We start from the raw sequence: 72,089 nt of genomic DNA on the forward strand, positions 1-72,089 counted from the left end.
TCAAGGTGAGAAGGGTCTTTTGCTCCATGAGGGGACAGGCCATGGAGTCATTGCAAGGACTTGGGATTTGCTCTGAGAGATGCATAACCATTGGGAGATTTCGAGCTGAAATGACCCACAAGGCCATTTCCGGCATCGCTGCCGGAGGTGTCTGCGTCTCGGCTGGTGCCCATCCTCCCTGTGGGAACCTCGGATGTTTGAGCCCACTTGCCGCTGGAATTCCTCTCTCTGGAGCCAGAGACCCCAGATTCCCTCCTGGGCCCATGTTCTGCCTGTTGGATCAGCAAAGGTGCAATAACTCAATGGACTGTTGAGTTTAAAAGAACTGCATCCTCGTTAAAGTTACTGAGAGCTGAGGCCCCGCTCCCCCAAGGCTGTGTCGCTCCATTCCTATCTGCTGTGGCAAAGGCCTGGGTTTTGGGTGAAGGGCGGGCAGCGGTCACTTGTCTAGAAACGCACCCTGTGGTCCCTGCCTCTCTGAGCCTGGGTGGTGGGCTGTGGGTGAGGTGGCCGGACATCACCAATTTCCAGGCTGAAAATTATATTCCCCAAACATGAGTTAATCTTCCCAGGAAAGGAAGAAATACATGTTACTGCATATTGCTTGATACTTTCTTTTAAAGCACAAGGTCTTTTATCTCCAGGGTGACTATGGATGAAATATCACTAGCTTCATATTTCAAGATAATTCCCTTCCAGCAAATGTTCTCCCAGGAATAAAGACCTGGAAAACACACACTGTTGTAACTGCATTTTCTTTCTTTGTATAAACACATCTCTCTGAGCTCTGTCTGATTGCCGGGTCCCAGCATGTAACGGTCACTGCTGGACCAAAAGGTCTGGCTTTTCGTTTTCCAGATAGGCCGGCGAGGTTAACGAGTTAATAAAATCCTATCTATCAGACTCCTGAGTTCATTTCCTCTTCCCTGTGGCTCAGGGTTATAATTATTCTTTATGGACTCTCGACGTTTCTTTAGATCTGATTTCCTTGAACTCCCCTCCCGTTTCCTGAAAGCCAGGGCACAGAGGAGAGAGAGGTGAGTTCTGTGGAAAGATGTCTGCTACTCATTTCCACCTGGATGTGACAAAGGTCAGTCTGAAGGAATATGCTTAAATATTCAAGATTTTAATTTGTTAACTGGTTCCTCCTCCTCTCGGGCAGACGTAAGGTGGAAAGCTCGTGGTCCCTAGGGAGCTCCAGCCCCTATCCACGAGTTAGTGGGAACCAGCTTCTGACCTCCTGGCAGCTCCAGATTTTTACCTGAAAAACAGGAGCAATGTCCTTTGAACCATGTGCACATCTGAAGATAAACTACAATAATTTATGTGACAGTGTCTCGAAAATAGAGACAACAAAATGCAGACAGATAAGCCATGGTCTTGGTTGCTACGTTGTTATTGTTTCCCTCTGCAATGCACCCAACAGGTAAGGAACAGGGGCTAAATTAGCCAGACCCTCTCTTTTTAGGGAAGATTCATTTATCAGGTTCTTTGACTGTGAGCCTGGGAGACCCAGCATCTGACCCTGAGATGACTAAATAGAGGGGAAATGAGGATGCCGATCTCTGTGCAAGACATGAGGTGAGATACTGCGGACCCTGAAATGGGGATGTGTCAGACTGCAAAACTCTTAGAGCAGGTTCCCCGGGCCACAGACATCTCCCCCCAAGACCAGCCCCCTGTCTCTAAAGGAATGGCCGGAGCCTAGCTTTCTATTCTAGCGGGTTGCCCCATGCTACATGCCCGTGACCTCTGACTCCGTCTAGCTCTCTCCTTGCTCACCTGAATTTCAAACTTTGGTCAAGGAGGTTTTGTCTTTAAACGTACAGCATGCAGAGGGGTGTGTGTGTGTGTGTATGTGTACACGTGTACATACGTGTGTATCTTTTTAAAGGACTGGGAATCTTTTGAGCAAGCCAATGGCCAGGGATTACTTCTCTACTGCCCTCTCTTGAAGATGGCCATTGAGTGACCAATGAGATATGAACTTGGAGAAAAACACAATGGCCTTGGGAACCATGGAGGGTGCCCCTCTGTAAAAGCTGATGCGTTTCTGTTCAAACTGGTGCAGAAGGGAATGGAGTAAAGGACAGGGAAGCACACACGCGTGACTTCCACGTTAGCCAACTCACCTGAGAAGGAAGGCAGGCGCGCCAGAAGGTGACTACCCCTAACCTGGGTGATCGAGGCAGAGCCGGGCAGGCAGAGGTCCGATGCCAGGGGCCATGCCAAAGGCAGATTCCTCTGAGACACTCGTGCTTGATGGCCATGCCAGGAAAGACAAACAAGCAAACAAAACAAACAGACAAACAAACCAGGGCTGTCTCTGTCAAATACACAGGAAAAACAAAAAACACAAAACACCGTAGCATCCAAGGTACCAGGCATCTCCTGACTCCTTGGTCCACCTCTGCATATCAACTCCCCACATCCTAAACATTCCTTCTGCCCAGATGAGTAATTAGTGACAAGCAATTAAAAATTTCCCCTTTTCTTCCATCCTAACCTTGAACAAACCTCTCTGAGACCTAAACACTAACTTCAGAATCCATCTCTACCTCAGCACTGGGCAGGTGTCAACTCCCCTCTGCAAGGATTTAAAAACCAGCACATCAACCACAACTGCCCAAGCATGTAAATCTATTAATTAATTCAACATTTAATAAGTCAAAGGAAGAAAATAACATGATCAATTCAATAAATAGCAACGAACTCATCCGATAAAATTGAATATAATGGAATTAATTTGCATGCATACATACTAAACTTACAACCCTTATATACAAGAATGCACTGTAGTTCTTTCATATGTGCTTTAAAATCTCAAAGCAAAAAATCATTGTCATGCTTAATGGTGACAAATAAAGCCATTCAAATTGAAGTCGGGAGAGTGAAATGATGCCTTTGTCCACTATTATTATTTAACGCTGTTTTGAAAATACCAGCCAATGCAATTAGAGAACAGATCATTTGACAATGATATAATTGCATAGCTAAAAACACAAAATAATCAACTGAAGAAATAACTGGAAAGGGTAGGAGAATTCAGTGAGCTGTGGTTTTAAAATTAATATGCAGAAATCAGTAGCTTCTCCTTATTTGAAAAACACACGTTTAGAAAATACAACAGAGAGACCACTCTCATTTACAATAGCAATAACAATTGAATAGCAAGGGATGAAATTTCTAAGACAATTGCAGGACCCTTATGAGGTAAGTAGATTATTCTGCTGAGAGAGAAACTCTATGGAGGGACTTTTTCTATGAGTAAAAGAAATAACATAGCTTATCCTTGGGATGGGAGACTCCATTATGTAAAGAAAGAAATTACCCTAAACTAGGTTCTATAGTCCATGAAACATGAAGTAAACTACCACCAGGATGCTTTGGAATTTCACAGCATGATGTGAAATCACACATGGGAAAAATAGTGTATGAGAATGATTAAGGGGTTTGTGGAAAAAGAAGAGTGATGATGGCCATCTTTCCCAGATATTAAAATGTTTAGTTATTCCAGAAAAATTAGAATACCCTGCATTGAAGCATGGATAGACAGTCATTGAGCTGAATCCATAAGCCAGAAATAGACTGAAATACCTACGGGACTGTAGAACTTTCCATATAAGAAAGCTGACATGTTAAGGCAGAGAGAAAACAATTGGAACATTGACAAGTTAGTCCTTGGGGGACAAGCAAGTTACAGACCAACATGTATAGTATGATACTATCGTGTAAACAGAACAGCTGTAGATTAAAATTCTTCTGGGAAGAAAGATGAAAAAATGATGACAGTGATTAAATCTTTGCTGGGGAGGATGGGAGTTAGTTGTTGGGAGAGGGAAGGAGATTTTTACTTTTTACTAAGTTTGGGGAAAAATGACTTTAGTGTTTTGAAACCAAAAAGATATATGTCTTTATATAGATAATGCAAACAATATGAAAAATTTATGAAAGAAAAAAATGAGATTTGTTGAACATTAGTCTAGAAATGCCACGATGGATAGACAAGAATAGTAATAGACAGATGGAGAGAAATACTTTTATAAAATTGGATCTTATTATAAATTTATCAAACATGCACTAAATTTAACTGCTAAATTTCAAACAGGGTCTTCTTTGCCTCTTCACCGTGAGAAAAAGAATTGGTTTCTAAAAGACTCCTCAAAAGTTAAGGAAAAAATGATGATAAACAGTTAATAGAATCTCTGCTTGGTTTCAGTTGCATGTTTCAATTTTTCACAGTTTCTATTAATTCACTATAAAAGATGATGGAATGATTGCATCTACACTCCCTCCACCCTGCCTCTCACTTCCCACTAGGTTTCAGTAGCTGTATTTGTGCATTTTAAGGTTTTATGGTATCCATGATTTATTTGGTAACAATAATTCCCAGAAATGCTTAGTTCCAACTCTGCGTTTGAACACGTGCCCTGTTCCCCACGAGTTAATATTCTAGAGCGTTTCCATCTTGAGCTTCTTGGGATGTATTGTTTGGTTAGCTGGGTTTTCCAGGAGTAGCTCACTGATGCTGTAGCTCCTGAGTTCTTCATGTATGAGAGAGTCCATGTGTTGCTTTTATTTTGGGAGGGCAATTTGATTGCATGAAAAGACTCGAGGGATGGTTCACATTTCCTTGGAGATCCTGTAGGCTCCTCCATCTTCGGGGTGCTCTGAAAGGGCAGGAGGAAGCCAACACGAGTCCTTCCCTTGGAATAACATCACTTTGGCCCCAGATAATTACGTGATTCCCATATGGTTCTTGATCATTATATTAAGTGCATTAAACACATACACATACACACCACATGCACATACCACACACATATAATACTACTTAGTAGAGGTATCAGAGAAGAAATCATTCTCAAAGTGAGGGAAGAACTCAGTCTGCTGCTTGAAAGACCACACCATATTCCTGGAAAATTTTAATAGAGAAAATAGATCCTGAAACACATCCTGGTAAAATTATTTAACTCTAGAGATGGAGAAAGAAAACCACAAGTTTTCACACAGAGAATATATAGTTAGCCTAAAGGAGAAGGAAAAATTAAGCACCACTGTCCTCAGACCACAACTCTATGACAGAAGCAAAGTACATGGAATTTTTAGGAGAGATTGTGAGCCCTAATTTTTGTACCGAATGAAGTTGTTCTTCTTGTATAAAGTCAATAAAAAGTCGTTATCAAAAATGCAATGAACTCCTCCTGGAAGAACTAGCAAGCCATACTTGAAATGATTGAAAATAAAGAACTCAGAACAAAAGGAAGATATTATGAAAGGGCCAGTAGTGAGCATTTAAACATAGGACTAAAGATAAACATCTATGGTAATTATGTTTATGAATACTATAAAAGTCAACGTATTGAAAGAAAAGATTATAAAGTAAAATTTTAAAATATTCTGTAACATGGAGAGGCTAAAATTCCTGTGCTTGTTAACGAAAGAAGTGACTGAAGCGTGTTATACTGATTTTCATGGCAGAAAGGCAAGAAATGGTTTCATTTTTAAAATATTGTTCATGGAGTTGAAAAAAATTTAATGCATCTATCCACATTATTTAAAGATACAAAATAAGTCACTAGAACTAAGGACAAATTATATGGCTCTTAAATCATCACAAGATGAAAAAATATTGATTGTAAAATGAAAGCTACAAAAGGAATAGAAAGTATTTCATTCTGACTAAAAAGGGTGGGGGCCACGGATAACTTAATATGTGAAAACCTATTAGCATAATTCACTATGTTGCCAGATTTATGAAGAAACCATATGGTCATCTAAGTAGATGCAGAAAAAGACTCAATTAAATTTAACACTCATACGTGATCGAATAGCAGCTCTTAGCCAACTAATAAGAAAAGGGAACATTCTTAACTTAATAAAAGGCATCAACAAAACAGTTAGAAATCACCCTATTTGAGTGGTGAAACATTAGAAGCATTTATTTTGAAGTGAAGAGCAAGAAAATATTATTATAGTTTCTAATATTTAATTTAACATTAATTTAATATTAACATTGTACTGAAAACCTAGCAAGTATACTAAGATCAGGAGAAAAGATTCCCTCTTTCCACACACAAAAACAATTCCAAACTAAAAGAAATATATAAAGAGATAGGAAAGCAAGAAACACAGTTATTATTTTCGGGAACCATGAATTAGAAAATGTAGTTACAAAAGTTTCTGCCAAAAACACAGAAAAATTTACAATCTGAGAATAAATCTAACATAAGATGAGCATGACTTTTATTGAGAAAATTATAACACAATTTAAAAATAGTTAAATAATAGAAAATGCATTCTGTGTTTACAAGTCAGAAGACGACTTATAGCCACATCAATTATCTCAAATTAACATGTGAATTCTATGTAATTCCAGTAGAAATCCCAGAAGGTTGTTAATGAAACGTGACATTAGCTTTTATCATAAAATTTGTATGGAAGGGTACAGGGTTAAGAATAGAGATGTCCTGAGGAAGGAAGAGTGAGGTGTGGGGTGGGCAGGGGAGACTGTTTGACCATTTCTCCCAACTTTGTAACATTATAGCAATTAATTAGAACAGGGTGATAGCCTCACAGAGGTGAGCAAATAGTCCAAGGAAACAGAGCAAAGGGCTTGGAAGCCAAGCCAGGTATATTTATTCTTCGAGGATTTTATCAAAGCTCTATGACAAAACAGTCATGGTGGAAATACTTGATGATGCAATGTTGGTACTAGAACAGCTACCCATCATATGGGAAAATAAAGTTAAATATATACCCCATGACAAATTGCAGGTAGACCAACGAAGTAAGTTTGAAAAGTAAAACTAGAAGCTTTGTAGAAGAAAAAATAGGACAATAGCCAATGCTGAAGATATGGAGAAAAGATGACACTTCTGTGTGTGGTGTGTGGTGTGTGTGTGTGTGTGTGTGTGTGTGTGTGTGTGTGTGTGTGTGTGTGTGTAGGGTGTTGGGGGGTATTGTACATGGGACAGTTTCCCTGGAAGACAATCTGCTTCTTCTAGCGAAGCTGATGATGTTTATACCCTACATTCCTACATTTCACTAACTCAGAATAGATCCCACAGAACATTGCCCACGTAGGATATGTTCATTTGTAAAAGGGAAGATGAGAAAAGACCTAAATGTCCATACATGGGAAAATGGATTTTGCCATATTCATATAATAGAATCCTCCATAGATCTGAACATGCCTATATGGAGTAGAACAGGATGGGGATAGAAACTTCAACTATTTGAATAACATGCATCTATTAAAAGAAATAATATCTGAAGCAAAAATAGAAAATGCAGTTGAGTATACAAATTACTATGATGATAACTGGCACCAGTGTTCTTCTTGAGGTTACATTTGTCTGTTAAGAACAATAGGCTTAATAAACTCCTTTGGGTCCGGAAGGGAAAACCCAGACAGCCTATTTTGGAGAAAAAGACATCTGAAAGAGGATACTTCATATTATTAAACTATGATTAATTAATTAATCATAATTAATTAATTAACCATAGTTAATGATTAAACTATGATACTTCATATTATTAAACTATGATTAATTTAGGAGTCAGATCATAGAAAATATTTACTTAAAAGTCGAGTATTCTACTCTGTATGATACTAGAATGTGGATACAGGCCATTATACGTTTGTCCAAACCCATAGGATGTACAACACCAAGAGTGAACCATAATGTAAACTATGGACTCTGGGTGATGATGACGTGTCCATGCAGGTTCATCAATTGTAACAGATGCTCCACTCTGGTGGGGGTGGTGAATGATGGTGGTGGCTATGCATGGGGGTGGGGGGCAAAGGGTAAATGGGGAATCTCTCTGTACCTTCCACTCAATTTTCCTGTGAACCTAAAACTGCTCTAAAAAATAAAGTCTATTTAAAAAATCAAATTTGTGATACAGTTTTAAAAGTTGAGTATTTTAGCTTAAAGATGTTAATGTTTGTACATTGTACGATGACCACTTTTTGCTTTGGTAACTAAGAAAACTAATTAAATTTCAACTATACTAGGAATCAATGAAATGAAAATTACAACAAGCAAACTCTATTTTACAGATCAAACTGTCAAAAATGTAATTAAAATGACAAGATTCCTTATTGGTGAGAGTTCAGGGAACAGACCCTCTACTGCTGGCAGAATGTACGTTAGTACAGATTATCTGGAGGGCATCTAAACCCTGGGAAACATTCAGACCCTTTAAATTGTAATTCCACTTTAAGTAAATTAACCCCAGCTAAGGTCAGAGATGTGCAAAATATTTATATAAAAGGGGGTATGTTGTTTCTTAAGCTATAAAAGTAAAAAAATAGGAGATCTCTGTATACCCAATGATCAAAATTTATTTAAATAAAATATGCTACATTTATGTGAGGAAATATTACCTAATTACTCAAATAAATTTTTCAAAAAATATTCAGTTTTATGGGAAAATGTGATATACTGGTAAAAAAGCAATTTTCTAAACAGTATTACAGTTTGACTCCTATGTTTGTGAATGTGATTTTGTGTATTTTATATATATATATATGTATGTATATATTTGGCTATACGAACACACACATATAGGAGAGAAAGAAGGGAAGAAAGAGAGAGAGAGAGAGAGCAAGAATAAATGAATAGAAGGTAAAAGACCAACATGTTAAATGCACTAATTTCTGGGAGATTTAACATAGTTTCTGTATTCTCCCATCTTTGTACAGTGTACATGTATTACTTTGATAGCAATTTTAAAATGCAATGAAAACTACCTCTAGCTTGTGGAGCCTGTGAAGCTCAGCACCTTGCTCACGTGACTGAGGCAGATGGAATCAGATTCCTTCTGGCCCATGTCTCCATTTACTCAGATGCCAGATGGCAGAGGTAATTTAGAATTCACCCCTTCCGAATCCAGCCTTTGTACTGGTTTTAGAAGAGGAATAGACGATGTTATTGTAGGGTATATTCAAGCAAATCCAGGAACTGGAAATATTGTTTGGTAACAATTGTTACATCACGTGATGGTCAAATTCTTCTGAACTAACTGCGAGAAGTAAAGTAGAATCCCACCAGGGCTTGAACTGAACATGAACTACAGGGGAGGAATGCCATTTTTGTTGTGAAAATAAAGGTACTAATTTGATAAGGAGATTAAGGGAGTGGATTGTGGGGAAGGGAGGTTTCCTTGTTAAAAATTTACCATTGTTAATGGAATTCATGAATCACTCCCATCTGTGATTTCTGGTTATAAAAATAGCAAACCAAGAAGGAAAATTATGGAGGTCTAATAACTCTGGAATGTTACACTTTTTAAGGAATGGGATGTGAGCTTTTGTACTTATCAAAGAGCAAAGGTTTATTAAAATATAAAGTTTAGTGTGTTTTTATATACATATTTATGCAAGTGTTTACACCGATACCTAGGACAGCACACACAAAGTATTTCTGGAATAAAGTGAACATGATGTAAAAGACATTTAACCTGCATACAAGGCAGCAACTTTTCTGCTTACCTGGTAGGTGTATTTTCATCATTCTGTAGTCAGGAAGCCGACGGCATGTTTGCTGATGTCCTAATTCTACTGGTCATCTGTCCAATCACATGTGATCACTCTTCCTTAGCTGTCCTGGGATTCCAGGAGTCATATGACCTCAGAAGTGATGCCCATTCCTTCTGGAAATTCAGGAAAGGAAGGACTAATTTACTGGAGGCTATAAGTATAGTAAAAATGTCAGATAAGAAAAAACTTTAAGTAGGTAAAAAATGTGTATTTTTTTCAGCACATTTGAGCACCGGCTCTGATCCAGCCTCTGTTCTGCACTCTGCAGTTAGAAACATGGTTAATACTCAGCCCCTGCCCTCAAGGAGTTCAGTGTTGGTCGAGCAGGAGGGAACTTCCAAAAAGGACAATTCAATATTTGTACTTTTACAAGTGCTTAGAGCAGTGACTGGCACAAAGCACTCTCGGAGCATGTGAATTGTGCCCTACGGTGTTGGGAGCATGACAGTCATTAGTGCTATTTATAGGTATCCTCATTCTCCTGAGCAGGTAGGGTGACATTTCTCTCCTCCGTTTAAATTGGAAGACATGTGGCTTGTCTTGCCTTGGTGGTCATGAAAGCTGGGCCTTCAACTAGGTTCCTGAGTGCTTAAAATGACAGTCCCACTATTGTCCACACTGGACATGTGACATGAGCAAAATACAAGCCTTTGTTGTGTTAAGCCACTGGGATTTGGGGGCTGTTTGTTACTGCAGCTGGCCCAGTCCTGTTGACTAATACAAAGACTAATGACATGTGGGCTGGCAGTTGGAGAGTTTGACTAAGTGCAGAAGAACAGGCAAAGTGAGAACAGTGAGAGTAGAGGCCCAAAGATATAAAGCTATATTCCTTTCCCTTGACTGCTGCTCTCTGGTGCCCTTGTCTGTTCAGGGAATTTCTCTGCATCTCTTCCCAGACCGTTGATTAAACATGGTGTATTGACCACAACCATATGTCTCTTCTCCTGCCCAAAGTATACTGAAATGTCAGTAAAGGGACAGCAGAAGTATGACTCTGCCACTAAAAACAGCAGAGGACAGGAAACCTCAACAGACCATTTTAGATGAAAAGAAGCAGATGGAAGAGTCACCACCTAAGGTAACTCAGAGGGAAGAATGCCCAGTAGCACCCAGTTCACCCACCAGAGCCTCTGAAGGGCTTGGCCCTCAGGCAGTGGTGGAGGTGGGGAGGTACAGGATGGAAATTGGGGTGTGGGGGGGAGAGAGAGCAGATAATGGAGGGGAAATCCCCAATCCCCTCATGTACGGAGCACAGACCTGCACCTACTTCTTCCAGGAAGAAGATGGAGAAGCCCTGGTCTGGGGAGCAGCAAACACACAGGAGTCTTAGGTGAGAGTCAGAATTTAAATGAAAATCTTGGGACTTCCCTGGTGGCGCAGTGGTTAAAAATCTGCCTGCCAATGCAGGGGACATGGGTTTGAGCTCTGGTCCGGGAAGATCCCACATGCCGCGGAGCAACTAAGCCTGTGCACCATAACTACTGAGCCTGCGCTCTAGAGCCCGTGAGCCACAACGACTGAGCCTAAGTGCCACAACTACTGAAGCCCATGTGCCTAGAGCCCGTGCCCCACAACAAGAGAAGCCACCGCAATGAGAAGCTCGCACACTGCAATGAAGAGTAGCCCCTGCTCGCCACAACTAGAGAAAGACCATGCACAGCAACAAAGACCCAACGCAGCCAAAAATAAACAAATTAATTAATTAATTTAAAAAAATAGACAACAGTAATAAAGGATGATAACTTAAAAAAAAAAGAATTTAAATGAAAATCTAATACTTAACAGCAAGATCCCCAGTTCTCTTCACCAGTGTGGCCTCCAAAATGTTGGCAGCCATGTATGAGCACCCAAAATAAAGATCTCTGGATACTGGCATTGGGGAATCCCAAAGAAAAGCCATCGACTTGCTTCTCTCAGCCTACAGGGAATCCCATCTGTCAACTAACTCACTCCTGCGTGAGGATTTTTGAGTAGTTTGTCACTGTCCCACATTAAATATGAATGACAAACAAAGACAGCAACATTTGAGGGATGCCTCCAACTTGGAAGCATGAAAGGCAATCCAACAAAGGCATGAACAAAAGGAGGCTGGAGGAAACAGTGCAGGGACCAGAAGAAAATGTCCAAACAAATGAATGAAAAAAATGTTTGAGATATAACAGAGATATTGCATTCATAATATCAATAAAAGAACAGATTGTTTTTAGAAAATGAAAGAAGCAGAGAAATGAAAGAGCTCTGGGAAATTAAAAACTTGAGCCAAAACTAAAAAATCAAATTAGATAATGGAGTTTGACTCTCTGATAAAGAGAATGGAAAGACAAAGAGATAGAAAATACTAGAAAAGTAATAAAGCATGGTTGATTAATCTAGGAATTCCAAAATTTTACCAATAAGAGTTTCAGATGGAACACAGTAAGCAGTGCATTTATCAAAGAAACAACATAAGAAAAACCCACAGATCTTTAAGAAACAAGTTTTCAGATTGAAGGAACATAATCATTTTAAAAACGACCCAAACCAAAGTACAGCATCACAAGATGCTGATACACCAGAGACAAAGAACCTGAAAGCTTCTTGAATCTAGACAGAAAGACACGTGGCCTAAAAAGAGATTACAATCGATGACTTCAGATCTCTCAACAACACCAAATGTGTGAAGACAGTGTAACACTGTCTTCAAATTTCTGAGGGGAAATGATTTTCAGTACAAAATTCTATGCCTGGTCACACTATCAAATATGCAAATGGAATAAAGTCATTTTCAGAGAAGCAAGAGTTAAAGCATTAGTTTCACATTCACCTTTTCTTAGTAAGTTACAGAAGAATGGGCTCCAGCACAATGAGGGAGTAAACAAAAAAAGAATAAATGAGATCCAGGAAACAGGTGATCCTAGACAGATGTGGAATGTCAGAGACCTAGCAGGGTGAGGAGGACACCCTTGGATGGGGCAACCCAGTGCCAGGAGTTAAAACCCTCGTGAGAAGGAGGCTATGCTTGGGGTGGCCCAGTGGACATGTCAGGGTCCAAGTAGGGACAAGAAGACAGCCACACAAAGGAGCAGACTGGATGGTGGGGTCAGAGCCCAAGTGTGGTGAAGAGGGGGAGTGTCAAAATGGGAAGTCAGGCACAAATAAGGAAAGGAATCCATCTGTAAGGAAGAGGGTCTTGGTGGAGCCAGGAGGTTGGTTACACAAAGGGGGTCCTTTGAAAAAATACGTAAATGTATTAAGGATCATGGAAGTCAGGTTCCCAACTGTCAGAGAAAGGAGTTACAACACAGAAAAAGAGAAAACTACAAAGACCTCTGTTTATTGGATTGGAATTGGAGGTTTTGGATACTGTTGTAAATGGAAAGTTTCCAATATACAGATGTATATATGATAGATGATTAGATCTATTGATAGACAGGTAGATAGATAGAATCCCCTAACACTATCTGCTTGGAAAGCCTGAGCACAGTGGTGACTACCACCAAGATCTTGATTTCTAAACATCATTCTTCACTAAAAGGAACCAGGAGAAATGGCTGATTCTAAGGCTGGGGAAGGAAACATACAAGGTGAGCCTGGGATGACTTGTAACAGAATGCAAAGAAGTACTCAAAGAAGGATGAGGATGTGACAAAAGCTGGACAGAAACGAGCTTGAATGGTCTCCTATTGGCCAATCTGAGCATCAAAATAAATGATAGTAATGGATTATAACCCATTGAATTGAATTAAATTAAATACGAAAGCATGAGTCCACACAGAGGTAAAAAAGTCATTTTAAAATTAAAAGTTTAATGAGAAATAGGATATTTACATACTTTCAAGTACTTACAGATTCCACAAGAGAAAGAGGAACTTGATCATGAAGAAGACTGGCCAACATCATCTTAACCGAGATTACAGTGAACGCCATCAGGAATGGGGCACACAGAAACCATGTGTCACCTGAGAGGAGGCATCGTTCCTGGGATATTTCCATCCAAGGTTCAGAATCTGAAACATCAGACAAGTGCAAAGAGAATGATATTCCGCAAAATAACAGGTCCGCAGTCTTAAAAAAAAGTGGTCCTAAAAGTCAAGAAAAGACTAAGGAACTATTTCAGATCGAAGGAGACTCAGAGATGTGATGATTCGATGCAATGAGTGATTGGCTTCTTTCCCAGTGGAGGACTTTAATGGGACAACTGGCCACACGTGCGTGGGGTCTGAGCACTGGACGGTAGCAAGGCAAGAGCACTGACTTCCTGCTGGTGATGGCTGCATTGGGGGTTCATGCCAGAGCGTCCTCACTTGTGGGACTCACACACTAAAGGGTTCTGGATGGATGAGACATCAGTTTGGCAACTTCTCAGATGGATCAAAAGGAGAACAAGTTATTTGTACTGTGTCACCACCTTTTCTCTAAGTTTGTGGCTGCTGAAAAAAAATCTTTCAAAAACTGACCTCTTCTCCTCCTCAGTCAGGCTTTCAAAAGGGAACCAATTTTTACTCCTTTGACTGTTTCTTCTGGTAGTTACATATTTCTCAATAATATGTTTTTACTGCTATTTGGGGGTAATGTTTTCATTAGCTGAAAGGTTTTGTTTCCAACTTTTAGTTGATTAGGGAAGATTTGCAGGGATGCTGTCTGTCCTTTGTTGTTTACTTTATATTAGAATATTCCAGAACCAACGACAATAGGTGTTTCCACTGAGGGCTGTTTATTCCTTAGATCCTCCATTTCTACCACTTGCATTTTTATTTTCCCTTCACCAATAACCCTCCAAGAAGTGCTTCCTCCTTGTAAGAAGACTTCCTCTCCCCTGGAAGCAGTACCTGCCCAAGGCTGCCCTGAGCACACTCAACCCCTTTGCTTTTGATTCTCCAGTGACCAGCACTGTTACCTGCCAGGTCCATACCTGTCCTCAGAACCCCACCAAGGATGGGAGACTCTTTCTGGGCGATGCTCTCAGGGATCAATCTTCACCAGGTTTGCGCTGCATCCTCTTATCTATGCTCAGTATTCACACGACTCCCTGCTCTAGCATAAGTTTCCAGAGCTGGTCTTATTACCCTAGGAAGTTCATGTTTCTACTTTCCTGTATATTAAAGTCTGCAGTATTCTCTGGTCTCCAGGTTACACTGTAGGTGTTGGTTATACATACGTTTATCTACTATCCTTATTGATCCGTGTGGTTTTGGGAGGATGTGAAATTTGAGTTTCGGTGGTCACATCAAGGTCCAGAAAAAAGCATAGGATATCTTTATGTTCTTGGGGTAGGTAAAGACTTATCAAGGAGGAGAATGGCTAAAATGAACAGATGGAAAATACCAAGTGTTGGCAAGGACACGGAGCAGCCAGCACTCTCACACACTGCCAGAGGGAGTAGAACGGACACAACCACTTTGGAAAACTGTTTGGCCACTTCTGCTAAAACTGAGCATAGGCACACTATGTGATGCAAAAATCATTTCCACTCCTAGTTCCACACCCAACAAAATGTGAACACATACATGAAAAGACATATGCAAAAAAAAAAAAAAAAAGGAAAGAAAAGACATATGCAAGTATGATTCTACATCAACTAGAAACCCAAATGTCCACCATGGGCAGCATAGATAAATATATTTCAGTACACACACACACACACACACACACAAACACACACACAATGGGATGCTATAGAGCAAAGAAAAGAATGTCACAAACATAATATTGAGTGAAAAAAAGTCAGTCATAAAAAGAATACTGTAGTTTCCATTTACATAAAGTTTAAAATAGGCAAAGCAAAGCAGTGGTGTAAGAATCCAGGAGAATGGCCTCCTCTGGGGGAGAAAGAGAGCAGTGACTGAGAAGGGGCATGAGAGGGATGTCTGGGAGGCTGGTTGGTTCTATTTCTGGGTCTGGGGGATGGGTAAGCATGTTCTCACTTTGTGAAACTTCATCGAGTGGTACACTTTTGCTTTGCTTTCTTTACTGGATGAGTTTTATACTGTAATGAAGAAGTTTATTAAAAGCAATCCTTCAAAATAATTTTCAACTTGAAATAAAAAACTTATTCTAATTAAACATGATCTAGAACCATTGGTAGATTGCCTTTTGCTTTTCATTAGATCTATGAATTTAGCTCCCAAGGAGATGCCCTCATTGGTACCTCCCAACAGACCTGTGTTTTAGGTAATGATGCACAATCACTCAAGGTGGCCTTGATTGGATTCATGGAGAGGGGATGGCTTATTCAGTCAGGGAGGGAAGGATGAGCAAGGAGCTCAGACCTACAACTCAGGGCTTGCAGCCCAAGGTCTTCTCGCTGGCTCTGAGAACTTGACAATACACCTAATATTTATGAATCCCAATCTACAAAATACAGTTACCATGCACCACACTGAATTGTGTGGGGGCCACATGACCTAGTGTGCATGACGGTGCTTTGGAAACCACAGATACGTACGCACCTGGGCTTGTGCAAACACAGTCTCCAAAGAGGTTGTTCTTGTGATCTCTGCTTTTGCCTCTTCTGAACACAGTTCACGAGATGGAATTGGGATCCCCAGGGAAGGAGGTGGGCTCAGGAAGCAGGAGGTGGTCCTGAATTCGTTGCTATGGCGACATTTAAATCCTCCCATCAGCTATTTTCTACCAGTTGTGCAAATTCAGGGTCCTATTTATTTCCCAAATATATAATGTAGAATTCTTGGGGTTTTTCTCAGATAGAGAAAATGAGGCAAGTACTTGGTACTCCACAAGCTCTCAGGGTACAGGGCTGGATGGATATCTTACAGGTGATATCTGTCAATGTTTAGAGATGTAGATTCTTCTCGTCTACTTAGACTCATTCCAAATTGTATGCCGAGGAAAGCGTGAAAAGCTAGTGTGAGCCCCTTCCATACCACAAGCCTGGCAAACTCCCATGAGAGTCCATGTACCCTCCGGGCTTCATCCATCTTCCTGCAGATTTTATACTAGTGACCAGCACATACATGTGATTTTACGTCTGGCTTTTACCTAAAACACTATATTAGTTATCATTCTATTATGGTCCTAAAGAGTCATAATGATTCTAATTGTATTGTGAGAACAATGTTATAAAAATTTAAAAGAATTTTTGAAGATACAAATAAATACAAATAAATCACCCAAGGCCATGTTTGAGCGTCTCACTTCCAAAAAGCTCCAGGGCCTTCACTTTGCTCTGGAATAAGACCAGACTCAAGGGCTGTCTGCAGATACATCCCCACCTGCAATCCATCCCTTTGCCTCAGCCGGGAACACGTGTTTTTCTTTTGACTCAGAGAAGCCACCAGCCTCCCCTCCCCTCCCCCAGCACATGCTTCAGACTCAGCTCCAACATCACTGCCTCTAGGGGACCACCCTTGACTCCCCCACCCAGACAGAGACAGGGGCCACGGGGACCGTGTGCGTTCTCACAGAAGCCTGGACTCTCCTTCCCGTATCACCAGGAGTAATTGTACAGTGACGTGTGGACTTATCAGCTTGACGCTCTCTCCACCAGTAGGTCACAAACCACCTGACTTGGGTCTCGAGCATCTTGCCTGATTCTGGCAGACATTCAATACAAGTTTGCTGAATGGAGAATCAGCTTGTTACCCCAACATGAGAATATTTTTATTGTATATATGTGTTTACCTCTCATCTTTGTATGCATATTTAATTGTTACAAATCTGCTATAGAGTCAGGCCCCATTAGATGGCCGCTTTCATGCTCTCTGTACATTCCCTGCCCGACCCGGCCCTGACTCACTCTTACCTTATGTGCATGATTGCCTCCCCCTCCCCAAACCTAGGTGGGAAATTTAAGCAGTAACCATCTGCATGATCGGCCTGAGCCCCCCGCGATTGTTCTTGCCCTTGGACCAGAACTGCTCCAGTATGTTAGGTTATCCACAGTGGCCCTTGCCCCACTCCCCCCGGCAACCGAGGAGCCCTCGTGACGTCACGCACACAGCCTCATCCTCCTCTGTGTCGCCGAGGTCGCTGCCGCATCCTGCCTGCCATTGGCCATAGGCAGAGGGGTGTCACTCCAGGACCTTTGCCTCTGACTTGTAAGATTCCCTGTCCAATAAATCATTGATGTCCCTGTCACTGACTCTGGGTTCTGCCTTCGGTCTAGCGGCTGGGCAATTACAAGTCTCGCAGGCTTGCGTGGTGCAGCCCAACACCTGCAATTAGCATAGTTATCATTTTATGTTAAAGTATCTTTTTGAAATAAAAACCCCCAGGAACAAATCTAGGTAATCATCTAATATCACCCCATCAATGGGTGGAAGGTTTGATGAGGTCAAGCTCTTGCCAAATCACGAGGAACACGGCTGACAGCGGGGAGAGAGCTGCCGAAGGAGCAAGAGGAGACACCACAGACCCCTGGCTTGGTTCCCACCCCATCACACTCGGCCCGCTCATCGTGCTCTGCACCTGCTCCTCCTGCAGGCTGAGCTCCAGGGGGACGGAGCTTCATCCTCGGACCCGATGGTACTTAACACGCAGAGGCTGCTGGCCCAGTGTCTGCCGAGGAACTGACTTCACTCAATTTCATTCAAACAAAGCGAAAGCCACAATATTTATTTAGTCGAATGTGATCACAAATCATAAACTGCACATCTTTCCCTCATCAAAACTGGTCATCTCGCAGCCATTTGGAGAGCCTGCGTTTGAGGGTGGGCTTCTTCATGGGTAAATTGGTGTAGAAGACAAGCAGTGTGCAGGCATTTTATAAACCTGGAAGATGTCAGCTTTCAGATCTTCTATAAAGCATCTGGGGTTATTATCCCCCTTTTAAAGGTGAGCAAGCCCTACTTTTGAACCAGCCTTTTTCGGGGGCCTCTCTGCCTCTCCCAACCCTTCTCCCCTCCTTCTCCCCAGCCCCCACCTCACTTTTTCTCTGCTCTTCTCCCCTCTCCCCCAGCCCCACTCTCTTATGAAGACCAGATAGAGATGCTCATGAGAACGGCCATCAGTGTTGATCTCTTTGTCATCTGTCATCAGTGACTTTGGACTGACCTGGAAGCCACAGGGACCCTAGTGAAGCATGTGTGGTCTCCCCAATAAACTCGAAAACAAAAGAGAAACGCCTTGACATACTCAAGGGTGCGTTTGAAACAGAACCTGACGTTGATCCGAGCATGTCTACGAGAAAATCTATTTGGGAGACTTGCAGTGAATAAGCCCTCTGTTCAGGATTTCAAAACTGTGTGTTTTTGCTCTCTGACACTCTGGTTTCAAATTTTCCTCCATGCGCTTCATTTTAGCAGCATGATTTTTACTGGCTTTTAAAGTGCACTTGCCTTTGTTCCCACGCGAGGAGAGCAACGAACAGAAATCAGATCTTTTCTCTGTGCGGAAGGCGCGCCCTGTTAGGTCTACCCCAGGCCTTCTGACTTGAAGCCCAGTGATTTGAGCATCAGAGCGACTAAACGGAAATGAAAAAATAAAAAGCTAATGCCAGCGCAGAGCCAGGTTTGAGCACTCAGCACCAAAGAATGGGTTTAATGAATATTTTCCCAGGACGTGGCTTACTGTTTGAATTGGATGCCTGCAACAGTTGGTTTTGCATCAGGCAGACAATCATAAACATCAGATTCAGTTTGTGTAACCAACCAGATGACCAGTTCACCTCTGCTCCCTTTCCACAATGCCTCTTCTTCTCCAGTTCTTCGCTCCATTCGAAGTGGGAGGGGTGTGATGGCCGGAACAGGAGCGTTGGCGTCAGAAGGCCTTGTGCTAGTACCAGCAGGGCTGTTGACCAACCATGTGACCCTGGGCAAGGCTCAGTTTTGTGCACAGTGGGGACAGTGTCTACCCTGACGATGACTCTGGGTCTGATGCAGCACTGGAGAAGCATAAGTTACTACCCAACAAGAAATTCAAAAACAATCTTCAAATTTCTATTTCTTCCCCACCTTCTATGCCTCAGACCAATGAGAACATGTTTAGATAAAGGGCCAAGTCTTCTTCAGTGTTTACCCTGGAACATAACAGATATTCTGTATATATTTGTTGAATTCAGTCATTCTCTGGGTCAGTTCATTGAGAATATCCGTTTGCTTGACAGGAAGGCTAGCATCCCCAGTTTCACTTATCTCAGCCCTCACAACTGTCAGGTGTTTTCTTCTTTGTTTATTTGTTTACGTGCTTGTCATCTTTCTCCCCCAACTATGATAGATTGTTAAGTCACTAGGAAAGTGCTTGGGGCACAGTAGGAACCCAATAAAGACTACCGTGGTCAATGAATTGGCAAAGTCTTTCATTTTTGACTCACATGTGTAGAAGCAGATAAGAGCCTTTGCAATGACTTGTGTGTAATCTACTTCCAGTGTTGATCTGTCCATCCAAGCTCATCACTGGTTTACATGTTTTGGGAACACAGCATAAGACCCGTCATGTGTGTTCCTAACTTAATGGAAGAATAGCTACCATACTGACTGCTCTCGTTAACCAGATCCCTTCTTTACACAGGTTTGCGGCAGGAAAATATTATCTGGACGTAAGATGGCAATTGACCCAAAAAAAAAAAAAAAAAAGAGAGAAAAAAATGGAACAATGAGATAATTTCTTATACCCATCAGGCAAAGGCTGTAAAGGAATATACCGCTGAGTGTTAGCTGAGCAGAAGAAAGGCAGCATGCTCATAGCTGATAGGAGTGTTAATTGATACAAGGTTCTGAGAGGTAATATGAGAATTTTTGGCAAAAGCCACTGAAAACTGTGCACATTTTGACCTCAGACTTCTACTTTTAGACATTTAGTCCCAGGAATCATCATGCAAAAATGTTCATGAAGAGAGGATACTGATTCATGGTTAAGTGAGGAATGTATTTAGTAAATGGCATGCATATTTTATCTTTTATCAGAACTGAGTTCTGGACCCATTGCATTCTGTTGAACTGCCTTCCAGAGGCTTTGAAACAGTGATTTACTCTAGGCTGGGGGGGGCGGATCATGAATAATGTTTGCCTTTGTTTAGCTACATTTTTTGCATTTTCTACGATAAACATCTATTCCGGGCAAAATACAAATTAGTGTATAAAAGGAATTGGATCTTCCGGGACTCAAAATTAGCCTTTGCCACAGGCATTATTGACAAACTATGAATGACTGCAGGACATACAATGGTAGATGCTAAATAAGGAATAGTAAATATTTACTTGGTGTGGAGGTCAGTGGGAAAAGCACACACATGAAGGGGCCATCAAGGGAATTTTGTGTTTACATAGAATGAGGCTGAAGGAAATTGTTTAGGAAGTCGGGGAGGACAGAGGAAGAAATACTTGATTGAGAAGGGGGTTGCGCTTGAGGATGCAGAATGGAACCAGTTTATTGTGAGGATTTCCTAAGGCTTATCTGAATCCCCCTGTTCCCTCCTAAGAATGGAGATTTCCAGGGCCGTGCCCCTGGGCCTTGCGTCCCTGGTTTCTCTCTTAATATCTGCCAAGATCTGACAAAAAACACTCAGGTGGGAGATGCTTTATGGAGAGCTATCAAATTGTGAGGCCCCACTCATTGGTCACAGCACTTTAGCCAAGTCAGATGTATAGCCAGAGGTTCCTGAGAAATTAGAAACAGAGAACCGTGGTTGGAAATATCCATCCACTTAAAAAACAGAACACAAACCAACTTTGTTAGTATTTCCGTTCAATTAAAAATTTCTCTTCTTATCAAAAACATCTTGCATATTGTCCCTGGAAGATAGTAGACACCCAGCCAATATTTGTGGGATGAATAAATGAAGGTGTGGGCAGATGAATGCGGTGATAAAGAATCATCAGTGTTTTGCATACTGTTCTCTTCTATCCATAAAAGTAATATTGTGGATCATTGCCCAGTAGCCTCTGAAAATTGGACCCACATTTTTTGAGTTCTCGCACTGTCTGAGGCCCTGTCTGAGGCTTCATTCTTGGAGGAAACGAGAACACATATGCAAGATACCTGGGGCTGGACATGGTGTGTTTTACGATTAGTATTACAAGGACATGAACCACAATTTCAGGCACCAGAGAAGTTAGTGTGGGCTGGAAGGGGCAGAGATTTGGTAAAAGAGGTCAATTTGGGGTGGACCTCAAAGGATTAGCAGAAATGGGGGAACTACCAGGATGAGGGGGAGCCCCCAGGAGATGGAAGGCAGGAGCAGGGGCTGGGAGGCAGGCATGGGGGTGCAGTGCTCAGGGTACAGGTGACCACAGACGTTTTGTTGAGAGCAGCTGAGCCAAATCAGAATTTGATTCATGGCACGGGATTAAGAAACGTCACGTTTCTCTATTTTTATAACTCAGATAAACCTCTCTGAGCCCTGGGGTTGGCAAGAATTTGAAGTTTCATCATCTATGCTCACACTGCTCTGGTCCCCAAGGTTGGTTCACTGTCTGTGTCATACGTCTATGGTTGCACGGGTGCTTGTGGCCCACTTCTGGGTGGCCTGGTCCGGGATGGTGGCTGCCTTCCTCCAGCTTCCCTCCACGACCCTCTCCGGCCACACCTGTCTCACTGGGCCTCAAGGCGATGCTGTTTCCATCCTCCAGACACCTCCGGGGCTGTCAAACCCTAGAAACAGAAGGTTGGGCTGTCCCCTCCTTCTGCCCCTTCTTGGTCACTCAGCTTTCACGACTCTGTCCTTCTTGTAGTTTCTAAAGGGGCCACCATCTTTCCCATCCAGGGTTCTGCACATGTCCTCCTGGAAAGGTCATCCTTCTCTTGGCCCAGTCAATGCCTGCTCATGCCCTGTGTCACAGCTGATTGCCACCTCCTCGGAAGCCCTTTCTGGACCCACCGTCCTGTACCTCCCTCTCTATCCCTCACTGGATTACAGGTCCACTCACTTCCCCTCTGTCTCCTTTGTCACGTGGACTTCCAAAGGTTGGGAATTCTTATTGATTCAGCCCCTCCAGGTGTCCAGCACTCCAGACTTAAGCGTCTGCTAGCTACCCAATACTATTAAGTCAGATAATTAGTAGAACCCATCTCACAGAGTTGTGAAGAGGATTAAATAACATAATGTCATTTGAGAACTTGGAACAAAATGGAACCCAGAGACACTTGTTGGGAGGAAATTGTGTTGATAGTAGCTCATATTTATTAAGTATTTACTACAGCCAGATACAGATGGCCCTTCCAAATATTTCCATACTGTGTATGAATCAACCCTTGTATCACTTCCTCTATGTGGTAGCTTCCACTGTTACCCCTGCTTCACAATTTAGGAAGTAGACACAGAGGTTAAGTCATGGTCCAAGGTCGCCATCTTGTAAGTGGCAGAGTCTCCTCTTGGCCTTTCTGCTCCCACGTCCTAAGCTAGATGAGGCCTGGCAGTGACTTGGTGATGGTGGAGGGAGGGATGGAAACCCCTCCCCTGGGACTGCAGGGAAGGCAGTCTGGTCATTCGCAGACTTAGAAGGTGGAAGACAGTCTTCTGGTCCAATGGCTTCTGTTTGTGAAGTCAGAGCTCATGCTGTCTGCCCCGTCTGAGGTAGGATGGAGATGGGGTGGCCAGAAGGTTTGAGGAATTGACGATGACGATGATGATGAGAATTACAATTATAATAACAGCTAATACTTAGGTGGAGAGTGACCACACGTCCTGTTTGCCCAAGACCATCCCATTCATGCCTATAACCTCAGAGTAATTACTAAGAGCATCTCCTTTCCCTCCCATCTTGTCCTGGTTTGTACCCTATTTTTAGAGCATCTGCTACTTGTCCTGCCCTTGTCACTAGCTCCACACATACATTTCACTTCATCTGCACGGCAACCATCAGCTGTTGGTACAATGGCCTACAAGGAGTGAGATGGGTCTCTGAGCAGTGGTGAAGACCCTCTCAAGGTTGCAGATGGTGACCTTTGGTGGCCCCAGAGTGACTGCAGCCCACGGTGAAACCCTCTATGGGGTGGACGGGGGTGAGCGTAAAAGGCCCTGAAGCAGGTAGCAAGGCCTCAAATAATGAGGACCTAGAAAAAGTTAAAGGAAAGAGTAAATTTAGAGATATCCCAAGCCCTCCCTTCGCTGCGCCTGCCGGCTTGGTGGAAACTGGTCAAACTGGCTGTAAAATGGATCAGCAAACAGAATCACGATTTGCAACATTTATTCCCCATAATTATATTATCAGCTGCTCTGATAAAATGAATAAGGTATGAATGCATTTGCCGGTTTTACTTCCTGTCTCCCATAAGCTTTGGCAAAGGCCGATAGCTTCATCTACTACAGATAGTTTTGTTGAACCCACAGTAGAGACAGTTTATAATTTTTCCTAAACAACAATGACTGACAGGGATGAAGTTGAATAAACATTTATTTATCTCCTGTTTTCATAGGACAGATGGAGAAGTCGTTTTATGCTCAGGGAAAAGAAATTATTTTAAAAGCCTACGTCGGGGAGTATTGTTACCGGTTCCCGCTCAGCGCTGTGTTATGAACCAGATGGGACACATCTCACTGCAATTTCCTCTCTGGAGCATCTGGGGAGATAGAGCAGAGACCAGGTTTAGAGCGCTGCCCTGGGGTCATTCTGCTGTGTGGGTGTCCAGGCTGTTTCCCCATCCAACTGTTCCCTGCACAGACGTGGCACAATCGGTGTCTACACCATGAAAGCGACTTGCGGTTTATGATGAGTGTAACTGTACAGTTTGCAGGCTCTACTGTTCGTGTTCAATTTCGAGAATAGAAGAAATTTTGTTCTGTAAATATGGCTTATTTACTTTGCCCAAGGCAGTTGGATTGCGTATGTGCTGCATTGGTGGAGAGTGTGGGCCATTTCATCACTGATATCGTTTGAAAATAGATGCCTCTGATGCATGGCAAGGATCAGCAAGAGGGGGAGGGGCATGTTTTTACATTATTCCTAGAATTTTCGCAGGTTATTTGCAGTAAAATATAAAACCCTGACTACCAAATTTAAAACTGAAAAGGGCAATGGTTTTCATTAAGGTGGAATCCCTGTTAGTCTTGAAACACACTCCCATTGCTAAGTTCTCCTGTTGAGGGTGGTCAGAATATGTGGGTAACACCTTCCTTCTGGCTGCGGGTGCCCTAAGCCTCTGGCTTTCTGTTTTTCCATCTTGGAATCAGCACGTGCACTTTGTATGCATTGCTTTTACTTTTTACTCCAGATGGAAACGTGTCCCGTCAGAGCCAAAACCTGCAGAAACAAGATCAGACAGATCTGAGGACCCCACAGACAGAGCCTCAGCCTGATAAGTGCCCCCCAGGGAGAGGCTGCCACACAAACGTCCCTGCATCCCTGCGAGAGAAAACACGCTTTCCCACTCTCCTTGTGGGCCATGACCTTCTTTCCTAGTGGGAAACTGCAGGAGAGGTTGGACCCCATTCATGTTTACAGCCTGACACAAACCATTTAACCTCTTCCTTCCCAGGATTGCTTCTCACCCTTGTGTCTTCGTGACAATTTTTATTTTATTTTATTTCATTTATTTTATTTTTCATTCCATTTCGTTTATTTTATTTTATTCCATTCCACTTCATTTATTTTATTTCATTTCATTCTATCTTATTTTATTTTATTTTATTTCATTTCATTTATTTTATTTCATTTCTTTTCAATTATTTTATTTTGTTTTATTTTATTTCATTGTGGCAAGAACACTTGACATCTACTCTCAGTAGATACTAAGTGTATAGTATTGTTTTCTGTCATCGTGATGCTGTACAGCAAATCTCTAGGAATTATTCAGCTTGTGTAACTGAAATTGTATCCCCATGTTTAGCAAACCCCTCTTTCCCCTCCCCCCAGTCCCTGGCAACCACCACTCTATCCTTTGCTTCTCTGAGTTTGACTATTTTAAATGCTTTATGTAAGTCAGATCCCGCAGCCCTCATCCTTCTGTGTCTGGCTTATTTCACTGAGCCTCATGTCCTCCAGGCTCATCCATGTGGTTGCATATGGCAGGATTTCCTTCTTTTTTAAGTCCATTGCATATATAGAACACTTTTTTTTAATCCGTTCATTCATCAATGGATGATCACTAGGTATACGAAAAGATGCTCAACACCTCCCACCTGCTGGGATGGTGATCGTCAAAAAAACACAAGACGTGTGTTGGCGAGGCTGCAGAGAATTGGAACCTTATTGGTGGGGATGCAAAATGGGGCAGCCTCTATGGAAAGCAGCATGGAGTTTCCTCAAAATATGAGAAACAGACCTACCATGTGATCCAGCAATCCCCCTGATGGAAATCAGGATCTCAAAGAGACATTAGCACTGCCATGTCCCTTGCGGCACTATTCACAACAGCCAAGATGGAAAGATGCGGAAGAGGCATTAACCCCTGAGTTGTGGTGCTGAGTGCCTCTGGTCGATGACCTTCGTGATCCTCCTCCTGGCTCACCTGGCCCTTCCCCTGCTCTGCCAGCAAGGGATGGGCGCCCACTGGGATGAGGACATCTGCTTCCCAGCTGGACTCTCCTACGCCTGCAGGGCCTTGCCTCAAACAGTGCCTGCTCATCACTGCCCAGAATGACTCTGTAAGGACTGCTTTCTCCTGCAAAGCTGATGCTTAATGATGCAGAACTCTCCATTTCCTCCCCTTAATTTGTCATCACGTTCCTTAATATCCCCCAATACCCCCCTGACACTGAACTGGAACTCTACCCCAGAAACTCAAAACCCATCCCACCATCACACTTCCTCTCCTTTGCTGCCCCTCACCCACGTGCTGCCCCTTTCCTCTGCACCTGTATCCACGGTCAGGAATCCCATTAGTCTTCTCTTTCATCCTCTCCTAACACTCTTTGGTCCCCACATTTTTGAACATCTATAGAATTTGCATCTGTAACAAATTAGTTGCTATTTAATTCTGTTCTGTCATTTGACTCCTGTTGAGCTTGGCTGTGAACTGTGCACTCCTTGAAGGTAGAAGCTGTCTTTGTTACTCTGTGTCCTGATTCGTGGTGTAGACCCAGAGTACATATCCTGCAGAAAAGGGCTTCCCAACTGAGGTCATCTGAGCACCGCCAGACCTGCACAGTTTTTTACTTCTATGCTTTTCCAAACCAATCATTTTCTTAGCGTAAATGAATTCATTGTTAAGGGTGCTTTTTAATCACCTCCTGAAATGAAAAACTGGTATCACTTGCCATCAGTAGAAGTTGGCTGTAAAACAACTTCCATGTAAACAGAGCAATGCTATGATGCTATCAGATTCTACCCCGACATCCGAGACCTGTTCTCTCTTGGAAGGAAGGGGAGACTGGAAGTTAAGGATGTGATGAAGGCTTACTAGAAACGAACTAAAACCCTTGATGTATTTAGAAAGAACAGAAAGGGGAACACTTTTTTCACTCCGTGATTCACAGTTGGTGAATCTAATGCGCAGTTACCACCTACAGGGGCCATTCAGCCCACACGCAGGACTGCCTGGTACCGATTATAATAACTACTATTTATTGTGTGATTTTCTAATAACAGGGGCTAAGTATTAGCTCATCCAAGCCACCCAAAATTCCCCAGAGAAGGTCCTACTATTACCTCTTTTCCAGATGAGAAAACTGAGGCACAAAGGATAAAGTAGCTTGTCTAAAACCACACAGTAGTAAGTGGCCGAGTCAGGATCCAGTCAGGACTACAGCAGCTATTCTTAATTTCAAAACAGAGAGAATTTAATCCAGGGACTTTAGCGGACGGAAGTTGGAACCACAGGAGCCAATGGAGCAGGAGCTGGCACACAGGGGAAGGAGGCTCAGTGTCTGGGGAGATGCTGCCCAAACAAAGACAGGAGGAGCAACCCCTGGGCCCCTTCTCCCTCCTGCCCACCCCCATCTCCTGCCGGGCTTCCACTGGCCAAACACAGTCAGAGAACAGAGGTGTGGGAGCTGTGGACTCACAGCCTGCGGCGCCCAGCCTGCTGTGACACAGAACAGAGAGGGGCAGTGGCAGAGAGGGGATGCCTCTGAGACCCCCAGGGTCTGCCTCTGTGATCTCCTTGCCTGCATAACACCATGCAGTAGTTGGCTGCTGGATTTCGTACGAGACATTAAATCTGTGCACGTTCTTCCCCACTTCAAGGAGAGGTAACGGGACTTCCCTCGCGGTCCAGTGGTCAGGACTCTGCATTTCCTCTGCAGGGGGCACGGGTTTGACCCCCGGTCAGGGAACTAAGATCCCACATGCCGTGCAGTGTGACCCAAAAAAAAAAAAAGAAGAGGTAGCTTCTCTGTACTTCCAGGCTACAGGGACATTGGCTGGGAGACCTGGAGCTGCCTGGAGACAATCTTTCCTTCTTTTTCAGTTCGTTGAAAATGTCCTGGACTGGGAAGGGTGAAAAGGAGGTGCAGTGTTTTACTTGGATTGAGAATGGGTCTGATGTCCACAGGACCTGTGGGCAAGGGTTACCTGCACGCTACTCCCTGTGCACATTCCTAGGGGGAGGCTGGGCCTCCTAGAGGCCAAGGGGGACATTTAAGAGTCTGTGTCCCAGCCCTGGACCCTCTACCTTGGCCAAGGCTTCCGGTGCCGCAGGAGCACAGAGCAGAGAGCTGCCAGACCACACATGTGACAGATTGAATATCAGAGACCCTTCTGCCCTCGGTAGTGGGCAATGTGTAAACCTAGAAATATGGGAAGTAAGGGTGAGGCAGTCATAACAGGAGACTCGGTTCTCTCCAGTCCAGTGGGTTGAACTTGTGAAGTCAGATTCAGATTAATTTGAGGGAAATGAAGCCAAGCTCTTTCTTGCCTGTCTGAGCGCATGGCCTAAAACTCTCAGCTGCCTCATGATGTGGAAAATGAGAGGCTGTTATGAGGTCAGTCCCCCCACCTCTGCCAACCTGAGTCCCTGTGGCCAGAGGTTGATGGATGTGTGTTAGCGGAACATTCCGGGACACTCGGGGCCAAAAACAGACCACCTATCAGAGTAACACAAAACTAAAAAGGGGCCCATCCTACATGGACCCTTTTACTCAGGGGAGGACTACAGCACTGGGCAAAGCTGTTTCCTACTGAGACACCAGCAGAGGAGACAGTAGGAAGGGACGGGAGCGGATTGGTCAGGGACTTGTCCCTGGTCACAGGAAAGCTGCCCCTCAGAGGTCCCGGATGAGCAGGGCTGGAACACCAACACTGCTTGGGCAGGAGTAGTAATGAAACTTTAGGTCCACCCCCAGCTGGGGAGGGGTGGGACACTTGGGGTCACTTGGATTATTAAAAATCAAATAAGCAGTTGTTCTTCTAATCATTTCTTTTCACTACCAACTTAAGGTCATAGGCAGGTCTCCACATAGGTGTCTTTTTAAATTTAGCTTTAACTGAAGTTCAGCAAACCAAGGAAACTCTTCATGCTTCTTGCACTAAAAATCCCAAGCTGTTCTGTTTCCAAAGAAGCAGTCATCAGAAAATAATAGGGTCTCATGAGAATTTATTTCCCGCTTCCAGAGAAGAGAATCATGTTGTCAGTTTGTATCATGTTGAATAAATGCCTTTCAGGTCACTGACTACTGTACTGCTGAAGCCGATTTCCTCCTAAATTTCCTAGAAGGGTCTTGGCCATGAAGTTTGGGAGCACTTACTCAGAAGTTGACCAAGGATCCAAAGAGGGCCCCCAAAGTCCCTGAGGGAGATTCCCAGCCCAGGCGTCCAGTGCCTGGTGACCTCACGAGGCTGCAGGTTCCAGGGCACCGAATGGCTATCCCAACTTCTGCTCTGTATGTGCCACCCTGACTTGACATACCAGGGGTGGCCAGCCCTGGACCATCCATCCCACCTTGGAGAAATAGAAGGGGTTTGAAGCTTGACTCTCAGGTCTTGGGCCATGATGACCAGGGAAGGCAAGGGCCATTGATGTGACATCCCTTGGCCTGGAATTCTTAGACCCCTTCAGAGTAAAAGCTACGTGTTCAGAAAAAAGCGGATACCATCAAAGTTTAGGTTTTAACACGGTCAGTTATCATTTGACATCATCCCTGGGACCTGTGGGGTGATTTCTCAGAAATATCCAAATTCTTGGGAACTCTGGGTAACAGGTCTTACAAAAAGAACAGATAACCAACAAGGATTTACTGTATAGCACAGGGAATATTACTCAATATTTTATAATAACCTATAAGGGAAAAGAATCTGGAAAAAATGGATATATATGTATGTATAACTGAATCACTTTCCTGTACACCAGAAACTAACACAACATTGGAAAATCAACTAGACTCCAATAAAAAAACAACAACTGAAACAAAGAAATTGATGGACTCTCAGGCCTCTCATGAGGCCCGTAGCAGTAGGTGGAGTTTCCCAGGACATCCCCTGTGATGTTGGTTAAACTTAACCCTCATTAAGGCCTATGGACAAAATCGGTTCTTTGCACTTTAAAAGCCATGTGGGCCTTTGTGGTGGGGCAGCCTGGGAGGGAGGCATAACTCAGAACTGTCTCCCCGGCCTTGAGGAACAAAGGAAGAGCGTTTGCAATTAGAACAGAAGCCTCTGAAAGGATGTCTTTTAGCCTCAGAGATGTGAGGGGTTGATACCCTCTGGGTCTGTCCCCGCATTTGCATTTTAACTGCTCTTTTCAGGCCAGGCCATTGTGCCCAGGAGAAGCGCCGCCCCTGGACACACAGCCGGGCAGCTGGACACTCTGCCCATTGATGGCAGGTATTTCAGGGGGACATCTGTCGTTTCAACACTCTTCTCTCAGTTTTCTTTGGCATGTTACCGTCTCCTTCTCTTCTGAAAGAATTTTGTCTGTTACCGCACTCCTGCAAATAGAGAAATAGAATGCCAAACGATTTGCCTATTTATGAAATATTTATAATAAATAACTGGACTAAAGCTAGCTGTGCTATAGATATCTGATAGGAGGGCAGAGAGACCAAGGCACGTGAAAGCTTTTTTTAAACTACAGAAATCGCTTCAAAGGCTACATATGAAACAATAAATAAAAAAATTAAAAATGAAATAAAAAATAAAACAAAGCCTCCATGCTGACGTTAGTATTTTTATAACGGTCTCCACGTTGAGGGCCATTGACGCCACTCCCTGAAGGCGCTGAGTTGTCCTGAGTCAACTAACAATTCCATTTGAAAGGCAGGAACTGTGGAAAGAGGCTTCAGTGAAGCCCTGGGATTTACCAGCCAGAAAATCCCATTTCATCAAGGATTCTCTTGCATAGTTGTCACAGAAAAGGAGTGTTAACAAATTATCTAAAGCTTAGAAATAAGGGGAAAAATTACTGTGTGGTCTTTCAATCTCATACTAGAATAACATCTAACAATTTACCAAATCCATCCAAGGGGCATCTGAAGCTCTAGAAGAAAGCTTTTCTTTCAAACTAATTGACTACTTACTATCGATATGGGGGTGAAAACAATATAGATGAAAGATAAGGTGCAAATGATTTCTGTCCAGTAGAAAAGATAGTCAAGACCAAATTTTTGTTGCTTTGTTTTTTTTTTTTTGGTCTGTTTTTTTTTTCCCCCGTAAACAACTACCCATTTTGTTTCTAACTTTGCAAGTTTATTCAACATTCTTTTCCCCACTGATCATGGACACTAGTCTCTGCCTTTCAACCAGCTTTCATTCTTCTGGTTCCCTCATGAATGAGTTAAATAAATCTTCAAAATACGCTCACTATACATTTCTATGGGTTATGTTTTATAAGCTTTAGAAAGTCACACTCTGAAAGCTGCATAGTAAAGTTTTTAGAAAGTCTTGATTGTCTTTGTGCTAGAGTTATAACAGCAGATCCTAACTAGAGAAGGAGTTTTCACTGTGTCCCTAAATATAAGCAAGTTATATAAGCAAGACTTACCTGAGGGAATTTTGAAAAGCCACTGTTGACATGGGAGAAATTTCCTCATGGAAGAGTGTCTGTTACAGCATAAATGTTACATGTCACATTTCACATCAAAAAAATATTTTATGGGTAGCAGCTGAAAGAAGTATTATTTCCACTTTTGAACGGGAGTGAGACCATAGCTGGCCTTTTTGGGCTATTCATGGGGTAATTATTTCGTCATGGTCTCCTCTGTCCTTTCCTCATAAAGCTGTGTTATTCTAGAAGGAAAAGCAAACGGTAAAAAAGAAGATAATACAATAAAGAACCTTACTGCAGATCTTTTCTATATGGAACAATTGACATTTTTTCCAGGAAAACTCTACTTGTTTGTAGCTAGTAGCAGATATCAGCAGGAGAGGTCCAGGAGCGTAATTGCTTTAGGAAAGGAAGTTCAGCTACGCACTGTCCTTTCCAGGCTGCAGATAAAGGCCTTGGGAGCTTTCCCAGGGCTATTTTGCTTATCTGCTGCAGCTGTATTACCTACAGGGTCAGAACACGTCAAAGTACCACCAGTGCTCACGGATCAAGCCAACCCTCCAAAATGCTCACTTTCATTTGGAGACATCCAGGATGTTTTCTATACCAAGTTCTACTTACACGTTTAGGGGTCTTGTGATAAATCATGTTTATTTTCCCTCTGAATTCTCCTGGAAGACCGTTAGACAGCTAGTTATCTACAATCTCCCTAGAGAGATGCAAATGCTCAGAGCAGCCTAGTGGTCGAGACAAGCAATTTTACAGTGAATTGCAGAGACTGAATGGCCAGACTGACCAAAAGGTGTGTCAAGCTGGAGGGCCACACTCTGGGAAATTTCTGTCCATCAAGTTCTGTCTCGGGAACAAGGCATATGTCTACAGAAAACCCTGGTTAAAATAGAATTCAGTATTTGGGAGGAATAGCTTATTAGCTAGAGCTTATGAATTTCTTATTAGGAAAAAAAAAAAGACACAAAAGTGAGAAGTTAAGAGGGCAAGAGAGTTCAAGAGACTTCCAGGTGGTGCCGGGCTGCCGGGGAGTGCTGTGCTGTGCTGTGTTGTGCTGTGTTTGGAGCTGGGGTGGGGTGGGGGGGTTTGGGCAGTGCTGGACGAGGGCTGGCAGGACCACTGCAGAAAAATAGAGAAGAAAGTCTCTATTTCCCATTTTTACCCAAAGACCCCCCCAGTGTCACATGATATTTTGTTATGTCTCTAATCTCTAATGGTTAAATCACACACACACACACACACACACACACACACACACACACACACGGGGCCCATGCAGCTTCATAAGAGTCATTATGAGAGGGGCTTTGAAGTCACAAAGTCCAGATTCAAACCCAGCTTTGCCTCTTCTTTGCTGTGTGACCTCAGATAATTTACCAAACTTCTTGTGTCTCAGTTTCTTCATCTGTCAAATGGAGACAATAGAGCTTTGTGAGGATTGCATGGGCCTGACATGTGACAAACGCTCAATAAATCCAGGCAACCTGGCATTCTATTGAAAAAGCATCCAGCTATTTCTTGGGAGACACAAACTGGCATTTCAGGTGGGCTTAAATCTTGGGATTGTTAGAGCTCTTACATGAAGAATCTTGGTCTACCTAATGCTTCCTCTAGAAAGAATATATTCTTTTTTTCTACTGAAGTATAGTTGATTCACAATGTTCCAACTTTACAGCAAAGTGATTCAGTTATACATATACATATACATACACACACACACACACACATTGTTTTTTAGATTTTTTCCATTATAGGTTATTACAAGATATTGAATATAGTTCCCTGTGCTATACAATAGGACTTTGTTGTTTATTTTGTATCTAGCAGTGAGTATCTGTTAATCCCAAATTCCTAATTTATCCCTCCCGCCTTCCCCTTTGGTAACCCTAAATTTGTATTCTAAGTCTGTGAGTCTGTCTGTGTTTTATAAATAAGTTCATTTGTATCATTTTTTAGGTTCCACGTGTAAGTGATATCATACGATATTTGTCTTTCTCTGTCTGACTTAGTATGATAATCTCTAGGTCCATCCATGTTTGCTGCAAATGGTATTATTTCATTCTTTTTTATGGCTGAGTAATATTATATATATATATATATATATATATATATATACCACATCTTCTTTATGCATTCATTTGTCAATGGACATTTAGGTTGCTTCTACGTCTCGGCTATTGTAAATAGTGGTGCTATGTACATTGGGGTGCATGTATTTTTTCAAATTAGAGTTTTTATCTTTTCCAGATATATGCCCAGGAGTGGGATTGCAGGATCATATGGTAGCTCTATTTTTAATTTTTTAAGGAACATCCATATTGTTCTCTATACTGGCTGCACCAATTTACATTCTCACCAATAGTGTTACGAGGGTTCCCTTTTCTCCACACCCTCTTCAGCATTTATTATTTGTAGACATTTTTATGATGGCCATTCTGACCAGTGTGAGGTGATACCTCACTGTAGTTTTGATTTGCCTTTTTCTCATAATTAGCGATGTTGAGCATCTTTTCATGTGCCTGTCGGCCATCTGTATGTAGGAAGAATATATTCTTATCATTGACACTGGGCAATGGCCTGTTTTACGTAAAAGTGAGGCATTAACCCAGTGCCTGACCCAGAGCAGAAACTCAGCAAACGGTTGCTCCATCTCTCAACATTTTATTTTTATCCTCAACCATAACTCTCGCTGTGGATATTGACCAGCCCTTGGAAGACGTTAATTATCTGAAGTAGAGACAGAAATTCATGAGATGCCTATGGAGCTGAGGGCCCCTTGCAGTAGTTTAGGGCCACAGCTCATAAAGGCTGCTTTTGTAAGTCAAGTAACATCTTCTTTGAGCGGAACTTGAAACATGGGATCTAGGCGCCCTGGTTAACAAGCTAGGATGCAGCAAAATAGGGAAAATACTTATCTAATGCCAGGTTGAAAATCAATTTTCCTCTCAATGGATTGGATAGATTGCCTTTTTCTTCTGCCTAAGTTGTTACTGAAACAAATAAACAAAAACACTCTCTAGATGACATTAAACTTATCTAAGAATATATAAAGAATCACAAGTCTTGTTAACTGTCGCTGTTGAAATCCTCACATATTTGGCCTTTGTTTAAAATTTTTATAAAGTGGACAGGAGAAGCAACACATTTAGGCTTCACACGAATTGCTAATGCAGCCCTCACTTCCTCGGGTTCCAGCCGCTTTGGGTGTGAGGGGTTTGACTGATGCCCTGAGTAACACACTTTCTCAGGGACATTGAGAATAGGATCCTTGCTGGTGCAGAGCTTGCTGCCTCGGCAAACGTGTTCTAAGGTGTGAAAGATGCTTTACTGGCCGTGGATTCTGATACCTTCTCTTAGAGACATTGCCACCAGGATGTTCCCTTCCTGGGCTGCTTTGAAGGTTCTCGCCCTTTTCTCTGCAGCAAAGTTTCAAAGCTTTTGCTCTCAACTTGACCCCCCTGGTGGCCACCAAGCATGATCCTGGCATCTCCCTTCCTTCAAAGCAACTGTCCATGGTACTCTTTGCCAGGGGGCTGGGGAGGAAGGTTGGAGAGATGGTCTCCCTCTACTGGCATTACAGGTTGGACAAATCCTTGTGCTGAGAGTCCTGGGATAAAGAAACTTGGACAGAGAACACTTGAAAGGTGTCAGGCATTGAAGCTATTTCCTCAGCCTGACCAAAATTAGCTTGGTTCTTCTCCATCTGGAGAACTGCCAGGGACTGGGGCTCTCTGAAGGGACCCTGGAGAGCTCAGGACATCATCAAATGGGTCTGAACTTGGAGGAAATTTCACAATTCGGAACTTACTGTGGAGGCAAAGAAAATCAGTGTCTTTCATGAATAAAGCTGGAACTTCAGATAAAACCACAATGGTTGGCTGCACCCCTGCGAGGAGGGCAAAATTCCTTCAAAAAAAGATCACTCACTTTGCACTTTGTTCAAAAGTGTGAAAAAAAGTACCTTCAGAAAAGCTTAGTTGATTCAAACTTATAAAACGGCCATCAGGTTACTACAGATTTAATCACAGATGGAACGTTTGGACACGATTAAGGAAAGGTCTGTGAATTTCTGAAAAGAGCCCAAGAGTGGTTTTCCTTTCCCAGTAGTACACATCTTCTCATATTTGTCATCATGATTATCATGATGTTGTGCGGATAATTTAGAATCAAAGTTGAATGGAAATCAGCGTAACTGTATCAATGGTTACTGACTTAATATAGTTTAATTATTATTGCTATTTTATTTATTTGGTGTGCTGTATTTTTGTTTTATTTTAAAATTAAAAATTTTAATGTTTAACATATTTGTAGAACTTTCATCGGTTCAGTGGTAATATGGCTCTTCCAGTTATCTACATAGAATCTACCTCTTCACAATCAACAAGTCTCCAGTGAGCAGCATTTTAAAAACCAAACCCACACATTTTGGGGGGAAAAAAACCTGTTATACATGCAAATGGTACCATAAAATATTCTAAGTAAAATAGATTTATGGTCTATTACCATGAACAACTTTAAATACTCATTGAGAAACTATTTAAGAAAATGTATATTTAATTAAAAGTAATGTTAGAGAATTACAGGAAAATGTTCAAATTTGAAAAGTAGTAGATTTAGCAATTACCTGTTGTTAATATGTAATCTATGTCTCTATTGCCTGGAGACATTTTGATAGTTAATAAATAAGATTAGCAAATGCAATGATTGCTTTAGTTACTAAAAATTTTACGACCTGTATGAAGCTCTCACACAATAGAAAGATAGATCAATTATTCCAACACTAATAACCACTTCTCTTTTGTAAAACCTTCACCAGATTTGAAGCATAAATTTAGATTTGGAATTAAAAGGCATAATTTGAACCACAATTTTGTACTTACTCTAAGAGTAAATTCTGTATAAAATATTTTTAGTCAAAAGGGCAACAGAATTCTTTTGCTATACTTGGTTTTGAGGTGTGAAATACACGGTTTTACACAGATTTAGGATTTGGATCATTCACAGGTTTTCATTTTAATGGTGTTTGTGTAAATGAGATTTGTAAATTAGATCGAAAGGCAGGACCATCCGAAGACAGTTCTTCCTTAATCTAAGGAAGAGAGTCATTCTTGACCATCCTGCGCTGACAGGTAATCTTCATTGAAAACAGCAACAAACTTTGAAAACATGTTAATATTTGGACACATTCTTTTTTTTTAAAGCTTTTTTTTGATGTGGACCATCTTTAAAGTCTTTATTGAATTTGTTACAACATTGCTTCTGTTTTACGTTTTGGTTTTTTGGTCGCGAGGCATGTGGGATCTTAGCTCCCCGACCAGTGATCAAACCTGCACCTCCTGCATTGGAAGGTGAAGTCTTAACCACTGGACTGCCAGGGAAGTCCCCTTGGACACGTTCTGATAACAAAAATAGTAGCACTTATATAACATGTACACCAAGCACTGTTCTAAGAATGCTTCTTACATTAACTCATGTAACCCTCATCTGGACTTTACAAATTAGGAGTCATCACCATGACAACGCTGGAAGAATGGCAGTGATGCCCGTCCAGCACTGTCTGTAGATACCATGGTGTCTACAACGGATGGCCAAGAGCATTTGACTTCCTAAGAAAGGCAATATCATTCATCACACATAGAGACATTTGTGTTTTAAGAAGTATAATTTTGCCCTGAAATGGTGAACGAGTATTTTGGGTAGTCTGCAATAAATGCTTTCTGTCAAATAGGACACTCACTCATTGCTGTGTTTGTTTCCATTTCTGTTTCCAAATTACAGGGTTTCATTTAGCCACCAGACCATTTTCTACTGAATGGCTGAGTTTTAAATTAAGCCTGCTGAAAACAGACAGGAATTGGATTGGCCACAAATATTTCAAAAATATTTTTCCTCTCTTTCTTTTGTTTTTAGTTTATTTTAGGATAGGAACATAGAAAAGTGAATGACAGGTCAAGGCATCATTTCCCTCTAAATATCACTTCTTGTACACCTGAAACTAACACAATATTGTAAATCAGCTATGCTTCAATAAAAAAATAAAAAATATCCCTTTTTCTTTTCTCTCTGTTTTTTCATGTGTGTGTAGGGCTTGTTTAATGAACTTATTTATTTATTTTTATTTAGCCAAACATTATGTGTATTCATGTATCATTAGTTTTGTTTTCAAGAGAATGTTTTCTAATGCTCACATCATTCTGATACTTGTCATTTCTTACTTCTTTTATACTTAAAGGCAGAATATATTCAGTCCACCATTCTTTTGGCACAGTTTAAATTGTGAGTTCTATTGTTTCTCAGTAAAATTAGCCTTACTAAGACCAGCTCAAAGAATAGTACGATTATTAAAGGAATTTACCAAAAGCTTTTCTAATATTTTTAAGCTCTTGACATATTTTCATACACATATTTCTAATTTGCAAGTCTCCTTCCACAAAATTTCTGATTGCCACTGAAATTCATATTCCTGAAATAATAATAACAACAACAAAAGACTTACTAGATGTCAAGTAGTGTTTTAAGCGTGTTCAAACTATTAGCTCATTTAATAATTCCTATTAAATGAATAATTGCTATTTTCAGAAGTATACAACGATTAAGCAAATTGCTCAGGTCATATTACTAATAATAATAGATCACAGAGGCATAAAAATATTTTTATCATTATCATTTTTATCCTAATACCCTTTATCAACACCTTTTCTAACTATCCTAATGTTATAACGAAAGAGTCTTGAGAACACTCATAAGGTGAATAAAAAGAGTCAACAGCTGAGATTGCAGACCCAGGATGGAAAGACTGTGGGGTATGCAAAATTCTAGCGAGACCAAAGGAATGATATACAGAACACAAGTAGAAGGTCATTCTTGCAGGAGACAACACATCTTTTGTAAATGGGAGAAAGGACCAAAGATGCCATGTTGTGTCCTCATGCAGATATAATCCAGAGAAGCAGGAAGAAAGCTGGGAGGGTTCTGAGGCTCCAATGGTACCTCTCAGTTAAAGTCCAGATGGTCTTTTCAAAGTGGAGGGGCAAAGGAGGAGGGATCAGAGTTTGGGGAAATGGTAAATATTTGAGAGAGCTGCCTTAGCCCTCTACAGAATATGACAAGGGGCTGGCCAGGGCCTTACAGAGAGCTTACCACACAGCCCAGAAGTGTGCTGTTCAATCCTGGGGGCCTCAGGATATGCAGAGTAGAGGTGAAATAATGACTGGGCTTTGCTGGAAGAGTGGATAGAATGACAAGGACAAGAAGGGAAGAGCTTTTGGGTCTGGGTAAGAACATGAATGTGTGACAGCCCAAGGTCTGATACGTGTATCAGGACAGTGGAGGTGAGAGGGAGGGGAGCAGGTAGATGGAGAAAAGACCAAAGGATCAACTGCTCACAAGTTTTGCTGAGTCTTCAACAAGTATAAGGGGAGCTAGAGAACAAGGGAGCTGGAATGATGGCACATTGTGGTCAGAACATTCCTTGCGTAGAGGAATTTAAGATTAGAGAAGTGGGGAAATTCTAGGGACAAGTCCGAGATATGGCCCTGAGACCAATTACATGAAGTTGAATGGAAGAAGATGTCATTGAGTTGAGGAGCTGAAAGAACAACATCCAACTGGTCAAGCCTAATGGTCATTGAAGTCATCCAGAATGGCGATGAGTTTTGGGGTAGAAAGGGAGTCAAGCACCTAGTATGAATGTTCTCTATGAATATGGAGCATTGACTCAAACTGGATAAATAACCAAGAAAAGGAAGGGTAGAAAGTGTAGATGAGCTGGCAGACTCTTCATACATGAGAGCGCATGGAATAGCCTGAGGGTGGCTTTGGGAGGGAGGCCCAAGGGGAGAAATGGGATTGCAATAGACAAGAGGGGAGAAGGGCCTTCTAAGCAGAGGCTGTATCGCGAGTGGAGGAGTCCGAGTTCCCAGACCACTGGGGACGGTGAGAAAGAGGGGCCATGGTGAATCCATGTGACTAAAACGTTGTCAAGCCGGCAGCCGTATAATAGCAGGATTCTTGCACCTGCAAGACTTACAGAGTCATGTGTAATGGAAAGTGCGTTTCAGTTGTCAAAATAAGTGAATAAAATACATTTTATGGGGTGTTATTTTTAGTTTTATAAGGCCAGATGTTGCAGCTGTGCGTTGCCTCACTTGCCTGGGTCCCCTAGAAATGTCATAGTCTCCGTTTACTTTACAGTCTGGAAATACCAGGTTTGGCCTCTGTTATCCAGAGTCGGCTGTCCTATAACCTCACTTATTTGAAAACTGGAAAAGAAAATGGAGGGAACACAATAGGCTTCCAAGCAGCCAGAACAGACGTCACAAAGCCCAGGAATCTCGCCCACTATACACAGTCACAGTCCATTTGGATTTAAGGCAAAATTTCAACAAAGATCTGTTGTTTGGGGTCCTAACCCAGAGCAGCATTGCAGGTTCTGCTGCTAAACACCAAAGGGCAGAGAGGGAATGATAAATCAAAAGCACTGAGTCACAAACGGGTGGGGCAAAAGAAACACGAGAGGCAGCCACAACCCAGGATCTTCAGGGACAGCTGAGGGAGGACACAGGAAAGCCAGGAAATGAAGTACATGAGTTTTGTAGCCATGACTCTGCTGTAACTCTGTAAAACTCTATTACAATAAACAGTCCACTTCATCTGAATTGGGCCTCCAAGGCATGACCCCCGGACCCTCCAAGCTCACTCCTCCCTTCTTGGCTGTCAGCTTCCTGGAGTGCCCTTGGGTCCCTCCCACGGATGCCAGGAACTGGGCCATTTCCTTCCAGCTGCCCCCCTGCAGTCTCCCCACCTCCTGAGCTAGCTGATAACTCAGAGGACCTTTTCTTTTCAAGGCTTCTTACCAGGGTTTTGGGCCAGGAAAATGAAAAAGAGAGTGACAAAAGAAATATATGGGATAGTTTCAAAGACCAAGAAGTTCTCCAAGTAGCCATTTTCTGGTCAATAAATATTGGTTGGGTAAATTAGTGGTCTGTTCAGGATGAACTCAGACTTCAGACCGGCTCCCAGCCCCTCCCCTGAGCCAGTGGTCTCAGCCGACCCCTGGAAGTCATAGTGTTTTATTTCTATTAGATGCTTTTGGACATTTGGGATGAGGGAACAGACCTCAGCTGAAGTGCAGACTCCTGAAATAAGGCTGGGGTCTCTGAGATACTACTACCCATGTCTGTTCCCCTGGATGTACCGCCACCAAATCTTTGGTTCCTCTCTTTCTTCGGTCCACAGTCTTGAAAACTCTTTCATGGTGGCTGATCAGAGATCTCTGAACTGGCTCCTAAATTGAGAGAATCATTTGTTGACCCAGAAAATTCCTAGTTAGTCTCCTGACTCGGTCCATCTTAGTTATTACCTGCTACTAAGAAATCAAATAATTATTAAATATATTTTAGGGAAAAAATGTATAAGACTATTAACCTTTTACAGGAAGTGCTGGTTTACGGCATGGTCTTCAGCTGTAGAAAGTGGAATTTTGTGGCCCCCATATCCCAGCTCCATGGAGAATCCATGGATGGTGGCGCCCTTCTCGGCGGCTCTCTCTTCCTCCATCTCAGACCACCCAGGGCTGTGGGTTGTTTGCCATCTTTCCTCCTCAGTGAGGACACAGCTATGTGGGAGGCTGGTGATGACAAAGGGATTCTGTGGAGCGTGAGAAGGAGTTCCTGTCTTGAGGTAACTTAAAATCTGGCTAGAGAGATAGGGTGGAATCTTCTGAGAGTCAAATGCTCTCTGGGAGTGCAGAGCATGACTTCAAACCCCATTAAAATCTTCACTTCAGTCTGACTCCCCAGTCGTGCAGGGCACAAACCTTGATTCAGCACCGATCATGTGTCAGATACATGTTAAATACTAGAGATAAAGACATGAACGATTCGATCCTTAAATTTGAGAACCTCACACAGTCCGGGAGGTAAGACAGACCCTGAAGACAGTTCAGGTGCAATGAATGAGGGGTGTAGGAAGAGGCTGGGGTTTCTGGTCTGGACAGCTTGGTGGATGGTGGTGCTTGTGCCTGAATCAGGGAACAGAAGAGAGTTGGGGTAGAAGGTCAGGGGTCCCGTTTGGGGCATGTTGAGTTAGATGTGCCTTAAGCGGAGACTTATTCAGATTCTTCTCTGAGCCAACACTGTGCTAGTTTGGGGGCATCAGCGACAGTCCCTGCCCTCAAAGAGTTCAGTCTAGTGGGGCAGAGTGACCCTAACACAACAAAGTGCTACAGCAGAATTGCAGCTTGAGTTTAACTTGGAGTCATTCATCGTGTGACCAGCAGGAAGCACCATGTTGCTTTTAAGAATCTCATTTTTCACATGTTTTGATCATATTATCCCCTTCAAAGTACCTTTTCATTCGTTGCCTTTCATTTTCACTCATCATATCACTTTCATTTGACAACCACACAGCAGCAACATGGAAGCTGGGCTACCCCACATTACCTTGTTCTTAGGGTACTGGGGGTTTTATTTGACTTTAGATTCTGGATAACAGATATGGGGGATAATTGTAGTGACATGCAAAGGGTCCTGTGTCTCTGTGTGCTGCCAGGGTGAATTTTAATCATGTGATGATGTCAAGTTAGATAATTCCTGATAGTCAGGGATCACCTCCTCCCTGGGGGACAGACTGGTCCCAGCAGGGAGTCTGGGAATTGTCTCCCACTTGCCATATGAGGACAGCCTGTGATGTGCAGTTTTGTGTGTAACAAATAAAAGTCGATGACTGTCAAAGCATGTTTTATTAATTAACACTCATCTATTTATTTCATCAGATTTGTATTGAGCAGGCGCTGAGCTAGATTTTGGGTACTTTTGGGTACTTAGTGATAATACACCTTCTTCTGAGATCTTAACATCTTATTGGGGAGACAGATAATAAGCCAGATTATTAAACACAGTGGTAAGTGCAATGAAAAATATAAACAAGGTGTGATGGAATGACGGAATACCAGTGTGTGTGTGTGTGTGTGTGTGTGTGTGTGTGTGTGTGTGTGTGTGTAGTAGGGGTATCTGGTGATGGAGGACACCACTTTGGCTTGGGTGGCCCAGGATCATCTCTCTGAGGAGGTGAGATTTCAGCTGGGACCTGTTGTGGGAAAAGGAGCCAGACACAGGATGAAGAGCATTTCAAGAAGAGGCAACAACACATGGAAAGTCCTGGAAGTTCAGGAGACCTGGGATGGTAAAGACAGGTGGACCAGAAAGGAGGGCCATGTGACTGGAGAGAAATGAGCGAGGAAGTCAGAAAACGGAGGAGGGCATAGAGAAAGGAAGAGTTAAAGACATTGGGTGTCATTACAGGTTTTTTCAAAACATTTTTTATCGTAGAATAGCTTGAGATTTACAGACAAGTTACAAAGGTAGTACAGAGGGTTCTCATATCCTCTGAAATTCTTGCATTAGTTTGATACCTTTGTCACCACTAATTGACCAATAATTATACATTATTGTTCATTATTCCCAATTTGTCTTTCGAACATTCCTTACTTTCTGTCACTATAAGATACTCCAGACTCTTCTTATATATTTTTTACCCCAGCGCTAGAGTCAACCAATTTTCCAAGGATCCCATCTTTCTTTTATTTGCGAATGGTATTAGAAACCAAGATCTGGGTGCTGGGTGAGCTCATTTCTATGCTACTGGGGTGTCATTCCTTTGGGCTCTCTCAGCAGAAAGAGCTTAGCAACATACGTGTGTATACTAACCCAAGTATAGTACACATATCTAAAGAATTTCTTTTGTATTTATCCATCTGTATCTTTATTAGACTAAACATGAGTTCCTACTGATGTTTCCAACTCTAATCCTACATCACCCAGATCACTCCATCCCCTACCCTAGCTTATCTCTAACGTCCAACTCCAAGAGTGAGAAACAATACCCACCATTTGCCATCCATTTACTTAATTATTCAGTTACTAGACATGGACAGCGGTTTCAGAGTGGCTAACCCTCACCTCTGTGCTGAACAGCTTTACCAACTAGAGTGCAGTTCTTTTTTTTAATTGAAGTATAGTTTATTTCCAATATTATATTAGTTTCAGGTGTACAACATGGTGATTCAATATTTTTATAGATTATACTCCATTTAAAGTTATTACAAAATAATGGCTATATTTCCCTGTGCTGTACAATATACCTTTGTTGTTTATTGATTTTATACATAGTAGTTTATATCTCTTAATCCCATACTCTCATCTAGCCCATCTCCCCTTCCTTCTCCCTACTGGTAACCACTAGTTTGTTCTCTATATCCGTGAGTCTGTTTCAGTTTTGCTGTATTCATTCATTTTATTTTTTAGATTCCACATATAAGTGAAAATATATAGTATTTGTCTTTCTCTGTCTGACTTATTTCACCAAGCATAATACCCTCTAGGTCCATCCACATTGTTGTAAATGGCAGAATTTTATTCTTTTTTATGGCTGAGTAATATTCCACATCTTTATCCATTCATCTGTTGATGAACACTCAGGTTGCTTTCATTTCTTGGCTATAGTGAATAATGCTGCAATGAACATTGGGGTGCATATATCTTTTCAAAATAGTGTTTTGGTTTTCTTAGGATATATATAGAGGAGTGGAATTGCTGGATCATATGGCAACTCTATTTTTAGTTTTTTAAGGAACCTCCGTATTGTTTTCCATAGTGACTGCACCAACTTACATTCCCTACAACAGTATAGGAGGGTTCCCTTTTTTCCACATCCACACCAACATTTGTTATTTGTAGACTTTTTGATAAAAGCCATTCTGACAGATGTGAGGTGATATCTCATTGTGGCTTTAATTTGCATTTCTCTGAGGATCAGCAATGTTGAGCATCTTTTCATGTGCCTGTTGGCCATCTGTATGTCTTCCGTACGTGCAGTTCTTGTGTGCAGTTCCTTTTGCCTTTAACCTCACAGAATCCACTTTTTTCCAAAGTCACTTGGGTCAGCACCTCCTTTTCCCCTCTGCCTTTCTCTGAGGTCGTTCCACACATTTTTTATGTAGCTAGGTTCTTTCGTCACAGTCTGCAACCCATACTGGGACCCACCGGCTTCCTTCAAAGTTTCCATGGCTCCTTCCCCCTTCTCAAGCTCCCTCAGCTGCTGAGTGACGAAAGGACTTCAGGGGGTGAAGTCAAGGCAGGAGGACAGACAGGGGCCGACACAGCACCCAGGTGAGAGGGTTTCGGCCTCACCATCACCAGGTGGTTGCACTGGCGATGAAAATATGTAGATGAGATAAATTTGGACATAGGTGTATGGATGTGAGTTACATTTCTGCAGTAAGTATAAGGATATCCCAGAGGGATCAAATCTCTCCATCGAAGTTTGTCCTCGAACCGGAAGGCTCACCCTCCTCCCTCCCAGCCCCCAGTGTCAGGCTGGATGGGAATCTTTAAGTGTGACATCACCAGATCCCAGAGAATCATGTTTAATAGCAAAAGCACTTTATTATTCATGTGGATGATATCTTTCAATGCAGATGAATCATGTCGTCTAATCATCCTGGGTGCCAATAATAAACACAGTCTGCTGGGCTGTTTTAAACTGTCACAAGGTGAAGGAGGTGTCACCTCAACCATCTGCTCGGCACCAGGAACAGCTGAACTGGGTCTGGCCGAGGGGACACTATATACACTTTCTGCTCCTTTGATAGATTTGTTTGGGGGAAATGTTCTAGTGATTAATGAGCCAGTTCCTTACTGATACACCACCCGTGTCAACATTAACAAATGATTCCAGGGCAGCCTTGGCAAAGCCCCGCCCTGACCGTATCCGGGATGAGGTCAAGGCCAGAAGTGGACAGCCCTGGAGAAATGCATTGCTTTGCAAGCTGGAGGAAAAGGTGGACATGGCAGGGGACCCAGGGAGCACACAGAGGGGCCCGGCTGGGGAGCCCAGGCTGCAGGACTCAGAGTTGGCTCCCGTTCCTCCCAATAACATGCCTCCTGTTGGTCCTTGCAAGCAGGAGTTCTTTCTTTAAGGATGAGTCAGTATTCCTCTGACTTGTGATAGTGTATTTTGTGTCTTGGACCCACTCACTGGCTTTACCAGAGCTGTGATGGTCCCCATGCAGCACCTGGGGACTCTGTCCCAGGACTTGGGACAAGAAGACACAACTGGCAACCCTAAGAATGCTTGTGTCCTTATTGTCGCACAGCGTCCAGGATTCCCTTCAAGTGTTTATTGTGAGTGTTCTGAGAGTCCCCGCTGGGATGATCCGCAAAGGGGTCTCAGAGTCCCCGCTGGGATGATCCGCAAAGAGGTCTCAGAGTCCCCGCTGGGATGATCCGCAAAGGGGTCTCAGAGTCCCCGCTGGGATGATCCGCAAAGGGGTCTCAGAGTCCCCGCTGGGATGATCCGCAAAGGGGTCTCAGAGTCCCCGCTGGGATGATCCGCAAAGGGGTCTCAGAGTCCCCGCTGGGATGATCCGCAAAGGGGTCTCAGAGTCCCCGCTGGGATGATCCGCAAAGGGGTCTCAGAGTCCCCGCTGGGATGATCCGCAAAGGGGTCTCAGAGTCCCCGCTGGGATGATCCGCAAAGGGGTCTCAGAGTCCCGGCTGGGATGATCCGCAAAGGGGTCTCAGAGTCCCCGCTGGGATGATCCGCAAAGGGGTCTCTGCTCGTGTAGGGCTCACAGCTCCAGGTGATTCCACAGGGCTCACTCCCCGGGGAAGAGGGTCAGTGAGCCGGGTGGCAGCCGCTCCCAGCTCAGGTCTCTTAACTTCAGGCTCTTCAGAGTCCCGAGGGCCATCTCACAACCCCACTTGTAATGCAGGTTCCCAGGACCGGGGGAGAAGCAGCCCCGTCCCTGCTGAAGGGAGAGGAATATTTCCAAGGTCCCAGAGACCTTACGGCTGGGAGAGGCTCACGCTCAGAGCATGCTTTCTCCAGCTCTGCCCCAGCTCCCATTCCCACCCCGCCCTTCCTTTCCCTCTACCTGGCGTCTCCTACGCAATCTTCAAGTCTCAGTTCAGATGTCACCTTCCCCAGGGAGACATCCAGAGCCCCTCCTTAGGAGAGACATCCTTCTTTCAGCTCCTATGATGTGCCACGCTTATCCTAAACATGGGATCGCCATGTTTAGAGTAACCTTTGTGGTAACTTCCTCAATCCCTAGAGGATTCCTAGAGACAGAGGTGAGGTCTTCACATTTGCTCCTAACAAAATCCATGCTCAACACGTGCCCGGGGAAGGAAGATGGGGATGCAGGAGTGAGACTGATCATGGGATGATGCCTTCCTGGGGATATTTTAAAGCACAAAGAAAGGGAACCACAATTTAGAAAGCACCCTCCCGTGCTTTTCAAACTGTGGGTTGTGAACTTGACTTAGAAGGTGGTGGCCAGCATTCATCGAATGGGCTGTCGTAGAGCATAAGATAAAGCACAATGGTAAAAGAAATCGTAGGTCTATAGCAAGAGTAAGTAGTGCTTCACACACATACATACCAGAACGCACCGAAATTCATCTTTGGCACAGACTCCAGTGTTCAGTTTTGGCTTCAGCCTTGACCTTCAGAAGGCCAGTTAGGTGTATGCCTATCTCAACATCCTTTTTGGCTTCTCAGTCTTGTGTGGATCAAGGATTAGGTGGTCCTGGAAGTTATTATCCTGTCTAACCTGTTTTACAACATGGACAAAACATAACATCCTGATTTATCGTTAATCATTCACTTTCAAACATAGATAACCATTGTAGATGCAATCCAGAAAAAAATCTCCTTGTATACTGTAGATTTAAAATTCCACCAGTCTATATATAATAATATATAATATTGCAAAAACAATGTAATAAATGATAATTTGAAATCTATTAATTTGATATACAAAATTGTTGAAAGTCTTCATGTAGTTAAATAATGAAATAGATTGGAAGATATTGGCTAGAAAGAGGCTATGTGTTAGATAATATTCAGAATAACGTTGTTTTAAAGCCTTTTGAGCCAAAAATATTCATAAAAAACTTAAATAGTAATGTAGACAGGTAAACAGAAGCTATATCATGGTTCTAATCTTTGTAGAATTGTTTGGGTACTAGTATTATACCAGTAAACAAAATAAATAGCTGTAGTTATATTTTTGTTATTCAATTCCACTTCGGCCATGATCTTTCAAGAAAAAAATCCTATTTGAGAATTCTTCACACCTTATATGGACAAATTGAAAGCAGAATGTCAACATTTGCTATCTCAAAGTATTATACGGAGGCAAAACTCCAAAATCAGGACCTTCAGCCTACAGGACTAATCCAGACACCATAGACAGCATAAGAATATAGTCCTTCTAATAAGAACCTGCAGTATAAACAAACAAACAAACAAAAAAAACCAACTAATACTAAACTTTCTTTGGGTTATTTGTATGGAAATATGTTAATATAAATGTTTCAGACATTACATGAAATTTCTAAAAATCTTGTATGTTCTGGTATAAGTCATAATTCTAGTTATTACTTTAAAATGTGTATCTCAGAAATAACTAAATTTCCTTGTCAATTGCATTATTATGAACTTTCATCAAATCTTTAACCATGGTCATTTTTAAGTCTTTTGTCATTTACAGACAGTTCTGGGTGTACTCTGATGCTTTTGCAAAAATGTTCCGATAAAAGTGTTTCATCTGCAAGGAATTCATGGAAAAGACTCTGACAAGTACAGGTTTCTGGTACCTGACTGTACTGCTGAACTGAATGAATAAGCATTTTCAGAACTCTAATGAAAAACTGATGAATTCATAAAAGTGCTAACAAATTATCAAGATGAAAAAAAAATTAATTACATGGGACTGAGTGAACTGATGAGGATGAGTATAATTTTTGTGACTTTCTGTTTGAATAAAAAAAAAAATCCCACAAGGACTCAGAGGCAAAAAATATACAAATCAGTTTTCACTGCAAAGTAAAGGAGCTGTTACAGTGGAGGATTACTGGACTGAATGTCAATATTATGACATAGTATGAGTGTGTTTCGTGTTTGGTAATTGCAATCATTGTTGCTTTTGTTGTGGTCATCCATTTACAGTGCTTGGTGTCAGTTGATTTATCTCTTGTAAAAATAAAATACAGTCTGTGTGTGTGAAAAAAAAAAAGAATATAGTCCTTGCTTTTAACTGAAGTCAGCTGGGAACACATTATTTTAGGGGACCACATTTTTCTCTGTTTCATGTTGCAAACGTGCAGTAGGAGGGCAGGAGGAAGGGCTGGCAGCCCTGAAAAATCCTGGTTCCTGGTCTATATCATCAAACTTAACATTTTAATCTCTGAAACTGTAATAAAAGTGTAATAATAAATAAACCTTTAAATACAAGTTTAAATACTTTTGAATTTTGTTCTTTTTATTATTAAGACCCAGATGCTTTGATCTTAGTTTCAGTCAGCTGCTGATTTTCACATTTGAACATTTTGCATTAGGCCAATACATGTATTAAGTGCATCTGAAATGTGTGTGTGTGTGCACGTGTGTCTGTGTGTGCATGTGTGTCTGTGTGTGCACTGTGTCTTTATGTGTGCACGTGTGTCTGTGTGTGCATGTGTGTCTGTGTGTGCACGTGTGTCTGTGTGTGCACGTGTGTCTGTGTGTGCACTGTGTCTTTATGTGTGCATGTGTGTCTGTGTGTGCACTGTGTCTTTATGTGTGCATGTGTGTCTGTGTGTGCATGTGTGCCTGTGTGTGCACTGTGTCTTTATGTGTGCATGTGTGTCTGTGTGTGCATGTGTGTCTGTGTGTGCACTGTGTCTTTATGTGTGCACGTGTGTCTGTGTGTGCACGTGTGTCTGTGTGTGCATGTGTGTCTGTGTGTGCACTGTGTCTTTATGTGTGCATGTGTGTCTGTGTGTGCACGTGTGTCTGTGTGTGCACTGTGTCTTTATGTGTGCACGTGTGTCTGTGTGTGCACGTGTGTCTGTGTGTGCATGTGTGTCTGTGTGTGCACTGTGTCTTTATGTGTGCATGTGTGTCTGTGTGTGCATGTGTGTCTGTGTGTGCACTGTGTCTTTATGTGTGCACGTGTGTCTGTGTGTGCACTGTGTCTTTGTGTGCATGTGTGTCTGTGTGTGCACGTGTGTCTGTGTGTGCACTGTGTCTGTGTGTGCATGTGTGTCTGTGTGTGCACGTGTGTCTGTGTGTGCATGTGTGTCTGTGTGTGCACGTGTGTCTGTGTGTGCATGTGTGTCTGTGTGTGCATGTGTGTTTCCGCTGAGTGTAAGGTGAGCCCCAGTCCCCCCGCACCCAAGCCAGTGTGCCCACCGCAGGCCTGAGGGGTTCTTCCTCGGGGTCCTGGGCTGGGACTGATACGGGCTGGGTCTGAGGTTCTACCTCAAGGAGGTGAGTGTCCTGGGGATGACACCCTCCCAACCCTCTCAAATGATTATCCAGGTGACATTTAGAGCTTTCCTTTTGAATCCTCGTGTTCCTTCATTGGCCCATTGAAGACTCGTCGCTGACCCTTAGAACCAGGGCAGCCTCTGGCATCCAGCACGTGGATCCACACGTGCTGCTTCCAGCAGGAGAGTTACCACCTGTGTGAGTAACCCTGGGGATGGGGTGGGAGAATTTCGCGGGTCCAGAGACAGCTATGTGTCCTAGACAGAGTCCAAGGGAGGACCAGATGGGAGGTCCCAGGAACATACCAAAACTGTGGACAGAATTTTGTGTGGGGGGTGTGTGTGTGTTTAAGTGTTCATAGCTTCCTTCTCATTTTCAAAGAGGTCAGTGACCCAGAAATGGTTAGAAGCCCACTTTTCTGAGTGTTTAACCAAACTTCTGATTAATCCGGACTGCTCTTGATGTGATTGTAGGAAAATCCATCCAAGACAGAGCGATGTCATCCATGGAGGAACAGAGCTCCAGGCCAAAGATCATTCTTTCCCTGGAAGGAATGGGCCAGGGCAAGGGGGGCTCCAGCCTGCCCGGGGGGCCTGGGGGCCTGGACAGGTTCTGACCCAGCTGAGGGAAGGGGGCACATGGGAGGGAGCAGAGCAAATGAAGGATGGGTGTTTGGGCTCAGAATCTTGGACATTTTACTGGAAGGCAGGGACAGAAAAGGCCCGGTCACTTGGGATGTGAACTACATTTGTTATAAGTCACACTGCCTTGTAAACAACTATTGCTTGGTCCCAGAAGGAGATCTACCCTGTCAGGACTTGGCACGTGTCTGCCCCATCTGCCTCATCCTTGGAGGGGTATAGGAGGTCATCAGGAGCTCTGAGCCAGAACTTATCCTCATGGTTAGACCACGCTTAGACCCCAGTACTTGGGGTTGCATAAACTCACAGTTGAACGATCCAATTCATATGATCCCAAGTGCGGGAGAGGAAACCCGGTCCTGGAGAAGGTGAATTCAAAGATTTCTCAATCCCATCCATCTGTGCCAACTGTTCATATGAGGACTCCAAGGGTTCAAATTGGGTAAATTCACATATTTCCACTTTCCTGGTAACTTTAATCCCTGGATCCAGTTTTTCTCTCCCGTTCACTCTAACCCTCATCTCTCTGTGGCTCCCCACTGACACTGAACTGATTCTTCATCTTCACATCTGGCCCTCATCCTTTAACTTCCCCCTCTGCTTCTGGTTTTTTGACCCTCCTCTGCCTGGCCAGTGTCAACAAATGTCAGTCAGGGCTCTGTAGTTGCAAATAACAGGAGTAGACCCTAGCCACCTAAAGCAAAAGAGTGTCACACAGGAAAACATGGAATGTCACAAAATAGAAAGACAACTAAAAGCCCACAGTTGGAGGTGGGGTGGGGAGTCTAGGGAGCAAGAACTAACAGGCAGCCTCCTCTGGGCTCAGCCCTCGTGACTAACAAATCCGAGCCATTTTCTGACCCTGAGGCACTCAGCTTGATGCTCAAACGTCAGAGTCTAATTTGTCTGGTTTGGACCATGTTCCCACATGGACGGTATTGGATACATTTGGAGTGATGGTGGGAATAGAAGATGGTGAGTCTTCGAAGGAAGATCAAGGTCCTCTTACCAGGATAAGAGGGAATGGATGCCGGGCAGGTAGACACACCTGCAGGTGTCCATCAGATGTCCATCAGAATGCCTCAGACAGGACACAGACACAGTGAAAAGACAAAGTGTGCTCCCAGGGAGTCAGGGCACTTCTGAATGTAGCCGTGATCCACTGTGAAACGTCACACGCTCTGATGGATATCACGATTTCCCTGGAATCAGCTCGTGCTAACCCCTCGTGGCAGGACAGAGCAAGGCTGATGGATTTTGTTTATGGAAACTGACCATTTGGCAATCTTGCAACCACACTCTAGCTACCATCCCACAGGATGTGAGGTAAGATGCATGCATCAGAAAGGGTGCGTCTAAAACACTGTGTCATTTCAGCAAGGAATTCGTTGGAGGAAGAGTGGGATTTCTAACAAAAACTCTGGAGATCAGCATCTCTTTGAAGCCCAGCAAAACAAAGCCCAAGGCCAGCTCTGACCTGGACCACAGAAATGGGCAAACTGGTTCAGGAAAGAACCAGACTAATCATGGAAGGTCTGCATGCCTGTTCCGGGGCTGCCACCAACCAACTGACGTCCTTAGGAATCAGTTACTCTCCCTGAGCCTCAGTTTTCTCATCTTTAAATGATGCTGATTGTTAAGGTAGCAATCCTCACCATAACCTTCTCTGAATTTACAGCCGAAAAGCCAAAGCTGGACAACCTACCATGCTGTTCATAACTTCATCCTAGGACTTATGTCACTGAGCTTGGCTATTTGTGTGCATGTGTCTCCCGTAGTACCTGGTCATTTCCTCCATGGCAGGGATTCTTATGCATATCTGTATCTAGTACACCCAGCCCAGTGACTGATGTATACTGCGCTCTTATTGGATATTTGTTGAATGAATGAATGAGGATGACTCACAAGCCAGACCCCATTACCTTAGAGGATGCCATGGTCATCAAGCCTGGGGTGGGCCCTCTTTCACTTAGAGCACCCCTGAGAAATGAAGCACCTGGCTCAGGGGTGCTGGTGGCATCCCAAATGCCACCACTGTTATGTGTTTCAAGAAACTTCTCTCTCTTTGGAGTCCACTGAAAAAGAAAATCATGATCCATATGGAGAGATTGGGTCAGCTGGGGAAGTCACATTTCTGGAAGTAACTAAGTGAGAGAATTAGATTAGAATGAACCTCGCCACAGGCTTGGGTGAAGCTCTAATGTAAGAATCCTCATGAAGAACCCTTGTGGCAGGGTGAAAGCAGACCACGGTCCTTACATCTCCTCTGTGGTGGCATGGGGTGGGGGGCACATGTCAAGAACAGTGTGGAGTCAGAGCATTTCTCAGCGACATGGTACTCACATCATGACCCTGAGGCAGGACAAGGTCTTTCTCCTTAAAGACCATCAGGGATTTGAAGGTCAAGCAGATCCCATGCTCTGGAGTGCTATGCTGTTTTCTCCCCAAGTTTGGGCTGCAATTTCAGTTTTAGGAATGCAGAAAAAGCTCTGATTGCAGCATTATTCACTATAGCCAAGAGGTGGAAGCAACCTAAGTGTCCTTAGATGGATGAAGGGATAAACACAATGTGGTCCAGCCACACAGTGGAATATATTCAGCCTTAAAAAGGAAGGAGATTCTGACATGTGCTACCATGTAGATGAACCTTGAGAGCATTATGCTCAGTGAAATAAGCTAGTCACAGAAACACAAATACTGCGTGACTCCACTTCTATGAGGTCCCTGGAGGAGTCAGCTTCACAGAGACAGGAGGAAGAGTGGGGGTCGCCAGGGGCTGGGGGAGGGGAATGGGGAGTTGTTCTTCCCTACTGGGCAGAGCTGAGTTTCAGTTTTGCAAGGTGAAAAAGTTCTCGAGTTTGGTTACACAACAATGTGAATGCACCTAACGCTGCTGAGCTGTACACTTCAACGTAGTTAAGATGGTTAAGAGAGAGGGCTTGCCCTGACTGCATCACTGATGCAAGGAGCTTAGCGATTTCACATAGAAGCAACAGGGAATCAACACGTCAGCTCTGGTGATAAAGTAAGACACCAAAGTGAATGGCAAAGCAAGAAAGCAAGCCAGATTAATCCACAGACGTGAGCTAGGGGCCTCCCTGGCCCTCGAGAAGCAGGTGTAATTGACTCCATCTCCTACCAAGGCCCTGGTCCATCGCAGCCCCAAGCTCTGGTCCGCAGCCCCTGCATTCCCGAGGGCACCCCTCAGCCTCTGCATGCTGCTTCGGCTCCCTGTGTGCACAGCACAGAGGTGAGCTCCGCACCTCTCTGAGCCTCACAGAACACGGCGAAATGCAGATAAAGCAATTGGGAGCAGTCTGGGGTCTGGGGATCAGGAATGTGACACCATGGGCATCACCTTGTTGGCCACCCCATCGCCCACAAGCTTCGCTGGCACCTCCACCTGCTCCAACCGCTTTTCACGGATCTGAATCTTCTCTTTCTCCTCCTTCCTCCTCTTCTTCATCCCCATGCCCCCGCCACCCGAAACCAGTAAATGCCTCCAATGGAATCGCAGACCGGCTTCTTCCCTCCTCTGAGGCTTCAGTGCCAGGATCACTGGGCCTCCAGTAGTTCATCTTAACACCACAGTACCAAGAGATTCTTGCAAACAGTATTGGTCCACCACCTAAGTGGAATTCTAATACCAGCTGCTATGATAACACAAAATGATCCACATCCTGGTTGGGAAAAATTAGGTAGGTATCTAGGGATAGGGGAGAAGGCATACATTGAGATCCGTATCTTACATCAAAGCTGCAGAATTAGTTGCCGATAGATAAAGGAGTTAAATGGAAGGGTAACCCTTAGAGGTCAATATTTGCTCTAAGCTATTAAGATTAAAAGTAATGGCAGAAATAATAAAATAAAAATGGATAGGCTTCACGACATGAAAATATAAATAGGCAAGGTTTAAAGGCCTTGGAACAAATCTACATCATATGTGACTGGTTTCTACCTTTTCTATAAATAGCTCAGACAAACCAGTAAGAAGAACAGTAAAGCCTTTATACAAAAGGAAGTAGTGACTGGATACACTGTTATCTGAAGATGAAATAAACATGGTTAACACAAATTGTTCCAATTCACTTTTTAAAAAACACCCAATTTGACATCGAGGTATGACTTCTTGTCTAGACAATTGTCATAAGATTTTAATGACAATCTTCAAGGCTGACAAATTGTAGTGACACGGGGAGAATACAATCATCTCAGTTTTCATGGAATTTTATGTTTCATCAAATCTTCTGAAAAGCAATTTGGTGATAATGATGAAGAGCCTTAAAATGTTCATTTGGGTCAGTCCTTCCAGGACCCTTTTGTGGGTACACAGGTTGAAACACTGATATATATTCCTAGCTTTTCATCAGTTTTATTTATAAGTATGAAAATCTGGCAATAATTTGGATGTCTAATAGCATTTGGAAGGCCAAATAAATTGATATATCCATATAATGGAATATCATGCAGACATTGAAAGTTATGTTTTGGTGGATTTAAATGACAATTAGTCAACAATAATTTTAAAAGCAATGTTAAAAATAGTCTGTATGCAGTTCTGGGTGTACTCTGATGCTTTTGCAAAAATGTTCCGATAAAAGTGTTTCATCTTCAAGGAATTCATGGAAAAGAACTCTGACAAGTACAGGTTTCTGGTAACTGACTCTACTGCTGAGCTGAATGAATAAGCATTTTCAGAACTTTAATGGAAAACTGATGAATTCATAAAAGTGCTAACAAAAGATCAAGATGAAAAAAAATTAATTACATGGGACTGAGTGAACTGATGAGGATGATTATAATTTTTGTGACTTTCTGTTTGAATAAAAAAAAAATCTCACAAGGACTCAGAGGCAAAAAATATACAAATCAGTTTTCACTGCAAAGTAAAGGAGCTGTTACAGTGGAGGATTACTGGACTGAATGTCAATATCATGACATAGTATGAGTGTGTTTCGTGTTTGGTAATTGCAATCATTGTTGCTTTTGTGTGGTCACCTATTTACAATGCTTGGTGTCAGTTGATTTATCTCTTGTAAAAATAAAATACAGTGTGTGTGTGTGAAAAAAATAGGCTGTATGCATTAAGACATTTATTTATAAATAAACATGCATACGCATTCATAATATTTTTAGTAAAAGACTGGAAATCTGCTGAGTCAATCTAGATATCCACTTGGGAAAAAACACACCATATAAAAATCACTTCCAGATTTACATTAGATTTAAATTAAATAGATTTAAATGTTAAAGGAAAAACCATGAAGAATGTAGGAAAAAAGAACATTTTCATGAACATGAAGGAAGCGGAATTCTTAAGCAGAACAGAAAAGCGCTGAGCCATAAAGAAAACAGAAAGATTATCATAAAGTTTTAATATTAATGAAGAAAGTAGAAACACAAGCCACAGGGTAGAAGGAGAGATTTGCAATACCTATCCCTACCAAGGAATCATAGCTGGAATGGGTAAAGAACTCCTACAAGTTAATAAGAAAAAATGAATAGCCTAGTAGAAAAATGGGCAAAAGATTGGAAAAGGTACTTCGTGGGTGAGACTAACCAAATGGCCAATAAATATGAAAAGAATGGCTAAGATGAAAAAAATGGGAAAAACTAAAGCGTTGGCAAGAGCTTCCAGCACGCTCGTGTACTGCTTGCTGCTGAGGGTGGTAGTGGGAAAACTGTATCTACTAAAATTGAGTACAGATGTAAACAAACTGTGTTATATTCGCAGAAGAAAATACATGACAGCAACAAGCATAAACAACTGTATGCAATGGGGTGGGTTAATCTCAGAAACATAAAGGTGATTACAAAACTCCAGTTCCAAAAAAGAGCATCCTGTATTGATTTCATTTGTATAAAGTTTGAAAACAGGCAAATCTAATCTATGATGATAGCTGTTATCTCTGGAGTGATTGGGGGTGGAGGGGATGACCAGAAGGAACTCAGGAAAGATGTCGAGGCTGCTGCTGTAGCTCTTTCCGTATTTTGGTGCCGGTTGCATGGGTGTGGTAAACTTGTGAAAATTTATCAAGCTGTACTCTTAGGACGTGTATACTTTTAGTACGTATATTATACTGAAATAATTGTTTTTAAAAATGAGAAATAAACCCTGGGCAGTGGGTACGTAGTAATAATATCTGGATTGTGGATGATTCTTGTTTTCTTCTTTGTGTCCATGTTTTCAAAAATGAGCATGTATTACTTTTTATTTTATTGAAGTATAGTTGATTTACAATGTTGTGTTAATTTCTGCTATACCGCATAGCGATCAGTTATACACACATATACATTCTTTTTCATATTCTTTTCCATTATAGTTTATCACAGGATATTGAATATAGTTCCCTGTGCTATACAGTAGGTCCTGATTGTTTACCCATTCTCTATCTAATAGTTTGCATCTGCTCATCCCCAAACTCCCAATCCATCCCTCCCTTACCCCTTCTCCCCCTTGGCAACCGCAAGTCTGATCTCTATGCCTGTGTGTCTGTTTCTCTTTTGTAGATAAATTCATTTGTGTCATATTTTAGATCCACATATGTGATGTCATATGGTATTTGTCTTTCTCTTTCTGATTTATTTCCCTTAGTATGATAACCTCTAGGTTCATCCATGTTGCAGCAAATGGCATTATTTCATTCTTTTTTATGGCTGAGTGATATTCTATTATGTATATTATATATTATATATAATATTCCATTATATGCATGTATATATACATAAAGTATATATATCACATGTTCTTTATCCATTCATCTGTTGATGGACATTTAGGTTGTTTCCATGTCTCTACCGCTGTGAATGGTGCTGCTATGAACACAGGGGTACATGCATCTCTTTGAATTATAGTTTTGTCTGGATCATATATTACTTCTATTGAAAATGATTTTTTTTGTCTTGGGTTTTGCTTATTTTGCAGTCCACCCCCCTGCCTTCATCAGAACAAGCCCTGTGATGTGTCACACCTGCTGGGAAAGTGTGGCCTTGGCGGGTGGAGTGCGTGGGAAGAGGTTCCCGTTCTCAGAGAAGGTCCACCTGGTAGCACAGCTCCTTACAAAGCTAAACCAGAACTCAGCACAGGGGGCGCATTTTCAGAAGCTCTCAGGGCCAACCCTGTCCTTCAGCATGAACAGCTTCCTTCCTAGGGAAGCACTCAGTTGCATTCTCCCAGTCACCATCTTTTTCAGTCCAGACTCTGACAAAATGGGAAGCATCCAAAGGCTCAGCATGTCCACAAAGGCCAGGATGGCGTCTACTTTGTCCACTTCTGCTCCTAAAGTGTGGATCCTGAACTGTCCATTATGGACCAGAAAGTGTCAAAGTGAGAGAAGAAAGATTGTAAGTCCGTTCCAAATACGGCTTATTGCAAAGGGAAAGAGGACCAATAGGAGATGATGCTGATGCTGACATATGTCTTGAAGTTCTGCATCTTATTTATGCTCCAGTCGACAGCACGTCTTACCTAACACACCCTGTTATCAACACCCTTTTGCCCTCAAATATCAGACAACCCAACTCAGACGAGATTGGGCACGTTCAGGGTGGTACGGCCGTAGACATCAGACCACCCAACTCAGAATGACTTAAATACTTCAAGGCAGTTTATCATAGCACCTAACAGAAAAATACAGAGGTGGACTAAGTATTCAGCAGGCTTTGATCTGGACTCTGACGCTCTTTCTATGTCATTTTCTCAGCCCTGCTAGTCCCTCTGTGTTTGCCAACCCCCTCCCCCATGATTGCAAGATGGCAGCACCCCCAAATATACATGCTTCCTCATTCACACCCACAGCCATCCGACCACGGCCTGAGCTTTGGGCTGATGGAACACTCCTGAACCAACCCAGTGACCAGGAGGACGGCATGTTCTTAGGCCTGGGTCACCTGACCTACCCACTGTACCACGGACGTTGGGTACCCTGGAGCTGAGGCGGAGTCTACCACCCAAACTACCCAATGGTGGGGAGGGACCCATACACCCCTACATGTGCAAGGGAAAAAGGGAAAAATGGTTGTGTGACCTTAGACTTTTCACAGTACAAATTTGGAGTTCATCACTTTTAAAAGATGGAGAGAAAGACCACAATAGGCTCTTTTCCTTCTCCAAAAAACCCTCAAAGACTCCTCAAAAGAAAAATATGCTGGGCTTCCCTGGTGGCGCAGTGGTTGAGAATCTGCGTGCTAATGCAGAGAACACGGGTTCGAGCCCTGGTCTGGGAAGATCCCACATGCCGCGGAGCAACTAGGCCCGTGAGCCACAACTACTGAGCCTGCGCGTCTGGAGCCTGTGCTCCGCAACAAGAGAGGCCACGACAGTGAGAGGCCTGCACACCGCGATGAAGAGTGGCCCCCGCTTGCCACAACTAGAGAAAGCCCTAGCACAGAAACGAAGACCCAACACAGCCAAAAATAAAGAAAGAAAGAAAGAAAAACATGCTGGACACCTACCTACGTGGTGGCAGGCCCTGTATGAGGTCCTGGAATGAAACATGAAAGGACAGACTTTTTGACTTGGAGGCTCTCTGGGAGCCCCTCCCCTCCTGCATCCAGCCCAGAGCCTCAGACTCTCTGTCACACGAGAAAACCTTAGAGGTGGAAGCAGCAGGGTGGGTGGCAGCGGGGCTGGGGGGTGGGCTACACTGTACTTTGTCCCACCTTCTTCCGTGGCTCCTGTCAGCATGTTCTGAATTGGCTGATTCACCTGGTCCTGGAGGATGGAGGGACCTGGGGGGTTACACAGGCCATCTTTATTTACTTTAGATCCTCTCAGAATCATCACCCTGCTTTCCCTTTCCTCCTGTCAGATTTAAGGGAAAGGCAGATTGAAGCCATTGTGGACTGGGAAAGGAAGGAAATGGTTAGCTTTGGAAGGACCACTTTATGCAGCCTGCCTCTGATTGTCTTCCCTCCGAGTGACCTCTGCTTTTAAAAGCACTGGCCTTTTCCAAGGTCTGGGAAAAAGTGCCAAGAAAAGCTCAGGAACGCCTTCTTTCAGGGCCTAACTTTCCTCCTTTCATGTGGTAAAGAAGCCCCTTTGAGGGATGCTTTGCATAAACCCTGTGACTGCAGAGCTAATACAAACCAGAGCTGGATGACCCATCCAAGAATCCTTGTTTGGATTCATGACTACTTTCAAAGGGGACCCTGGACCCCCTTCTTATCTCGTCCTGTATCAGCTGAATGACGCAAGTGTTTACAAAGGGCTCAGCAGAGGAGATAACACATTATCGCTCTTTCCCACCCTAGAGAGGTGGAAGGACCTTTACTCTTAAGATGATTAAATCTCAACTCTAGTTAAGTTTGAGGAAGCCCAGAGTATCTGGGAACTGCTCTTGCCCTGTTCGTGGCCCTGCACAGCTGGAGGTCCCAGGAAGGTCAGAAAGAGGGGTCTCTGGCAGCGTGGCCACCAGAAGTGGTGAGCCAAAGGGATGCAGGTTCTTGTCTGCAAAGGGAGCTGAATCCCAGAGTAGATAAGGTGCTCAGAGGATGGGAATCTTCTTGCTAGAGCTGAGCTAGACTTGAAGTTCACAGAAGACCAGACACTGTGTGTGTGTCTGACAAGAGGGTTATCAACAGTCCCTATTACGTGGGGAGTTCAGACTCCCCTTCAGGCTGAGAGGAGTGTGGTCAGCTGGTCGACATGAGGAGACAGCTTACAGGTCACCCTCAGCTTTGGGGCCAGGACCTTACTGATCTTGGGGTGGCCCCAGACAGTGACTAGGCAAGACTGAGATGCAAAGTCCTGGCCATTTCCACCAGACACAGGACTCCTCTAATGAGGAAGCCTTGCTCCAGAGCTCACTGTAGGGCAGGCAGGGAAGATGTCAGGTCTGTATCACAGCCCGACGGCTCCCCTGTCCCATCCTGCTTCTTCCCTTTTCCTTGCAAAGCCATTATCCCTGTCAACTGAAAAAAAAAAAAAAATGTACAACATAAAAGTTCTGAATTATGTTTTATTTGGCCGACAAAACTGAGGACTTAAGCCCAGGATAAGTAGACAGCTTATAAAGAGACTGCTATAAGCTCTGAGGGACCACTCCTAAGAGGGAAAGGAGGAGCCGGGATCTATAGGAGTTTTTGCAACAAAGACCAGGTAGTTGGAACAGCAAAAGGTTACTGCTAAATAAAGAAAACCAGACATCTCTGGTTAAGTTAAGGCATTAGGCACTTTTCTCTGTATGGGAAGATGCAAGAGTATCCTCTTTCTTCTCTCACTTTCCTCTGGGCTCATGGAAATCATTCCTTTGTTACGCACCTCAGCTATCTAGGGCCAGCATCTTGTGCCTTCTCATCCTGAGTCTCCTCAGGGTGCACAGTTGGGCAGCTGTAATGTGATGGCTTGATGGCTGCAACGTCCTTTGTTTACTGATATGGCAGGTGACATTTTTTTCATTGAAACCCTGAACGAAACATTGCTCTCCTAACTCAGTCTCAGTGTTTGCTTCCCAGAGGGTCCAAAAGGCACATTGCATGCCGAAAACCCCATCACCCGAAAGCTCTCCTGCATCTACCCACATGCCCATGAGGGGCTGTCTCGTGGCCCCCTCCCTGCAGGAGCTACTACTTGATGAAGGAGATCCACAGGGAGATGATAGAGCCCCAGGGGCTGTTTAAAGGCCAGCAGGAATAGTTTGGAGAGTTGGGAAAAGAAGAATCTTCTTCGAATCTAGCCCTACCCAGATTCTCTTCCACTATATGAATTTCCAGAGCTCATTAGCCAAGGGGGTGGGGGGACACTATTTTATTGACCAGAACACCATCCCAAGGATATCCCCTTAAGGGAAGGTGCATCTGAAAATACTCTGTCAGACCCAGGGCAGCATTCTCTGTCTGTGGCAAGTAATGCTGTGTACACTTATTGGGGTGGAGATGTATCCAGAATTTTTGCAGCCCAGAAGTCCCAGACTTAGCCAATGACTGTAGACAGGGTCCTCATCAGACACTTTGAAAGATGAGGAAGATGCTTCTCATCACTCAGTTTTGTCTGATTTGGCTCCAAACATAACAAAATGCCCTCTCCTGAGGACCCAGATTCAGATAGAGCCCAGGCGCCCCTGCCCCTGCAGCTCGCACCTCTGTCTGGAGGACCTGCCAGCCACGGCAGCCCTGGCTGATGGCACACTCAACAACATCCATCTTCATCCTCTTCTAAGAGCTTGTTCCTGTAGCTTATCCTATAACAATTCTAAGCCCGCTTTTTTCTCCAAGATATACCCTAGTGGCTTCTTTGTTGATCTGTTGATATAAAGCATAAGATACCTCTAACTCAGTGGTCCTCAACCTTTTTGGCACCAGGGACCAGTTTCGCGGAAAACAATTTTTCTACAGTGGGGATGGTTCACGTGGTAATGCGAGCGATGGGGAACTTTGCTCGCTCGCTGCTCACCTCCTGCTGTGCGGCCCAGTTCCTAACAAGCCACGGCTGGGGAGCCTTGCTCTAAATGATGTTTGGAGAATGTAGTCATTTTTTAAAGTTATGTGAAATTTTAGAGTTTTAAAATTGAAATTCAATACATTGTGCATTCAAGGCAGGTTTTCCTAACTTTAACCCTACCTCTAAAATCTAACCCTAACACCAAGCCTAACCCTAAATCATGTGTCTGTTCTCTCCCCTTGCCCAAGGGGAGAGAACAGAACTGTCTCTCCATCCACTGACATTCTTGCAGGGCATCAGGGACAGTCTATAATCTGACAATTTACCCGTGAAAATATGTCTCAAAACCAAAAAAATGATGATTTTGTGTTATTTTTATAGTGGGTAGATTGCAGAAAGCCAGAAGGAAATTCTGTTTTCTAGGCTGCTTATTTTACTTGGACAAGGAAAACGCCTCTCAAATGGATGTCCTTGAAGGCAATTAAAGCCAAAAAAAAGCATTGCCAAGTTTAAAAGGGTAAATATTCCAAAAAGTAATATTTAGCAAATTACCTTCAGGAACAATGCCCAATACCACCATAATTATTTATTAAGCCTTGGAAGTCTTGGTCATTATAACATTATAATAATATAGGAAACAGACTAAAATGAATGCATATGATAAAAGGAGAAAAATACTCTTCACAGATAATACCAGTTGAGACTATACTATCTAAAACACAGGTTAATTAAGCGACTTCAAGGGACAAATATGTAAAGACCAATAGCATCTTAGTATAGACCTCTATCCACAATGATATCAACAATATTATATACATAGAGGTGATTTTGAGAAAATATATAACATATAAATAAAACCTCAAAGTTCTATTGGAAGCCAATCAATTTTAGGGGCAAAAAATATTTCTGGATGTAAAGATGAGTAATTCAAACAGGATTTTTATCAGTTTGGCAAAAATAATTTTGAAATCCATCTGAAAGAACAATTGGCTTAGACTTACAAAAGACAGTCTGAAAAGATAAGAGTAATGAGGGAAATGTTTATACTTCTAACAGATCTTAAAATGTTTTAAGAAGAACATTAACTAAAACATTAAAATATTGGCTAAAAACCAAGAGAGAGATAAAAGTAACGAAATATGTAAACCTTAAGTTAAAGGCAATCATATGTAGAAATATAGTCAAAGACAGAATTTAGTATTTTCTAGTTGCCACATTTTAAAAAGCAAAAGGAAATAGGTAAAACTAATTTTAATAATGTTTTACTTAACCCACTATATCAAAAACATTATCATTTCAACCAATCTAAAAAATATTAAAAGATATTTTACATTCTTATTTTTTTTTGTACTGCCTTTGAAATTTGGGCTACCCATGTTTCAAGTGTTCAGTAGCCATATGAGGCAAGTGGCTATCACATCATTAGAGCACAGATTGTGGGAGAGGGAGTTTTACATGTCATTGAACAAGTATCATCAGGAAAACAGTGAAGGAAAATAGATGTTTATTAAATGGTATAATGTCTTGATAATGATTTTTGAAATCCAGAAGTATATCCCAATGAAACCACACCATAGGCCATCTGACACAATAAATTCTACATGCAGTAGATTATAAATTATTTTAAAAACAAAAACATAGATCAGCCAGCAGTAAGTTGAACAGTGTCATGTCTTGGCTGGACCTGGTGGGAGGGCTGTCAGTTCGATGATAAAACGGCCTGAGGAGGGAGAGAAGAAGGCAGGAGGTGATGGACGCGATGTAGATGGATGACCTGTTTACTAAGGCAGGTCCTCGAGAAGGCGGCAAGGGACCCAACCACCAAAAAGCAGAGAGAGAATTTCCAAAGTGATTCAGAAAGCCATCTGGATCGGGAGATCCTCATGGGATGAGGCTGTATAGCAGAAGTTTCCAGGCGTGGGTCCAATGTGAAGCCCAAAAGGGTGTTGCCCAGTTTTGGGTAATCTGTCCACAGTGGACTGGGCCCCTCCCATTGCAGCCCCACAAAGGAGGCTGGAGCTGTGCCCTGGGAGAAGGTCTTGAGGAAGTCAGGGTGCCCCAAGAACCATCAGGGTTTCATATGGCTCCAATCCTAGGGGGACAGTGGGACCCCTCCAAACCACAGATGTACTCTCAGGTGAGAGAACAAGGTGCAAGATGAGTGCCTTGGACAGACCACCATGGGAGTGGAAGATGCTGTTTTGGGCTGGATTGTGTCCCCCAAATTCATGTGTTGAAATCCCACCTCCCAGCCCCTCAGAATGTGACTGTATGTGGAGATAAGGTCTTTAAAGAGGTAGTTAAGTTAAAATGAGGTCACTAGGCTGGGCCCTAATCCAGTAGGACTGATGTCCTTACAAGAGGAGATTAGGACACAAACTCGCACAGAGGGAGGACCATGTGAGGACAGAGGGAGAAGACGGCCATTTACACGCCAAGGAGGGAGACCTCAGGAACCCTGATGACACCTTGATCTTAGATTTCCAGGCTCCAAAATAGTGAGAAAATAAGTTTCTGCTGTTTAAGCCCCCCAGTCTGTGGTCTTTTGTTATGGCAGCCCGAGCAAACTAGCACAGATGGAGAGATCAGAGACTGTACCAGTGAGAACCCCCTCCCCAGACCACCACAGTAGACCCAGATCTGCTGAGCAGTAGAGGAGCACCCCTGGGGTCCACACAGGGACCTGAACTCTGTTTCTTGGGCAAGCAGCACGTCCTCCTGAGGACTGAGAATAAATACTAACCTGATTGGGAAGAGCTGACACCGGGCACAAGTGGGGACCAAAAGATGGGGTTGCCAGATAAAATACAGGACTTCCCGTTAAACCTGAATTTCAAAAAAGCAAGATTTTTTTTTAACATAAGTATGTTCCAAATATTGCCTGGGAGTGCTTATTTTTTAAAAACCCATTTGTTGTTTATCTGCAACCCAAATTGACCTGGCTGTCTTGTATTTTTATTTGCTAAACTGGACAGCCCTACACAAGTATAAGGGAAGGGCCAGCTGGTCCAGCAAGGAGGGCAGAGGAAGCCAAGGAGGAGAGGAGAGCTCAGGGGGCCTAACCAGGGCAGGGAGAGGACTTTCTGAGACTCAAGCGAAGACGGAATTGCAAGAAATGTTGAACAGATTTAACTGCATCAATATTGTATAACTAAAATGAAAGGAATAAGGAAAAAAATAGTAGACTGGGAGAACCATTCCAGCAATATGATGGAGTTGGTATGAATATAAAACATGCATTCCAGTTTGTAAAAAAATAAATCAATATCTAAGTAGGCAAATAGGTAAAGGATGTGATTAAAAAATTTGTACAAAAGAATCTACAATTCTCAAACAAATCTGGAAAAGCATGCTGTCTTTTTAATAATTTTTAAATGCAGTGCTCTTAAAAATTAAGGATCAACCTTCACCTTTCTTAATAATTAAAAAAAAAAAAAACTAAAATACTTAGTGAGGGTGAGAATGTGGTTCAGCTGATAAGGCCCTTTCTGGTGGTAGAAACAATTTAGCAATATGTTCATACTTGGCCCAATAAAATCATCCTTGGCTTTATCCTAAGGGTAATCATTTAAAATGAAGAAGGAAAAAAATGATAGGAAGTGGTGCCTTATTCCATTATCATAACTATAAAATTATAAATATACTTGAACAATGACTATAAGGGAACATGGAAAGATAAAAGCCTTTGATGTGAGTATACTTTTCTCTTTAAAATTCCCTCTTGGGTCTTTAGTATATTCTTCCTTTATAATAACACATTTTAAAGTAAGAAGTGGAGCAACAGCCAGCTCTACCCACCACCAGTCCCCATGAGGAAACTTGCTCAAGCCTCTTAGATAGCCTCATCCACCAGAGGACAGACAGCAGAAGCAAGAAGAACTACAATCCTGCAGCCTGTGGAACAAAAAAACCACATTCACAGAAAGAGAGACAAGATGAAAAGGCAGAGGGCTATGTATCAGATGAAGGAGCAAGATAAAACCCCAGAAAAACAAGTGAATGAAGTGGAGATAGGCAACCTTCCAGAAAAAGAATTCAGAATAATGATAGTGAAGATGATCCAGGACCTGGGAAAAAGAATGGAGGCGAAGATTGAGAAGATGCAAGAAATGTTTAACAAAGACCTAGAAGAATTAAAGAACAAACAAACAGAGATGAACAATACAATAACTGAAATGAAAAATACACTAGAAGGAATCAATAGCAGAATAACTGAGGCAGGAGAACAAATAAGTGACCTGGAAGACAGAATGGTGGAATTCACTGCTGTGGAACAGAATAAAGAAAAAAGAATGAAAAGAAATGAAGACAGCCTAAAAGACCTCTGGGACAACATTAAACGTAACAACATTCGCATTATAGGGGTCCCAGAAGGAGAAGAGAGAGAGAAAGGACCTGAGAAAATATTTGAAGAGATTATAGTCTAAGACTTCCCTAACATGGGAAAGGAAATAGACATCCAAGTCCAGGAAGCGCAGAGAGTCCCATACAGGATAAACCCAAGGAGAAACATGCCGAGACACATAGTAATCAAACTGGCAAAAATTAAAGACAAAGAAAAATGATTGAAAGCAGCAAGGGAAAAATGACAAATAACATACAAGGGAACTCCCATGAGGTTAACAGCTGATTTCTCAGCAGAAACTCTACAAGCCAGAAGGGAGTGGCATGACATATTTAAAGTGATGAAACGGAGGAACCTACAACCAAGATTACTCTACCCGGCAAAGATCTCATTCAGATTTGATGGAGAAATCAAAAGCTTTACAGACAAGCAAAAGCTAAGAGAATTCAGCACCACCAAACCAGCTCTACAACAAATGCTAAAGGAACTTCTCTAAGTGGGAAACACAAGAGAAGAAAAGGACCTACAAAAACAAACCCAAAACAATTAAGAAAATGGTCATAGGAACATACATATCGATAATTACCTTAAATGTGAATGGATTAAATGCTCCAACCAAAAGACACAGGCTCACTGAATGGATACAAAAACAAGACCCATATATATGCTGTCTACAAGAGACCCACTTCAGACCTAGGGACACATACAGACTGAAAGTGAGGGGATGGAAAAAGATATTCCATGCAAATGGAAATCAAAAGGAAGCTGGAGTAGCAATACTCATATCAGATAAAATAGACTTTAAAATAAAGAATGTTACAAGAGATAAGGAAGGACACTACGTAATGATCAAGGGATCAATCCAAGAAGAAGATATAACAATTATAAATATATATGCTCCCAACATAGGAGCACCTCAATACATAAGGCAACTGCTAACAGCTGTAAAAGAGGAAAGCGACAGTAACACAATAATAGTGGGGGACTTTAACACCTCACTTACACCAATGGACAGATCATCCAAAGAGAAAATTAATAAGGAAACACAAGCTTTAAATGACACAATAGACCAGATAGATTTAATTGATATTTATAGGACATTCCATCCAAAAACAGCAGATTACACTTTCTTCTCAAGTGCACACGGAACATTCTCCAGGATAGATCACATCTTGGGTCACAAATCAAGCCTCAGTAAATTTAAGAAAATTGCGATCATATCAAGCATCTTTTCTGACCACAACGTTATGAGATTAGAAATCAATTACAGGGGAAAAAATGTAAAAAACAAAAACACATGGAGGCTAAACAACACACTACTAAATAACCAAGAGATCACTGAAGAAATCAAAGAGGAAATCAAAAAATACTTAGAGACAAATGACAATGAAAACGCGACGATCCAAAACCTATAGGATGCAGCAAAAGCAGTTCTAAGAGGGAAGTTTATAGCAATACACGCCTACCTCAAGAAACAAGAAAAATCTCAAATAAACAATCTAACCTTACACCTAAAGGAACTAGAGAAAGAAGAACAAACAAACCCAAAGTTAGCAGAAGGAAAGAAATCATAAAGATCAGAGCAGAAATAAATGAAATAGAAACAAAGAAAACAATAGCAAAGATCAATAAAACTAAAAGCTGGTTCTTTGAGAAGATAAACAAAATTGATAAACCATTAGCCAGACTCATCAAAAAAAAGAGGGAGAGGACTCAAATCAATAAAATTAGAAATGAAAAAGGAGAAGTTACAACAGGCACCGCAGAAATAGAAAGCATCCTAAGAGACTACTGCAAGCAACTCTATGCCAATAAAATGGACAACCTGGAAGAAATGGAAAAATTCTTAGAAAGGTATAACCTTCCAAGACTGAACCAGGAAGAAACAGAAAATATGAAAGGATCATACACCATGATCCTTTTAATGTGATCATACACATCAAAAGGATCATACACCATGATCAAGTGGGATTTATCCCAGGGATGCAAGGATTCTTCAATATACGCAAATCAATCAATGTGATACACCATATTAACAAATTGAAGAAATAAATAAATAAATAAATAAAGTAAGAAGTGGTTCCATTTTTAAGCACAGGATTGTTGACGAAGGTGTGCCCTGTAGGTGTTCCACCTGGCTCGTGACATGAAGATTTGAGGGGTGTCAGCCTTGGGAGGCCTCTGGACCTGGCTCATGGCACAGTTCCAACCAGACTTCATTTCCATCTGTCGTCTGCATTTGCAGGTCTATTTTTGGCTATCCAGGCCTTTTAAACAGCTACTCAAAAGCTCTAAAAGATTTTTTTCTGGCCAAAGGTTCAATGTATTGTAGGCTATTCTTAACGAAGAAAGATTTCCATTGAATGAGATCGTCATTTTTATGCCATATATTTTTAAACTGGAATAGTAATGCCTTTCATTCACTCTTCACACTGTCTTCTCCCAACCAAAAGCCAAGCTCTAAATAAGTTATTGTGTTGACAGTCTTTGCCCGGTCTGGGGTAATACATCTTTGTTGTCATTACACCATTTTCCAACACCTAGGAGGAGAGGAAAGTGGTCCTCTGGATCATCCCGGAAGTGTCTGTGCTCTGGTTCTGGAATAGATGACACTGGTCATTGGAGTTAGTGGGAGAAGGAGGCTTCGTTAGGGGAGATTAAGTGCATGCCATTACAGCTTGAGGGTTTCCTAAAAAAAATGAAGATTTCATGCTAATATCAAAAAGCGCTAGGCTCTCCTGAACGTCTCAAAGCTTTTCTCACTACAAATTCAGGAACAAGAGATCATTCGTGTGTTATGGCTCGGGCTGCCATGACAAGTACCACAGACTGGGGGGCTCAAAAAACAGACGTTTATTTTCTCATGATTCTGGAGGATTGAGGTCTCAGATCGGAGTGTTGTCAGGGTTGGTTCCTTCTGAGCTTCTCTCCTTGGCTGGCAGATGGCCGTGTTCTCCAAGTGCCTCCCTGTGGTCACCTCTGTGTGTGTGTCTGTGTCCAATTTCCTCCCCTTATAAGGACCCCAGACACCTTGGATTCGGGCCCACCCTAATGGCCTCATTTTAGCTTAATTACCTATCTCCAGATGCAGTCCCATTCTGAGGTACTGGGATTAGGACGTCAACATATGAATTTTGGGAGCCACAACTCAGCTCATAACAACCCAGGAGGTCAGTAGGGACCTTCTCTGTTCTTGGCCCCAAAGCTGCACAAGAATTCCAAGTGTTTCCTTGCAGAATCCCAACGTGTTCTGTAAGCCAGCGAATCATCAGTCCTAAACTAAACACCAAGAGGAATGTGCCAGAAGAGTCTGGCTGACTTGCCCCAGGGTAAACAGCAGGAATCAGCACATTCCCCAGATTTCTGTCTCAAACCTGCGATTCTCTCTGGGGAGGGAAGCCTCGTGCACACAGGCCTCTGTGCCAGGCCCCTACTAGTGCCAGTAAGAAGTGTGTCTCCATCTTGTGTCCTTTGGCCCTTGAGGGCTGGGTGGCGTCTCCTTGCCTGGGCACACTGGGTTCTGACCTCCCTCCGTACCTTGTCCTTCAGCCCGGCCCTGTGGCCTGATTCCCCCTCTACCTGATCTGTGGAGGGGCTGTGAAGCCACATCTTCCCTGGGTCTGGGCCCTTGTTCCCACTTTCCTAGGACTGCCACCATGCACCTTAATTCCCATCAGCATTGCCAGCTAAGGCCTGGCCTGCCGCAGCACACAGCCTCGCTCTGACTGGCCTCCTGGCCTTCTGCTCAGAGTGTGACCTCCCTGCCTCCTGGACATATGGGATGGATCGAGGACATGGGGGGCTACTACCCTCACCTTCCTGAACTTCCCACCTGTGGAGGTCCCTCATTCGCCCTTAGACTGGAGTGAGGCTATTTGTTACCGCAGACTAGGGGTCCAGATTCATGCATTTTATCTTTTAGCCAAGCCAAGGGTTGGGTTTGAAATGCAGGGTATGGTAGGAGAAATCGTCCAGCTCTTTCTGGAACACATAGAGGGAAGCATGCATTTTGCCAGCCCACGTGCAGGCCATTTGACATCTAGCTCCCTTCGTGCCCACTGGGGTGTGAGGCAGGCTCCCCCCCATTCGAACAGACCAGTGTATCTGCGCTATTGGGCCTCAACGTAGCCCCGTGGGGTAGGTGGCCTGGCATTTAGCGGGATCGTACTAGGGGCGGCTGCCTCACTCAGAAGACAGGCAGCGACTCTAGCTGGTGTTTATTCTGCAAAGAGGTCGGTAGACATGATGCGGTATTTGCAGCTGGGGAAGAGATTCCAAACCAGGTGGGAAGCAGCACCTTTCTAGCTGCCTGTTAGCATCACAGCACAGGACAAGGCGTCTGGGCCTCTGGAAAACCTGCCAATGATATAAAATCAAGTCAGCCCTGTCGGTCGTTAGCACAGTCCCAGCAAGGCTGGAGAAAATTCTCCAGGAATCAAACTGAGTGGACAGCTCATTCCAGGGTTACTGGGCTTTTCCTCAGGCAGCCCTAAGCTCTCAAATATGGCACCAGCAGCTTAACTCTTGGCTTGCCTGCCGCTCTACCACTGATTAAAAACAACCTGAATTAACACAACATTGTAAATCAACTACAATAAAATCTAAAAAACAAACAGCCACCAGAAGTGCTTTGCCTTATCTTTATTGGAATATAGGCTCAGAAATTATCCATAAAACTGCTCATTACGTAAGGCAAGATAGTATGAAGTGCAAAGGCAGTAAAATCTCAGGGATTTTTCTCACATTTGGAAGTAGAAGGCAGTCTAGAATTTTCTAGCTCACTGGCTTAACTTTTTTTTTTTTTTTGGTCACTAAGCATTACATGGACCGATACGGAAAAAATAGGGCAATAGAAAGGAATTAAAGACCTGAGCTTGGCAGAAAGACTGCCAACAGTGCTTTCAGGAAGATTCCAGTCGTGAGGGAGGTGTGTGCCCCCTCCTTACTGTTCTCTACAACTGGGGGGGCTTTAGGAAGCGATCCATTCTGTCTCCATTTTTTGCTGTGTTTGGAAGACATCTTCCAAAATGTAGATGCGCAATTCGAAATAACTCTTTCACAGATCAAGGTGTTCAGTTCCTGGGATACACCCCATCACTAATCCATCGTTGCAGACCCCAAGAAATCAGAGGGCTTTTTTGGTGGGGTTTCTCTAGAGTTAAGACTGGTCACATAGGACACTTACTCCCCATTTTCTGGGATAAAACACTCTCTCCCAAACTGCTGAAAACAAGACAGCAGAAAATGATTCACCCTCCCCTAAATTTCCATGGACATTTGCCATTAATATCAGGAGTATTGGCTGGTGGTGGGTTGGGCTTCTGGAGAAATGGCCACCCACCAAAGCAAGGGCAGTGACACAGAAAAGCCAACACATTCTAAGACTTGTATTTAGAGGGGGCAATATTTCTTTATTCTGTGTATTACTAATCTACCCTTTAAGCCACTATTCACTGGTTTGTGGAGAAAATAGCTAATAGCTAATGTTCATTGTACTTAAATGCTTAATTCCACCCGATAATTTCAAAAATTGCTCTTACCTTTCTTGGAAAAATAAAAATAAAAACTCTGTTTCTCAGATAAATCTCCTCCCTGCCTGCATCTCTCCCTAAAGCTTCTTTCCTGTACATAAAAGGGTGGTGTTGCTGTGGGAACTTGCACTTGGAGGGGAAGAGCTGAGGTCCCTGAGTGGCTGGGCCAGGACCTCTGCCCCCCGAGCTGCTGCTGGCCTTGTCGGCACTTCCCACTGGCGTCCCAGGTGTGAAAGGTCATCTGGTGGGCCAGGGTGGGGCCTTGCCCGTGCGATGCCTCCTTGGTGGCCTCAGTGGATGCTGCAGCCCCTCTACGACCCCGATTCCCGATTTGGGACTTGCCTCTGCAGAAACAGGGCCCACTCCCGGGCTGCCTAAGTAGCCTTGGGAGACAGAAATTAGAGGGGCTGCAGCAGGAACACGGGCCACGGGGGCACCGCCGTGTCAGCTGCAAAGCGCGGTTCTCAGCGGTGGTCCTTGGGCAGCAGCGTCAGCATCAGCTGGGAACTTGCTGGAAGTGCAGATTCTCAGGGCCAACCCCGACCTCCTGAGTCAGGAATCCTGAGGGCGGAGACTTGTTTTA

This window comes from Eubalaena glacialis, chromosome 1, assembly GCF_028564815.1.
Source record: "Eubalaena glacialis isolate mEubGla1 chromosome 1, mEubGla1.1.hap2.+ XY, whole genome shotgun sequence".
NCBI lineage: Eukaryota > Metazoa > Chordata > Mammalia > Artiodactyla > Balaenidae > Eubalaena > Eubalaena glacialis.